Source organism: Papaver somniferum, unplaced genomic scaffold (genome assembly GCF_003573695.1).
Source record: "Papaver somniferum cultivar HN1 unplaced genomic scaffold, ASM357369v1 unplaced-scaffold_125, whole genome shotgun sequence".
In the NCBI taxonomy this organism is placed as follows: Eukaryota; Viridiplantae; Streptophyta; class Magnoliopsida; order Ranunculales; family Papaveraceae; genus Papaver; species Papaver somniferum.
Genome location: NW_020621603.1, coordinates 8976215 through 9048303, shown reverse-complemented (window position 1 = coordinate 9048303; position 72089 = coordinate 8976215). Strand labels below are relative to the sequence as shown.

General features: G+C 39.6%; 2 protein-coding genes across 2 annotated transcripts; one reads left to right on the top strand and one right to left on the bottom strand.

Annotated features, from left to right (window-relative positions):
- Nucleotides 1-17480: 17480 nt before the first annotated feature.
- Nucleotides 17481-20073, bottom strand: LOC113331289 (ABC transporter F family member 4-like). Its single transcript, XM_026578014.1, has 7 exons — nucleotides 19879-20073; nucleotides 19472-19539; nucleotides 18739-19061; nucleotides 18423-18639; nucleotides 18202-18303; nucleotides 18030-18116; nucleotides 17481-17880 (listed from the first exon to the last, which is right to left on the bottom strand). Exons 1-7 carry the CDS (start codon nucleotides 20071-20073, stop codon nucleotides 17481-17483), a joined length of 1392 nt encoding a protein of 463 aa, XP_026433799.1.
- A 26095-nt stretch (nucleotides 20074-46168) lies between these two features.
- Nucleotides 46169-46480, top strand: LOC113331288 (clumping factor B-like). Its single transcript, XM_026578013.1, has one exon. The coding sequence runs from the start codon at nucleotides 46169-46171 to the stop codon at nucleotides 46478-46480; it is 312 nt and encodes a 103-aa protein (XP_026433798.1).
- The last annotated feature ends 25609 nt before the right edge of the window (nucleotides 46481-72089 follow it).

Sequence of the window (72089 nt, the reverse complement as noted above, 5' to 3'; positions counted from 1 at the left end):
CTCTGGTTTGTCCTTCTTTTGTGTCTTTGGAGGATCTGAGGTATGCTTACTTGGAGGTTCGGCCTTGCGTTTGCTCCCTTCTGCAACAACGTTTGTGGAGAGCTGCAGGTTGTACTGCTTGTTGATCAAACGTATGCTTCCTTGAGTGTCTCGTGATTCTTCAATCTTTGTAGGTTTTTCTCTTTCCAACAAAGCAGGTGCAATAGTCGCCGATCTCTTTGCAGCTTCGTGAAGCTCTGAGAAAGTATGAAAACGAAAAATTTCCAATAAAGCTCTGTAGACCGGGATCATGCCAATTGATGCATAAATCTACTATCTGCTGCTCCGTGACATTTGGATCATGGCATTCTAGGGCATGGACTCTGAACCTTTTCACGTAGTCATTGGGATTTTCACTAACCCTCTGAAACATTCTCCCAAGATCAGAGAGAGTGACTTGTTCTGACACAAAGAAGTACTTCCTGTAGAAAGCGTTAATCATTTCTCCCCAATGGTTGATAGTCCCTGGTGCGATGTTGTTGTACCAGGTGTATGCCCTGCCTTTCAAAGATTTTGAAAAATCCTTGAGGTGAACGACATGGTTGTGTTCATGTTCTCCCAAGGCTTCCAGGAAAAGAGAGGCGTGTTCTCGAGCATTTCCAGTTCCATCATACAGAGTGAAAGTTGGATAAGTGTAACCTTTCAGAAGAGGGATCCTTTGCGTAGCAGCAGGATATGGAGTCTGGTGACGATGGACATGTGATGTCTTATCCTTTCCACGATTCTCCAAAAGGCGCTCCAAATCTTCCCTAGTAATGAAATTTGATGGCTCCTAAACTGATGGATCGTCTGCGGCTTTGCGGACTTCATCGTCATCCACCGTATAAACCACCTAAGGATCAACATTTGAGGATTTCTACTTTTCCTTTCCTTTTTCTTGAGTTATCTCTGAAATCTTGTCAGTGAGAGTCTTCAGATAATTAAACAGCTCTTTCTGTGTAGTAGCCATATCGGTTTGATTCTTTGCAAGAGTCTCTTGCACTTTGATGAGATCAGCAATGGTAGGTGGTGGGTTTCCTCTGACTTCCTCAGGGTGTCGGCTGAATAGAGGATGAACTTACGTGTTAGAGTGAGGAGGAGTAACATCATCACTGCCAGTGTTAGAGGCCGGAATTGTTTCCGGGATATCCTCATTGTTGTTGTTGCTAGTTCCAGTGTCGTTTATGTTGGAACCTGTAACTAACCCAGACCTAAGACCAGCCATCTTGTGAAATTGTGAGATTGCAACCGAGAGATTAATCTCCCATTGTGGTCGCCAATCTGTAGATGGGGAAAAACGATTTGTTGGTTTTTACAGAATTGAAGAGTCGACCGTGTGGAGACTCCTTGAACCGAGCGAAATGTTGAACCTCACACAGATGCACTGCAAGAAGGGGGTGCTTTATGTTCGAGAGATCAATCTGTAAGACCCCGGCCTAAACCAAGAACAATGGCCGTTCCAGAGTCAATTCGTTCACAAGAGAGGATGGGTTGATCTGTAGGAGGGAGGCTGAGAAATGTGTGAGATCAATGGTGATCTGAGATTGTAGGTGTGTTGTGAATTCAGCGTAAGAACGCTCTGAATGATTGAATTTCTCTTAATTGAGAGTGATTGCTTAGACGATAAGTTCGTGTAGACAAAAGATTTTCTGTATGAACTTGCCGAGAAATTGCTTGTTTAGACGAATGTTCGAGTATTCGAATCTTGTCTTTTCAATCAGGATTCAGAGACATTTTATAATGCCGGAGTTGAAAACACCATGATCCCATGAAGTGTGAAATATGCTGGAATCAGAGAGTGGGGAAGTTGGAAATCGTGTTAAAACCAGTTGCTCATCATGCAGAGATTTGGTTAATTTTCCACCCACTACTTTGCTGACTCTTCCAACTGATTGCACGACTTGTTCACATTCTCGTCGTGGGTTAACGCACGTGCCGTAGACTTCCTGACCAAAACCCTAGTTAATATCCCCCCATGTGACACGATTGATATCTCGTGATTGTAGAGTCAGTTGCTGACTTTATGGGACGATGAGTCCATGTATTGCTGAGTTGAACATGATTTGCAAATGTTCTGAAACTCATGAATTAAATATGTCTGCTGAGACGAGGTATTATTATGTTGATTACCTAAGACGAGCAAACTGTGTTGTTGAATTGTTAAATATTGATAGTTGAATCAATATTCTTGAATCTGAGCAAATATTGCTAATTCGAGCAAATATTGCCGGTTTGAGCGAATATTGCTCGTTTGATGAATTGTTGGTAGCAGGACCAGATAAAATATCAATTTAAGATATTGATTGCTGGGTCGAGTATAATAAATAAAAGTGTTGATCACGGGATCAACATAAAATTATTAGTATTTGAATCCGCTCATAATCATGTTTTTGCAGAGTTCTGGATTCAAAACCCTAATTTTAATGAAATGATGATTTATTGAAAATCAACCGCAGAACGAAGCAGGGACCGACTACATGGGATGATGACTCCACCATGTAACGCCCAGATGCTCGAATGAGCAAAATACCAAAGTCTCTTGAGGACCAGTTGGTGAAAGAATGATTAAATGCTGATTTAATCATTTATTAAAATAATGCTCGTGTGAGCGACAAATAATAAAACATAGCCATGAAAAGATGAGGGACCGACCAAGAGGTCATGGGATCGGCTCTTGGTGGCCGTGGGACCAATTGATGGTCGTTTGAGCAAACCCTTAATTGTTTGAAAAGAGTTTGAACCTAATATGAGCAACTGAGCAAATTAGGTTAAAATAGTTAAAACATGTGGGACCGGCCACTTGCAAGCCTCAGGCTCACCCTTGGTCAGTCAAGGGGATGCTCCCGTGTCACCATGGTGTCCGTGTCTCAGTCCTGAGAGTTTCGATATTTTCCGATGCGCATTTGAGCAACATTTTGAGAAAATATGAAGAATTCAGGGTTTTGCAGAAACTAGGAAAATACATGAGATGATGAAAAAATAATTAATAAAATAGGGAACTGCAAGGTGTAGGACCGGCCACCTCTAGGGCATGGCCGACCGACTGACAGTCACAGTCCCATGCAATTTTCCCAGTTTTATGTATTTTCTCTGAATTGAGGGAAATTCCATGAAACTGGAGAGTTTTATGAAATTAGGGAACTTCCATGAGATGAGAGAAATAAAATAATAATAAATAGGGAATGATGGAGTGTGGGACCGGCAATGGCCAAGATATGGTCGGCCGTCCAACAGGCAAGGTCCCAGGGCACCCTTCCCAATTTTATGTAATTTTCATGATTTTAGGGAATTTTCATAAAATCAAAGAGTTTTGTTGAAACCAAGGTATTTTGTTGAAATCAGGGAGTTTTCATGGAATGAGGAAAACAAACCAAATAATAATAATAAAATAATAAGCGTGTGGGAGAGGCTAGGGCATGACCGGCCGGCTAGGGCCCGGTCGCACAAGTTTTTCTTAACTTTATAATATTTTTCATGATTTTAGGGAAAATTCATGAGATCAGGGAATTTTCATGGTTTTGGGGAAAATTCATGAAATCAGGGAATTTTCATAATTTGAGAGAAATAATAAAATAATGGGGACGTGAGGTTTGGGACCGGCCACAGATGGGGCATGGTCGGCCGGTTGGTGCTCGGTCCCGTGAAACCTTTCCCTAATTTTATTATTTTCTTTACATAAAGAAATATCATGAGATTAGAGAATTTCCTTGAATCGAAGGAGATTTGCTCGAATGAGAGGATTTTCATGAGATCAGGAAAAATAATAAAATATGATAAAAATATAAAATTGGGCGTGGGACTGGTCACGGCATGACCAGCCGGCTGGTGAGCCCATTCCCTGACGCCTTTGCTAATATTTTTATCATTATTATTTTTCCTTTGTATTTTGCATAGGTTCATCGTTCATTCGTATTTTTGAAATGCTCGTTTGCGCATTCAAATGCTAGTCTGTGTATTATTGCTAAGTACACTTGCACCATTTTAGTCAGGCCTTATTCGATGCCTGTTTCGTTGAATATTTATCACTAACCCGTGGAATTCTGCTGGGAAGAACCACAAATTGAAGTGACGAAATATAACGAAGAATCGTAGAATATTGCTGGATATTCAGGAGATTAGAGATAATTAACTGATGGCTTTATACTAGCAAGGCTTCCTATCTAGGAGCATTAATTATCTGAGAGTTGAGCAATATGAACTTGTTGGAGTATCATGTTTCTCCTATATAGTCAGGGAAAACCTGTTTGCATCCTGAAGACGTTGTCGCTCTATACTAGCAGGCATGCTGTCTAGGAGCCGCCCAATCTTTCGATTCTATATAGAAATAATTACTGAAATTGCTAAGTATTCATGAGATGTGCCGTGGTCTCAGCTGGGAGACTACACATCTACAGATACTCTGAGAGACAACCTTTCTCATTCAGAGGTTTTATGGCATGAGCTTTCACGCTTTGTTGAGAGACATGAGTCTCAATACTCATCCGATTGCCGGATCCGGAGCATAAATAATTACTAAAATTGCTCAGTATTCATGAGATGTGATGTGGCCTCATCTGGGAGACTACACATCTACATATACTCTGAGAGACAACCTTCTCAGTTAGAGATTTTATGGCATGAGCTTTCACGCTTTGTTGAGAGACATGAGTCTCAATACTCATCGAATTGCCGGATCCGAAGTATAATTAGTTATGGTTTTACAATTTTACCCTTGTCGAAAATCCACCATCTACACTTAGAAACCTATAATCCACCACTTAGGATGTGTGAACAAGTATATGGTGGTTTTCAGAAGGGTTTAAAGTTTTCCTTCTTTTATTCTTATAATCGAGAAGACTTTCAGGAAGTTTAAAATCAAAGGAATTTCCTCCCAGGAAGATTGCAGTATTGAATGTGCAACTTTGGTGGAAAATCTTTTGCCTGTTCAGAAGAAACTGCAACACTAGCGAGCTGAATCTTCAAGTTAAGTGCATCAACTTTTCATTTTGATAATTGTCGTTAATAAATGTTGTGTATTTGGTTTGATTATTCGCATGTGTTCTTCTACCTTTAATGCATGCCCGTAAAACACCGGACCGGAATCATTTTTTTTGCTTGTTGATTATGGTCTTATATCTTCTGTTGGTGGTAAACATGGTCATATTATCCTAACGCGTTCCAAATTATTTTTGCTGGAAGTTGGAACTTGGAACTGTCCAATTATGGATGACAGTGACATCTCAAGACCAAAAAACATAACCACAATAGGCGCCAGTCAAAATATACAGTCAGTCATAAAATACATTCCAATTAGTAGATGTGCTCATGGTACTACAATGCAAACAACTGACCATTATACAGTTATACAACTTGCTTCTTCTATTTGAGAATTCGCCTCCCCTTACAACTTGTCCGTGAACTCATCGGAATGTCGATCGATGGGGTGTGCCTTATTTTTACTGTCCATGGTAACTTTATAGGAGTGAACATCATCAAACCTTCAAAAAGATCCAACCCTTATATAAAGCACAAATGAATATCCGTGTATTAACACAAATGTAGGTCAGCATTGAACAAGTACGGTCAGTCAAAAATACGCAGCAACCATTAGATGATATGAAATGGAGGATTATAAGGAAACCCTAATTCTAAAGGGAAGATCTTCAACCCTTATAAGAGGCATAGTTTTATGATATGGCATATATCTAAGTTGTGCCTCCCTCCCTTTCTCTCTATATGCATCCTAAGCAACCCTAGATACAAACAACCACAACATCTCCCTCATCTATCTACAACAACAAAATCATGGCAGAAGCAAGCGGGGGGTTCAACATCAAAAGCTATCTGCACTATGATTTTTCCTCTCATAATGTTAATTTCTTTCTCCTGCTATTCAGTATTTCTTTTAAGTTTATCATGAATGATTTTGGTAGGAAGCTGCTAACTGGTCATTCTGGGTCAATCATAGCTTCACCTTCGCTTGTTATAGCTGGACCTGGCTCTGGAGATTTCATTTATTTGAAGCTCAAGATCTGATTTGTTAGTTTAATCATTACATGTATGTGAAGCAATTACCAAAAATAAAATAAATCAGATTATGAAGTGAAAAAGCTCTTGTCAATTGCAATTTATTTTTATTATTTTTATTTTCGTTCATATGGAAGTACCATCTACAATATGGATGTATAGAGATTCAAACAAGCAAAATAGCATACAGAAAAATGAAATGTTTCCACAACTTATTTCAATCTTTTATCAAGAGAAAATGAAGCATTATTAAGTTTGATTTTCAGCTAGAAATGATTTTCAATTACTCATAGTTTCTAAACACAAGCTCTAACATTTGGCTATATGGATTTCATTTTCCCAACTGTACCACAGAAAGAACAATAAATTTACTAGAAGAGTTTGCAGTAAGAGTGGATGATGATGATACAACCTCATTGGCTACACAAGTAAGAGGAGAGAAGAGTAACATTTAATGACTAACTCCCATCTTCATTCTTAACTAAAGTAGTTGAGAAGTGAACATTTTCAAATCTTGTGTGCTAGTATGCCCATAAGAGCAGTTCCTATGGAATGAACAAACTTAGAGTTCGTTCATTTTGCTCCCACTATGGAATGAACAAACATGAAAAATGGATGTTCAGCTCAATATATTTGTTGATTTGAACATCGAGATGGAAAATCCAGCGCGCGTCTACGGTAAGGACGGGCGAGCTTGCTACGAACGCTGGTGTTTGAAGAAAAAACGCTGGCGCTTTTACAACCAACACGCGGCTTTCCTTCAAGCCCCAACGTGCGTATTAGAAACGCCAGCGTCTGACCCAATGGCGCCAACGACTCAATCTGAACGGCTGAAAAATCTTGTGATCCAACGGCTACATTTTTTGAATTCTATAAATACTCCTCATTTCAACTCCAAATTCACACGTTCTACACATTCTTCACTCTCAAATCATCTACAAAAATGCCTCCCAGAGTTCGTGCTGTTAGATTCACTAAACAAGAGGATTTAGCTATTTGTAGAGCCTTTGTTTTTCAGACACAAGATGCTGTCATGCGTAATGTAGCCGATTCGACGTTGACTTTCTGGGAGAAAGTTTACAGAATGTTCACCGCTGAAACTGGGAACATCCATGGGCGTGATTCTAGCGGATTGCAGCATCGTTTTAGTTTAATTAGTACGAATGTATTGGAGTTCGTCGCCCAACTAATGCATAATCACCAAAATAAGCTCAACGGTGAAGCCAAACATGAAGTGTTTCCCAGAACTCCAGCGATGTTGCCATCATCTCACCGCGGTCGTCCGTTCGACTTCCATGCTTGTTTCAACATTCTTAGGGTGCTCAACAGATACGATCCCGACGTCGCCCTAGGAATTCCACCGCCCGCCGAGAATTGACGCCTATGTAGTAGTTTTTTTTAATTTAATGTATTTCTTTTATTCTCATGTATGATGTGGTTGTTCAATGCAGTATGTTTTTATTTATGAAATTGATGGTGCAATGTTTAATCGAGTAAAATTTTTAAATTACTTGATATTGATGGTTTTAGATAACCGTAATAACACAAAATAAACAACAAATTAAATAACATAATACCATAGTGAATCGATTTGTCCTTCAACTTCAATCAGAACACTCCACCAAAAAACACTTAGGACATTCCCAGAAATGCCTTCCATATGTATCTTCTTCATAGAAGTCTGCAAATGCATAAAAGTCTTGCAATCGGGCTTTGAGCATGCACTGATTCTCTGTGGACAATGTTTGTATTCGTGATCTCCATATCCATAATGCTTGCAGTGTAATAACTCCTTCTTCAATTTGGATTTAAGTTTGAAGTTTGTGCAGAGTGTTGCAATCTTTTCTTCTTCTTCTTCCTTTTTAATCTTCATAGCATCATCTAGCATATGTGGTTCCTCTAAACAGTTGGGATCTTGACATTGCAAATACCTGAGCTTTTCCGGTTGTGATTCAATCACCCTTATGATGCGTGAACAACCTTCCCACGGACACTTTGAATACATCCAAGGACATTGCATAAGACTGTGGTTATCCATGAAACATAATGGACAAACCTCTTTTGCTTGGACACATAATATTTTCTTCGCTTTGCCTTTAGAAAACATGGTGGTGTTGAGAAAGAAATCGGTTGGTTTGGTTTAGAATAAAACCTAGTGATGTATCTATAATAGAAAATAGGCGTTGGTAATTCAAACAGGCGGTTTTAGTAAAGTCGCGCAGTTTTACTACAAGCGCCAACTTCTATGTAATTCAAATAGGCGCTTAAAGGAAAGTCGCCAGCGCTTTTACTTCAAACTCCAATGGAAAAATTTCCAACGACTCGCTTTTCTTTTCTTTCTCGACTTATAAATTTCATTCCTCTCATCTCCAAAATCACATCTTCTTCTTTTTTGCTAAATCTCTCCCCCTTTGCAGAAATGTCTGTTAGAAATCGTGGTCCCAAGTTTACTCAAGAAGAGGATATAACTCTATGCAAAACATATTTCTTTCATAGGGTAATCACTGGTGTCCTTTATGAAGACGTTCTTTTTTGGGAGAACGTTTTTTCAATGTTCCTCTCACTGACGGGAAACCCAGAAAACCGAGATGCTCGTCGATTGCATGCTCATTTTCAATCTATTAGGCTTGCAGTCCAGCCATTTGTTGCTCTGGTAATGGAAATTGATCGAGAAAAGTTCGTCGGTGTAACTGAAGATGAAGTGATCCAAACATCTCTTGATAATTGGGAGGAAGCTCACGGTAAACCTTTTCATTACGAAGCGTGTTTCAGAATTCTAAAAGATGGTCCATCTCAAGTACATTGTTACTGCACTCGAATGTCGCTGCCGGTATTTACAATGGAAGAAGATGTTGCTCTTGTTCGATGTTGGTTGCATCGTATGATGAGACCAATGAACAATGACAATTTCTAGGAAAGAGTATTGGGACATTTTGTAGCATCGCGGAACGAAGCTATAAGAAATAGTAAGAGCCTAGAACTAAGAATTGCATTCATCACTCAGGAAGTCAAACATTATACGGAAGTATTGTGGATGGTTCATCGTAGAAATTCTGGATTATCCAACGAAGAACTGGTGAGTATCTTACCTTTGTCCTCATGGACTCAACTGCATCATAAAAATATCCGAACTTGTTATTTTTCTGTTTTACAGAAAACCATCGCTCAGACCAAGTTTAGCGAAGAAAGCGGAAGAGAATTTAGGCATTTTGAATGTTATGAACTTTACAGAGAGAATGTCGCTGGATTTGATGTAGTTTGATGTTTTTGTTGTGGTTTATTAAAATGTAGTTTGATATTATTTGCAAGTTTAAATTGTAATAAATTTCACTTAATCTGAAGTGGAAATCTATTTTAAAATATAAACATTTTCATTCATTGATATTACGGCCAATTCTTTTACAAGATATAAACTGAGACAATAATAAAAACTTCAATAAAAATCAAGTACAAGTTTTGGCCTCCTGTTTATCTCCATTTGACGTATTTTCCATTCAACGCGCTCTTTGACAGTTTCACCTTTGTTTTTGAATTTTTTGTTGTTAACTTTCAAAACTGGAGCTCTTCTTTTCCTTTTAACGGAACATTTTCTTGGAGCAACTTCTAAAACTTGCACTTCCCTTTTACAATTTTAAATATTTTTAAAACTCCCACATATCTTAGAAATAACAGCTTCAAGGCATCGCAAAAAAGTGTGATCGCCTTTTCAGCCATTTTAGAAGAGAAAAATTCAAGTGAATTTTGGGGTGAGTGAATTGTTTGAAGATGGTGGTAATTTATAGAGGGAAAAAGTGAATTTTGAATTTTAAAAGACTACCCGTTGGCTTCTGTAGCAAAAACACCAGCGTTTTATCTTGGGACGTCGCGTTGGTTCTTCCCACGCCAGCGTTTGTTCTTTCAACGCCAGTGTTGGTTCTTCCAACGCCAGCGTTTTTACCTGGATCTCACGCCTATTGATCTAACGCCCAATGCTTTATCATAGTGGAAAACCTAGTTTGGCCATCCACCTGGCTCAACAAAAGAATGGGTTTGTTCATTCCCGTCCAATGGCATAGGCCTACTTGCTTGAACTCTTTTTTCTTAATGATATGTTTAATAAAGATAAAAACATTAAGTGTAAGATCAAACTTCAATAAAATCAAGTCATGTTTGTAGTTGTATCTGAATACATCTGTAGCGACTTACAAGCAACTAGCAAGCAACACCCAAGATGTGTAGCAGGATATTGGTATCAACCTTTTTGAGGGACATTGTAGGATCAGAATCTCGCAACAACGACATGCTTGCGAAATTACTAGCAATACTTCACGAAGACATCGCAGTATGATTTCAGAAATGACATAACAGATGACATCAGCATAAACGTGAGAAAAGTATGATGATCGTGCGAAATTTAGGATGTTTGCGAAGTCAACATTTGTAAGTTTGTGAAAATACCGCAAGCCAGATCCGAAATTAGGGGAAATGTTAGCTGTACCCCACCGTATAAGAGTTGTCATCCATTATGTAAATACCTATATAAGGAGAAAGGCAAGAGAGAGAAAGGAGGATAATGAAAAAAAAAGAAAAAGGAGAGAGACACTTTAGGGAGGTCACATTTGTAGAGAGAGAGATAGCAGAATTTTTATTATTATCTTCTTCTTCCTTCTTCAACCAAGAGCTCCAAATACTCATTAATGGAGTCTCAATTGTAATCCATATGTAATTACAAACAATCATAGTGAAGATCCCTAACCCCGTGGATGTAGATCACATTGATTGAACCACGTAAATCTTGTGTCTTATTTTCTATTTTCATTATCTTTATCTTTATTTTCATATCAAATAAGTTTAGATCTAGAAATCATAGTCATGATAATACAAGGGGTGTGTTGTAGGATTTTCTGCAACTACAGACACCTATCTAGGCATCAAAACACACACATACTTCAATATCTAACCATTAATCCCCTTCTGGTCACAAGCAAATAAGATAACTGCAAAATACTACCTCGTTAGCTTCAAATATGTCATCTCGAGGATACCGAAAAAGTGTAGGAGACGAATAAGCATGAAGCATCACTGCACTATGTATTCGTATCTAGCAGTTCTTGTACTTCATGTTGCCAATGCTCACCCATGCTAACAGAAAACTTTTATTTTTGTGGAATAAGTGAAGTGTGGTTCAACTTATACAAAACCCCAGGTAGCAGAAGCTGAAATTAAACTCAGTACTGCAACTTTAAGATGATTGAAAACGAATCAATTGTGTCTAACAAGAGAGATTTGATCTTCCAAATTCTGTTAAGGATCCCAATCAATTTTTGTTGGACCTGACATTACATGAGTAATACTGCAACATAAGCAGAGGTGTACTATCTAATGAAATAAATAAAGTAGAAATTGACGTTTAGTCCCAAAGTTTGTGGGATTGGGACGCTTTAGTCCACTCATCTGAAGCCCAATACCCTCTAGTCCAAATAAACCCCGCTTGCAACAGTTTAGTCCAAACATGGACGAGTTAGTTCAAAAGCAAGACGAGTCCCGATTTTGCGAGTTTTCAATATACTTTAATTACCCTTGAACCAATTCCATATATATAACAAGTGTTTTGAAATCGAATTTTTTAGATCTCAATCATGAATCCAAAACAAGGAGCAGGTCAGAGATTAATTTTGGGAGGCGATTTAACAGTTTCAGAGAGGATTTAATCATTTCCTCATCATAATTCAACTTCAGGTTACTTTCGAAAGTGTTCATAAATCGTTCCTTCATCATAATTCAACTTCAGATTCGAATTCACGATAGATTGAGAGATAGATCGATCCAGATATAAATTTCGGAGGTGATTTAACAGATTTATAGATGTTAGGTTGGATTTGATTTGTTTCTGCAACATAATTCAACCTCATGTTAGTTTTCTTTTGGTTATACGATCTGTTACATCTAATTTTCAAGTTTGTTTATGATTTTTAGTTTTTATGAGTTTATGAGTTGATGATATGAATTCGGTCTGTTACATATTATTGTTTGTATGATCTTGATTTGATATTTGTTATATGTTAGCTTTTGATTCTCGTGAAACGATTTTTGTTTACAGTTGTTTGATGATGATTTTAGCTTTATGATGCATGATACGAAATCGAACTGATATTAGATCGTAGGCTTCTGATTTATTCAATTAAGTGTTCCAGTAAGATTCTGAAGCTTAATCGATGGAGTATTTGCTTTTTGTTTACTGTTATTTGATGTCTTGGCTTCGATTAAATGTGTACTTTCCTGTACACTGTTTAAGTTTTAGGTTATTCAAATCTGAAATTGTGATTTGAAGCTTCAAATGTTTATTATCATTTCTTTTGTAATATGTAGGGGTATTAAATATGTCTGAGAAGGTTATTCATGTTGTTTTGAAACATGGTGAGCATTCTGCTGCTTTTCGTGTTAATACTTCGACAACCGTAGATGAATTGAAGCATTTTGCATGCAAGCATTGGAGGTCTTTGTCTCCTGGGAGTATACATTTCAGCTATATGGATAAATGATCAATTAGTTTTTCTACAAGGTGATACAACTGCAAGGTTTAATTTCTCTTGTTATTCTTATTAAGAATAAAGATTTCTATTTGAATGTTGACGTGATTCAGAATCATACTTCTTCTTCTAAGTCTGGTTGTAGCACTAGTTCTGGTTCTAGTACTACAAATTCTTGTGTAACTAAAAGTACTAAGCTTGTAAGGGTGTTATATCATGACGCAGACAAGGGACAAGCCTCTGATTACTGATGAATGGATTTATGTTTTTGACAAAGTTGGTAAAGAATTTATGGGTGGTGTTAAAGCTGTTAGACTTGTTGTTCATAAGTACAAGATGGCTAATGGTACAAAATTATTATTCTTAAAAAATGACAAGACTCATTTTACTGCAAAGTGCGAAAAGAAAATGATTGTGGTTGGAGGATTCACTTTGGGCCTGTAAATTGTGATATTTCTCGGTTCGTGCTGAAAGATTCTGATGTTATTCACAGGTTAGTGGTGTTCATACTAGTCCACATTACGAATTCTTGTTTTTAGGCTTTTATATGTAGACTTCTTTTAGGTGTACATTTTGGTGCACATTTCTTGTTGTGGGCTTTTTAGGTGGCAAATTATGGTGTAAATTACATATTCTTGCTTGGTCTGTGTTTTCTTTTTGCATATGTGGTGTTGGTTTTGATATCTTATTAGGTGTACATTGTGGTGCACATTACTTATTCCAGCTTTTTTTTTTGTAGATGTGGTGTTGGTTTGAGGTTGAAGAGTCCGGCGGTGACAACCAAGTTAGTCAAGCATTTGATTGCTGACAATATACAGGGTGATCCTAATTTAAAACCCAAACAGATCATGTCACTTTTTAAGAAGACTTATGGGTCCAATATTAAGCATCACCATGCCCGTAGAGGGAAAGAAGATGTATTTGAAACAGTTTGGTGATGATGAGAAGTCGTATAGCGATTTAACTTAGTATGTCAAAGCAATTGAAGAAACTAATCCTGATAGCTTTGTGAAGTTTGAAGTTGAGGATGGAACCAGAAGATTTCAGAGGATTTTCATTTGTTTTGGTGCTTGCAAGCATAGCTATAGGTATCTCAGGCCCAAGATTTACTTTGACGCTACTTTTCTTACTGGTAGATTCAAGGGTGCTTTGATGGCTGCAACATGTATCAATGGAAATGGTTTTTACCCATTTGATTTTGCTCTTGTTTCTGCTGAAAACAAAGATAATTGGTTTTGGTTTCTGGAGAATCTCAAACAAGTTGTCGATGGTCATCCGATTTTTTTCCTTAGTGATCGTGGAGAAGGACTTTTGCAGGGAATTCCAAAAGTATTTCCTAATTCATATCACAACTATTGCTTTTACCACATCAAGTGCAATCTCCCTATTGGATCAGGTGATATGAATTCGAAGGTTGTTATTGATTTGTTTTACAAAGCTGCTTACTCTTACATAGCAGATAACTTTGAAGAAGCTTTGCGGGACATGCATGCAATTGGATGTGGACATGTTGCTAATTATATCAGGACTATTCCAAAGGAGAAATGGGAAAATGCATTTTTCTCTGTATGTAGATATAGTGCTCACTCTTCAACTCTTTCCGAGTCCTTCAACAACTGGATTCTTGATTTCAAAAAGTTGTCTGCTTTTGCTCTTCTCGATGCGATACGGTGAGTTTTATGTTTAGTGTTTCATTCATTTTTTTTTCCTGATGTGTACATCTTCTCTTGTACACATGTTTATCTGTTTATATTGTTTCACACGTGGATTTGCTTGATGTCTACATACTTGTACACATGTTTTATCTGTGATTCTGCAACTGTGTGTACATTGTTGTACACATGGATTTCCTTAATGTGTACTTTGTTGTACACATGTTTTATTTGTATTCCTTCTAAATCATGTTTTGATTTTATGTTTTGTGTTTTTATTATGTTAGTTTGAAGGTTATGAAGAAGAATTCTGAGAGAAGGATAGAAGGTCTAGAAAATTTCAACACTAGGCTCACTCCCATATACGAGGATTTACTAAAGGAAAACATTGACATTGGTCGTACTTGGACTGTTACTGAGTCCATGGAAAGATTGTATGAAGTCGCGTCTTCCCGGTCTCATTCTGTAGATCTATTGCAGAAAACTTACACATGTCACAGATGGCGAGTTAATGGTTTTCCTTGTGCACATGCTTGTGCTGCCATTCAAGTTATGAGGGAGGACATTTATTCATTTGTTGATCCATACTTCACCACTGAATGGTACAACAGGACATACCAGGAGATCATCTTGCCAATCCCCAATTATGACAAGCCGTAGGCTTATGATCCTAGTGATAGGGTTATTGTTCCTATTCATGTTCCTCCACCTGGTAGACGAAGAACACAGCGTATCAAGAATGCTTGGGAAAAGCAAATGAGGCCTGTGATGTGCACAAAGTGCTTCACCCTTGGTCACCACAACAGAGCTACCTTCCCCACGCCTTGATGCTTTTTTCTATGTTTGATTTGTTCAAAAGATTCTATGTGTTTGGTTTTTACTTTTGGTAATGTTTTATAAATTTTATTTGGCGTGGATAATTAGTGCCAGGACTTGTGTACCATTATGTACACCTTCCTGTGCACTTCGGTTTTCTTACCTGTCTTTTTACACGTGTACCATTATGTGTACCATTATGTACACCTTGTTGTACAATGGATGCTACAAGTCTATTTTGTTTAGTAATATTTTATGTTTTCAGATCTTTATAATTAATAATTACTTTTGCTATGTTTAATTTTTATGTTTTCAGTTCTGCAGGCTATAAAAAATTTAGTAATATTTTTATGTTTTCAATTTTTATACTTTTGATAAATATAAAAATCTATCAGTACATTATACCATTATGTACACCTTCATGTACCATTATGTTTTCAATTTTTATACTTTTGATAAAGTATAAAAATCTGTCAGTACATGTGTACCATTATGTTCACCTTCTAAACATTTTTTCTCTGTCAGTAACTGTGCACAATCAAGTACACCTTAATATTTCCTAACCTGTAATATACACCTTAATGGTAGTGATAAGTCATAAACTTGTAACATTAATAACATCAATATTGAAACTAATAAAAAGATTAATTCAAGGTCTTTATAGTAGTGATAAGTCATAAACAATGTGATAAAAACTGAAATTATAAAAGTTGTCTGAAGATAGAAAGTGTTTCGAAGTAATTCAGAAAGTGATCTTGTATATGAAGCTTAAAAACTCCTATTCCTCTTTAATGGTTGCATTCCTTTGCTCACACGCCACGCGTTGTTCTTTTCATCCTATGCTATATCCCACACTTTTTCATAACTTCCGACTTTTTTCAGCATCTTGGCCACCAGTTTTGATCTCATTTGCTGAAAAATGTATTCAGCCGTCTGCTGATCTTTTTCGATGCTCTTTCTTTTTTTCACACTTCGTTTCATAAAGTAACAAGTGTATAGGAGGAAGGCTGGGTTGATTCCTTGTGCAGGGCATGGACTAACGTTTATATCGTGCTTTTCTATAGGTGCATCACCCATTAATGCTCTCTTCTTGTTGAGTTCCAATTGCACCGCATATGCCATTTGTTGTGCATCTTTTTATAGTCCTCAAAATTTTCTATGTGCAACAAGTTGTACCATTTCCACTCTAGAGCTTCTAAATCAAACTTTAAAAGTGACCAGTGAATTCCTACCATCATTCGTTCTGTAGAGTGATTGACGAGGATCACAAGAACTTCCAGGTTATCATGCATGTCCCGTACGAAATCAGCCACAAGCTTTTGCACCTCGCTCATGATACTATACTTGACATAGTACTGCAATCAATAAAATAAAATGAATTAGGTTTACCTTGATCAGACCAGAAAATTAACAAGCATGTAGACTACTACATAAAAATAACAAATCAAACATTTTAGGCCTGAAAACAAACCGTATATCCATGACATGTGATATAGTGTACAACTATGTACACGCCTAAATAAATCTAAATCAACCATCCATGCCAACACTTGACAGACCATGTGTCAATTATATTTCATACTGGTGTACATCTATGTACACAACTAAAGAAATCTATAAATACATAAAACATGTCATGTCAATTAGGTGTACACCTATGTACACAACATTAAAGTATATCTATATATGACATTTTGATTTGTTTTGAGAAACTTACACATGCAGTAGGACTCATTATTTCACAGCTCAAGTACTTTTTATCATATGGATGACGAAAGTTATCTCTGACAAGCGTTGTTATACGTCGATGGTTGTAGAACTGCAGTACCTCTTGGTCCAGATATTTGTTGAACATCAGTTCACGAATTACTTTTCCCACAATCAGAATATCTTCCCTGACTGTTGGATCTTGCAGTCTTGTTAGTTCCCAAGCTACAGAGCTGCGGAATCATAAAGGAAATGTTAACATGGTGTACATAGTGGGCACATACCTTTTTTTTTGTAAGATTCAATCATGTGGATAGTGCTAGGTAATTGTTTTGTGAACTTATGACATCCTTTCATAGTCAAAGAACTTCTGTATCCTTCTTTTGTCACTGGTTCCATTGCATGGTATAATGGAGATTGACGAATATCTGGCAATGGAAGAGCAAGACGATACTCCCTTACCTTTCTCTTTTGTGGCACATGGATAGCCTGGTTCTTGTCCCTCTTTTATCTTTATTGGTCTGGTTTTACCTTCGGCAATGAAATGTGGGTCAAGCTTTTTCTTTGGAACTCTCTCTTGTGGTGTCTTGGACAACTTGCCAGCCGCTTTTTTCTTCAACATCTCTGCTTCCTTCATCTTCCATGCTCTTGTCCTCAGTGGTGTCCTCTTCTCTTCTTCTACCTCTTGACTGCTAAAAAATTCACTAGGATTTTGTTGGATGAACTGCACTGCTTCAGCAACGATCCTTTCTCGTACATCTTCATTGGATAATTATTTTTGCGACGAATCTTTTTTTGGATCTTCTTGGCTCAGTAATGAAAAGCTTGGACAATCGAGGATCAGGGTTATCATCTTTTCCTTCACTTCAGATGGTGTCGTTCTGTAACAACCTTTTTCAATCTTTATAAACACAGTTTCAAACAAGTTATCTAGAAGGTCATCAATTGATGTATAAGCCTCCTTCTCTGGATTTTCTCCCTGTGTGAGTAAAATGACATCTTCTTCGAAGGGCAATATGCCTTTAGGGTCCAGGTGAGATATGGCTTGAGATGCTATTATCACAGCTTCATCAATTTCATCAGTTTGAGTGGTATCCATCACATCCTGGTTATCAAGGTCCATCTGGTCTTGTTGATCTTCAGGGATTTCATTTGTCTTTGGCAGAGAAGTGCTAAAGAAATGCAATTTTGTTAGGTTGTACAAAGTTGTACACTATTGTACACACACACACACACATACAAGAAATCACTAACGTGTACATCTTGGTATACATATACAGAAAATGAAATGAAATGTGAGCTGAGATCATTTTCTTTATACCTCGGCTTGTTAGCAGTTTCAGACTCAACTCCTAGGCTTGTTCCATCCTTGTCATCCGCTTCTTCATTTGACTTTGACATAGGCCTGCTGAAAAATAAAATTTTAATTTTTTTTTTATCAGCGGTGTACAAGTATCTACATATACAAAAAATGCGAGCTTAGATCATCATACCTCGACTTGTTAGCAGTTTCAGACTCAACTCCTTTGTCATATTCACTTCCATCCCCCATATCCTTTTCTTCATTTATCTCATTGGTCTTTGATGAAGGAGTGCTAAAAGATGCAAGTTTTGAGAAAAGGTATGAGTTTTAGCACACTGGTGTACAACTATGTATACACATAAAGAATATAAAAAAAAATGACTGCCACATTTAATAAAAGTGATGTTATACCTCGGCTTTTCAGGAGTTTCAGATGGAACTTCATTATTTTCGGATTCAGTTCTATCCTCCTCATTACCACCTTTGCTGCCCTCCTTCTCCTCCTCCTCCTCCTCCTCCTCATCATCATCATCATGTAGATCACCACGTTTGCCACCCTCCTTCTCCTCCTCCTCCTCATCATCATCACTATCATCCAGATCACCACCACCTTTCTTAACTTTCTCACCTTACTCCTCCTCATCATCATCACTATCATCCACATCACCACCTTTGCCACTTTTCTTACCTTTCTCACCTTCCTCCTCCTCCTCATCATCATCATCACTATCATCATCATCACTATCATCCACATCACCACCTTTGCCACTTTTCTTACCTTTATCACCTTCCTCATCATCATTATCATCACTATCATCCGCATCACCACCTTTGCCACTTTTCTCACCTTTCTCACCTTCCTCCTCCTCTTGCTCAACATCATCACGTTCATCCTCACTTTTTAATGCTTTGTTAAATGAAATGATTTCATGCAAGGTGTCAACACATGAATAAACAATATCCTTATCATTATGAAAATTACTCAGATCAGCTTCATGATTTTTTTTTTCTTTTTTCTTCAATGAAGCTAACAAGCTTTTCATGTTTAACCTGCAAGTCAGAAAGCTCTTCCAATACTTCATCTCTTTGCATTTGTGCTTTGCGAAGCTTTCCTTTGGTGCATATGTGCTATTTTCTTGCCTATTCTTTCTGCACTCATCCAAAATATGTTGATGTTCATCACTGCAAGATTTTACCCATACTGGTTACATTTGAAAACATGCCAAAGTATCAATATGGATCACACGTGTACATCTTTTTACACATGTGTTACAGGTGTATATTGTTATACACATGACAAAATTCAAAATTTTGTCACCATTTTTCACACCTTATCAAGGTGTATATTAATGCACACACGTATGAAGAAATAACTATCATAAGAAAATTATCGAGTTACCTATTTCATAGCTTCATTAAGGTCTTTCTCGATTGTTGTACTGATGTCACTTATTACCCACCTTAGAAACCTTGGGAAACCTTGTTCATTGATTGGTGTCATGCTGTTGTGGTGTTCAGCAAACCAATACTGCATTAACAAATAGTTAAAGAGTTAGAAATGTGATAGGACCCAACAAATACAATGAACCAAAGCATGTAAATTCGTACAAACTAAAACTGGTGTAAAACAATGTACACATGTAAGCTTACCAACAGGTATACCATACAACCATTAACTTTAAGTGGTGACTGGATATGTTTCCTAATGCTATCCATTAGATATTTATGTATATGAACTGGCCAGTTGATTTTTTTCATTCTATCCAATGATTCAAAGTAATGAGAAAATTGGCTCTTGGTAAGCGCGCTTCCATTTGCTGTGGTAAAAAAAAACAGTGATGCACAGGTACATCCCAAACAACACTACCAAGTCCTCAGCATTTATTTCAATCTCTCTATCCAACTTTGGTTTTAGCTTCATTATACGCAAGATTTCATTCTCCACATCTAGTTTCCCCAACTTAGTTGGATCCTTAAGTTTTATTCGTGTTATCAGTGAACCATATCTCATCTCAGCTTTAGTTTTGGTACTTTCTCCTTCTCCAGGTTCTGATGCCACCATATCTAATCCAAAAATTAAAAACAAATCTTATGGCGTACTTTCTACTTACACAATCTTTTTCTCCTTAGAAGTATTGAAAACGAAAACATTTCCCCCTGAATTATCATGGCGGAACTGGTTCACAACCTTCAAGATTGATTCTGGATTCTTGAACCACACATCTCTATTTTTCTCCTTTTTATTTTCTGACCTTTTCTCCTCTTTCTTTTCATCTTTCTTGTGAACAAAGACGTCTAATGTAGGCCAAAAATGGCTCTCCTTTTGCTTCTCTAACTGAAAGCCAGTGAACCAGACTTTTTTAAGATTCTTTTTCCTTACTTCTCCATCCTCTTCAAGGTTCTTGTTCAAAAACTCATTGATTGCATGAAAACCTGATCTATAAGGTTTGTTTGTATCTACGAAAATAGACAAATGGGAATAAGAAAAGAGAAGCATAACACATAATACTCACAAAAAAATCCTGGTGTACAAACCAGTACACTGCTGCATAAATATAACAAGAGCAACAATAATTCCCATACAACACGCCATATATCACTATAACACCATGATGGTGTAAAAATCTGTACACTCCTACATAAACATCACACAACATACCATGAATCACTGCAATAGAATGCTTGTGTACAAATTGTACACACAACTGAAATGAAACAACTCCATAACACATATAACATGCCATGAATCACATATAACATGTCATTAACCATAAAACCACTCACAAACTCGCATAACATGACATGTTGGTTTACAAATATGTACACACCAGCAACAATTCTCACAAAAATTGCTAAAAAACATACATAACATGACATGAATCACTGCAAAAACATGGTGGTGTACTAGTATGTACATACCGATAACGAAACTCACAAAATTGCTAAAAACAGACATAACATGACGTGAATCACTGCAACAACATGGTGGTGTACTAGTATGTACACACCAACAACAAAATTCATAAAAATTGCTCAAAGACAGACAGAAATTGACATGAAACAATACAACAACATGGTGGTGTACTAGTATGTACACACCACCAACAATCTCAGAAAAATTGCTCAAAAATAGATAGAACTGAACATAAATCACTGCAACAACATGATAGTATGTACACACCAACAAAAATTCTCAGAAAAATTGCTCAAAAACAGATAGAACTGAACATGAATCACTGCAACAACATGGTGGTGTACTGGTATGGACACACCAACAACAATTCTCACAAAATTTCTAAAAAAAAGACATAACTGGACATGAATCACTGCAACATCATGGTGGTGTACTAGTATGTACACACTGAAAATGCGAGGGTCAACCACACCCAATATTTTGATTAGCAATCTGTATGGACTAACTCCAATATACTTTCTACAGAATCAACTAGACAGTCAGACTCAATCTAGAGAAAAGTATATCGAGGAGTTAATATCTCTTTCACTTGATTTGATCTTTACTCAAGCAAATAAGAATTTGCGAGTCTTTATCAAATACAAGGATAATAAACTTGGATGGTACCAAAGACCAATATCCAAGGATCAATCAATTTCCAATCAACAACCAAAGGTTGGATTTCACAATTGATCGATACAAACGCACAACCTGTGATATTTCAATTATCTAACAAAATATAATGCGGAATAGAAATAACACATATACCAGAAATTTTGTTAACGAGGAAACCGCAAATGCAGAAAAACCCCCGGACCTAGTCCAGATTGAACACCACACTGTATTAAGCCGCTACAGACACTAGCATACTACAAACTAACTTCGGTCTGGACTGTAGTTGAACCCTAATCAATATCACACTGATTCAAGGTACAGTTGCGCTCCTTACATATGTGATCCCAGCAGGATACTACGCACTTGATTCCCTTAGACGATCTCACCCACAACCAAGAGTTGCTACGACCCAAAGTCGAAGACTTTAATAAAAAAATCTGTATCACACAAAAAAGTCTACGATGATATATAAATCTGTCTCCCACGGATAAATCTACAAATTTTGTTCCGTCTTTTGATAAAATCAAGGTGAACAGGAACCAATTGATAAACCAGACTTATATTCCCGAAGAACAACCTAGTATTATCAATCACCTCACAATAATCTAAATCGTATGATAGTTGTTTATGGGTGAAAACTATTTCTGCCGGTTTTGGTAATTTGGGGTGTGTGGATGAGAAATGAATCTAAACCCTTAACAAATGCACTACACGGGAGTGCTTTTGATTCGAGAAATCAATCTGTACAATTCTGGCCTAAACCAAGAAATGGTCGTTCCAGACTTGCTTCGGTCACAAAGTAAAGGAGATGGGGTTGATCTTAGGGAGGGAAGCGAAGAAGGTGTTGAGATTGTGAAGGTGTTGGCTATGTATGACTTGTATCAGAAAGCTGAACTGGCTTGCAGAATGTAAGCTATCAGTTCTGGTGTTGGGATACGTTGTATCAACACTTCACTTCTGTCTTGTCTTTTGTCTTGGAAATAGGGAGGAGAACCTATTTATACAAGTCATTGAGCCTAACCCTCGTCTCTAGTGGAAAGTGGAGGAAGTGGAGTAGTGGAGTCGTGCGTTAATGCCACATGGCCAGTCTTCCCACTTCTCCCATCATCACTAACCGTCCATGTCTTCCTGACACGTTCTTGTGATGGCGCGTTGCACGCTGCACGTTGTAAACCGCCAGACCAATACCCCAGTATGTATCCCCCAGTTTGTGACATGCTTGATGTCTCGAATGTGTGGATCGCGGTACCCACAGAAAGTAGCATGTAATGCTAGATTAAATAACTAAGTTATTTAGGAAGTCGATATTTATAAAAAATCGTGTGTATTCTACGCATGTAATGCATCAAATATATTCATCATGTACAAATCATCGTTGTTTTAAGATTAACGGAGTAAGTCGTGGATTAAGCGTCTTAAAATAGCATCACATCCATCCATCTTCGAGTGATCGTTTGGAGGTTGCATGGGTAAGATACGCTTTGACCGATCACTCTATGTGGAAGAGTGGCGGACGGTGATCATGGTGATGCTTCATTGGTCACCTAGCTCCTGTCTTAAGCTGTCCGTCCAAGCTAGCGAAGTTGGACGGACGAGATGACTTGCGACCCACATCTGCGACCGTCATATTAGGTTTTAGGAGGTGCGCAAGCACCTACTTTCATCTTGGTTGAATCCATGCATGGGAGATGTTTTTGGCAAGAACGACCGGGCATGCGTGTAGAAGGCTTGACGGTGTACACGTCTGTACCTCACTGTCCCATGGAGATGTGATCTAAGCCACTCAATTTGTCCGGCAAAGTTGAGTGGTCGAGATCGGTTTGCAATTGGAAACAACGCGACCATGCCTATTTTGGGCGCACGAATCGAGGCGTCTAGCCATGGTCGGCCTTGGCCGATTGGTCACGGACGTATATGGGCCCACGGTGATTGTATTGACATGCTTGGGACCCTTTGAATCTAAATTTACACCCTCCATCTATGCCTACGAAGATGGATGGTCGTGACTGATTTGCTACACATGTGATATGCCGCAAACCCTAATTAGGGTTTCGTGTGCACGCTACTTTGGCTGGACGAATTTTCAAGCTATGTTCCTTGTCTGGGGTGGCCGACCATGTGGGGCCCACATTGGGCCGGTGGTGAACATGCCAATACCTGTCTGATGGTTATGGGTCTGATCTAAGCCATCCAAACATGCCGGTGAAGTTAGATGGTCGTGATCGAGTTAAGACCTTAGTGGAATTTCCTGCGACCTTTAAAGCATCACGCCGGCCGAACTTTTAGCAAGCGTTCGCTCCTCCCTGGCTAGGTCGTGAGAAAGTCGGTCAGGTAAGGAAAGAGTGGGCCTGCCGGTGTACCGGACAACGCTTGTCCAACCGGTCATGGGATGATCCACGCCATCCAAACATGCTGGTGAAGTTGGACGGTCGTGACTATTTTGAGACCGATATTGGTGGCCTTTGTTCGTGCGAACCTTCTCCAAAACAGTTTCACCAGTTTGACCATCCTTTTCCAGGATGGCGTTTGGTGACTGTTTTGGAGGCATGACATGCGTTCGACCGACAAGAGCATAAACGGTCCCGCTGGTGGTCATTAAGGTGGTAGCCTGCTCCTGCTGAGGATCGTCTAGGCTGGTTAAATCATGCGTCCAACTTGCGTGGTCGTGATTATTTCTGAGACTGACATGGATAGTCCAGATGCTCGATCGGGATAGTATAACACACCGAGAGATGTATGCTCAATCGGGCTAGTATAACACACCGAGAGTTGTAGCATGTACGGATATTTTGTGCATGCCTCATTATTGACACTTGGAGATTCGTGTTACTCTGCTGAGAGCAACACTCAGTCGTCATGTCGCACCAATAATGAGAGTTTAGCGGGAACAACACAGGAAATACAAGGCTAATCATGCATTAATTAATAATGTTATAAATTCACAGAGTATATGGGATTGTTGCTACATGCTCCATCCTGGATGAATTTGTATTTATAATTCATAGAATACTGGGATTGTTGTCACATGCTCCATTCTAGGTGAATTAGTAAAGTGGAGAAGTATTCATCACTTATCAGTAGCTTTATCCTTTGAAGGATGTCAGCGTATAAATTTGGTTTTACAATTTTAGCCATGAACTAAAATCCACCATCAACATTAAGTCCCCTGCCTAGCGCATAATGGTTACACTGTTGTGGGGTAGGCATGAGATGGTGACAAATTTGTATACTGAAATGACCAAGCTAATATAAATACATATTTACCGCATAGACATCGCCAGGTGTTGTCCTGGAGCTGGTCAAACCTGATTAGGGTTATGGAGGAAGCAGGACTTGGTCTGGTGAGCCGCTCTGGTTCCCTTGGGTTTCCTCCGTATATGTCTGGAAAGAGCTTGGACTGTTTCTTGGACTGGGTGCGCTCCCTTCCATTATAAGGCGCTCCCTTCCATTATACGGCGGCTTCTCTCAAATATATTCGATAAGCATTGTTAATTACTATCCCGAATTAACAGCTTTATAGGTGGCAAGTGAAGACTCCTTTTATCCCTGAGATTATGTTAGCTCGTGAAATATAAAGAAAATTCTAAGGACACCTCCTATAGAAGACTCCTTTTCTTTTATATTCCAGGTACCGCTCCGCGCTTATCCGATCTTCTGATTGACTGATGATGATGATTTTTTTTTTGTAACCATAACTTCTTCTCCTTTACAGTTTATCATGGAAGCGGTTGGTGATGATCACTCTGTAACTTCTCCAGAAAAAGTTTTGAAGTCGACAAGCCTGAGGAAGCTGGTGCACATAAGGAGGTAATGGCTAAGATCGATCTCCCACTCCGCGAAGTCGGTCGTGTTATACAAGGGATGTCCATTCTGCACCTGCGTATTGCCAGGGGACGTATCTGTGCCCTTTCAGCTGCGATCAACATGGAGGAGCAATGGAGGCGCGATGAAGCGTTGCGAGTACCAGCGAGCACAAGAGCTGAGAGGTTTGCAACACGGTTAAAGAGGTGGAGGGTTGAACACAAAAGGCCTCCTGGTGAAGATAAGTGTGATTATCCAATCCACGATGGCGTGATAATCCTCGATTCTTACACAGGCGAACCTGAGCGTCTGAAAGTGATCAACAAAATTCCCAGCGGTGCCGTGGCTTTTGAGGAAGATGTGGAAGCTGTTTCTGCTGATGATGTTGAGGCATTGTTGTAGAAATATCCGAAGTGGAAGCTGAGGCAGATCCAGAGGAAGAAGCAGTAGCGGCTCACAATGGTGATGGTGTTGAGGCAGTCTCCAATGATGGTGGAGGCACAACCAATCTTCTTGACGACTAAATCTTCATGTTCTTTCTCTTTTCTTCTTTTCTGAGCTTTTTTCTCGTAATTTGTGAACATTTTCCTTCCACTCAGTGGCGGATGAGTTTAAGGTCCTTTTTGCTTGCTTGATTGAATAAGGGTTTCACACTATTTTTTGATGTAAATCTTTCATATATCGGATGTGATCATATGTTTTTCTTGCAATGAAAAAGAGAATGCCATTATGAAACACTACAGACCTGTCTATGATCCTGACTCGAGATCTCCCTGGTCTAGTTGGGGTAAATGGCCCGAAACATCTTCCTTCTTCCGCACATATTCTTTTTCCCAATATCTTCCAGGAAATACAAAAATGTTTGTTTAGGGTTTCCTTCCAGGCCTGCTCTAGTGGGTAATGATGATTTAGGCTGACTCAGGACTTTGTTTCTTTCTTTAGGGGTAAAGAAACTCCTAGATGGAAAAATTTCGATTAATTTGAAAGTTGAAAATTGAAACCCTAATTATGAATGCAAGTATTGCAATCATTTTCTGGAAGAATTACAAATGCGACATGAAAAGGAAATTGTGGAAGAAACGCTAAGGGGAACGCTGGAACAAATAACACAGGCGTTTCAAGTATGGAGGACGCTGAAACGTGGTAGCACAGCGTCTTAAGTATGGTAGGGTTTGAGCCATCGCGAGTGAACTGTTACGCCTTCCAGTTTGTCAGCGTTGATGAGCTTGCAGTAGCCTCCTAGGATAACATCTGCTACTAGGTATGGTTTACCCTCCCTTTCGGTGGGTGAGTCAGGTGGAGTGGTCACTTTTACCGTCATGCTCCCGACTTTGAATGCAGTCGTCTTCGTCACCAGATATCCAATTCCAAATGGGTTTGGGTGTTGTACAGATACATGGTCCTTGGCCTTCTCGTTTTTGATCGAGATAGCTTCTAAGCTCCTGATAAAACGCTTGAAGGGACCGGCCTCCCATTCACATCTCCTAGCATGGGTTGGGTTGTTGGTTGGAGAGAGTCCCCAGTACTTATCATAGTGAGGAGTTATTGGTTGCAAAAAGGGTTGCATGATGAGACTTACTTGAGCTCGGAACCTTTTAATGTACGCTGATGGGCTCTCTCTAGGAAGTTGTGTCATATTGGAAAGATGACGATGCGGTAACAAACAGTCTTCAGGTCTAGACGGTTTGTTGGAGATCCTTTCGGGTATCGTAGCCGGTAGAGGACAAACTCCCAGTGTTTCCTTGTTGTCGTGTGTCCAAGAGCGTCCTAGGACCATGTCGTAATTGGGATGTTCTTTGACTATGTAGAACTTTGCTTGCGTCAGGACATCACCCAATTTAACTTCAAGATCGATGTATCCATAGGCATCTCCAAGATCTCCTTCTGGATTCTTAATCACGGTTGGGATGCGAGTAGCTTCCTGTTTCGAAACCCTTGCCGCCTTCAAGGTTTTGACAGTGATGATGTTGAATTCAAAGGCTGTATCAATCAATGTGTTGTCTAACTCGACATCCTTCAAACAAGTGACGGTTAAGAGTCCCCAGTTTCCCTTGCTCGCATCTTTCAGGAAAGATTGAGGTTTCGAGACTGCTTCCTTTTCTGTATACATACGCATGCCTGATACAATGCGGTTGAGGGATGCATATATGTCTTGACGATGCGCCTTGGAGAAATATAAAATTTTGCACAAATGCTCCATCATAGATTGTAAAGTCTTGCGAATAGAGTCTCCGGAGATCAAGAAGTTCTTGATAGGAAGAGGATCTCTATGAACACCTTCATTCCCCAACTGGAGATCTCCTGCCTCTATCTTTTCTCTGAAGATTTGTTTCAGCCTGTTGCAGTCCTTGGTCGGATGATGGACAAACCTATGGTAGCGGAAGTACTTGGGGTCTGCCATGTCTTTCTCAGTCGGCGGGCGTCTGATAGGAGGCAGCTTGATAGCATCGTGTTGAATCCATGCTTCCAGAAGTTCCATTACTTCATTCATGGGGAATGAGAAGCCTGTATCTTCAGCGTCTTGTGCAGGAGTCTTGCTCGTTCCCTTTCGATATGAAGTCGTGTGTGCCGGAGTTGCACGCTTGGGTTGTTGTTCCGTTGTTGAAGCTTTCCTTTTTCCTCCTTCGCCCACCACGCTTACAGAAGGACCAGTGTTGTATTGCTTGTTGATGAGATGCCTGCTTCCTCGACTCTCACGTGAATCTTCGTTTCGAACAACCCTGGTTCTTTCCAGCAACGCTGGGGCGGTTGTGGCTGAACGCTTGGCAGCTTCATGGAATTCGGAAAATGTATGGAAGCCCAGATTCTCTAATAAAGCGCGGTATATGGGTACCATCCCATTAATGAACAGCTCCACCAACTGACGTTCAGTGACGTTCGGATCATGACAATCTAGTGCTTGAGTTCTGAACCTCTTAACGAAGTCGTTCGGATGCTCGTTGTTCCGCTGAGAGACTCTCCCTAGATCTGAAAAGGTGATCCTCTCGGATACAAAGAAATACTTTCTGTAGAAAGCACTGACCATCTCGCCCCAATTGGATATGTTGTTAGGTGCGATGTTATTGTACCAGATGTACGCCCTTCCCGTAAGTGACTTCGAGAACTCTTTAAGGCGGAGAACATGATTGTATTCATGCTCCCCAAGGATTCCAAAACTCGAGAGATGTGTTCACGAGCGTTGCCAGTACCATCGTAGAGGGAGAACTGAGGATAGATGTATCCTCTTGGAAGAGGAATTCGCTGCACATCTTGAGGGTACGGTGGCTGATGCTGGTGCACGTCCATCAGATTTCTTTTGCCTCGGTTTTGGAGGAGTCGTTCCAGGTATTCACGCGTGATGAAGTTGGATGGCTGGTCCCTTTCCCTTGGGCGTTCAGGAGCAACACGAGTTTCTTCATTCATGTGGGCCCGAGTGGAAACGCCTGTTCCGGGTGTATCGAAGGCATCCATTGTTGGCTTCAGGGGTTGTCGTGGATCATGTGGCAATCGTTCAGTTAAAGTTTTGAGGAAAGCTAGTTGATAGACACATTTATGTGTCTAATATGTCTCAATTGTATGTATTGTTAGTGCTCTATTTTGTATTTATTGTGTTATTTTATGTCTTTGTAGGAAATTTTAGAGAAATAAGCCCTTGCGGCGAAATGGGCTCAAAAAGTGGTGTTTTACACCCCAAGATAAAGTGTTAAAGGCACCCCATAAATGCGCCAAAAGCAACCGGAGGAGTTGTTAAAAACACCAGAAAAATTACTGTTTCAGCCCCAAAATTACTATTTCCGCCCCAAGTGCTAAAGGGACCCCAGGAATGGATAAAGGGGAGGTCCCTTTCTTCAAAAATTTGAAATCAGAAAAAGGCGGGAAAAATGACGCATGCAACTGGCAGAACTTTGGGAAGAATTTTTTGACGTGTTTTAGTGAGATTCAATCGCTGAAACTTTGTTGAAAGATGTGGTATATCATAACAGAGCTGGTATGGGTGTTTGTTGCGATCAAATTTGGCTAGAAAATTCAACAGATGAAATCAGAGCAGACCCGTACGGGAGGAAGCTATTCACGGGATTTCTTGAGTTTTGTGGAATTTGAGCGTGTTCAGAACATGTGTTATGACTCTATCAATAGGCAGAGGCGTGACAGAGCTAAATGAGGAGATTTCTGCAGCTGTAATACGCGTGCAGGAGACGAGAAGGGAAAGAAAATATTCCCAAAATATTTTCATTTACTTCCCGAGTAATGAAGATTATATGGAGTGAATGAGGGAGATTTCTTGCGCCTGTTGGGTATATATAGAGTTATAGGGTCGAAGGAAAGGGGGTGTCGAGAGTTTGGGGTCGATTGGGAGACCACAAGGAGGTTGCAGAGGCGAAGAGAAGAACTGCAGGAAAGTTTCCTGCTGTTGTTGAAGAAGAAGAAGAAGACGAAGAACAGACGTCCCAGGACCGTCGTTCTTCAACAGTGTCAACAGCAGCATCTAAGTATCGTTGTTTTACAACAGTACATTTCTATCGTTGATTTCTGGACGCCTTTTGTGGGTCGTAGATTCACTGTTTTATACTTTTTCACTCTTTTAATCAAATTTTGAGCATCAATTATGTATTTTGAGAACATGATTAATATGACGAGTTAAACCCCAAGCACTGGGACGACGGAGGAGGCCGTGTTTCATCCATGTGGTAATTTAAATTAATTCTTTATTTACTTTTTGCACCAATATTAATCGAATTAAGATTTTTTATTAATTATTTGTGATTTTATTTGATGGAGCATGCTTAGTCTTAGGGATTCTTGATGCGCCATGCTCATAAAATACAAGTAATATTTTATAGAATCTACTTTGGCAAAGAATAGAGTTAATATTTGTTTTGTTTTGAACTATAATCGCCTAGAATTAAATTTTGAACCACTTGAAAATGAAAAATGGCCGAATCTTTAGTCCCAGTTTCTCGCACCAGTGTTAATATTTTTATTGTATATATTTTTTTTTATTAAGTTTAAAAAATTATCCTTCAGAAGTCCGAGAGTTTGAACCTCATTACTACAACCCACGAAAAATCATTAATCATTTTGGCGCCGCCGACGCGGATTTGTGCTTAGGTAGAATTTTTAGGTTTTTATTATTTTTTATTATTCCATCTGTTCTTTTTACGTCTCTTTGGTTGTGTCTTTGTATTACAGGTTTGAAGTTGGATATTAAAGACCTTGGAATCAAAGCTTAAAGCTAAAAGAGAAGGAAAAAAGACAAAGCAAAAAAATAAAGAAAAAAGAGAGAAAAAAAAAGAGAGAGATTTTTTTTTTTTTAATTTTTTTTAAGAGACTTTCCTTTTTATTTTTTTTGTAATTATTATTATTATTTTTTGTATTTCTTTTCATTGGACTGGACTTTGGACAATTTATTTTAAGTTTAAACCCTACGGAAGGGTTATATAAAAAAATAATAAAAAATAAATATAAACTGTTTGCAGGGAAGGACGACGATTACAATATCGTCTCGGCCCCTCGGGTTCGTACATGACATAGGAGTCGTGGCCCGAGTCGACTTCAACGGTTCATCCCCCGTCTGGTACGGGAGGTAAGTCCATCGAAACACTCGCGAATCTCCTGTAAGCGAGTTACTGTATTCCTTAAGGTGATTCATTGATTGAGGACGAATTTGGACTGTTTTTAAATTCCTAGTAAAGGGCAAGGCCTGGCAAATACAAGATAAGGGTTTGGATTTCATCACTGTTCCCTTCTTGCCCGCCTTAGGAAAACGAAACCAAACGCGAACCTAAGCCTAAAATTTTGACTAGAAAGAGACCGATAGGGTAACAAGCTTAATAGGAAACTCGTTCGAAAAATATTGGTTGCTCTTTAAGCACACTTCAAAGTTCATGATGGTTTTTGTGAGTTGAATGCGTGACTGCGCCGCCTTCTAATGTGGTGAGGCCTTGGGTATCAAAGATCTACTAAGCTTCCCTCGCCTCTATTCAACTTACTTTGACTCGGATTGATTCCAGAGGGGTTTGCTCAAATTGCAACGAATTCCCTTTCGAAAGATGGAAGATGGTCTAGAAACAATCTAAGTGGAGCCATCATGCTTTTCGTTTGCTATAAATCTTTAGGTTTGTTTTGGTGGAGTTGAGTCGGCCTTGTTTGTGGTTGTGTAGAATTCCCTTGCAATTAAGAATGTCGAACTGGTATGATAGAAGCCAATACAATGAGTATCGACCTGAATTTGAATATGGACATCATCAGTTTTATGACCATGGTGGGAATAGTAGTTGGGAACGCCAACCTTTTCAAGGTTATGGTTCATACCATAGTGAGCCCAATTACTATCCACACACGAATTGGTCTTACGAGCAAGAAAATCAGGAATATTATAGTACTAGTCATGCGTTTTTGGAAAATTACTTAAAAACTAGTCCTGATTATGACATTTCTAAACCTGTTCAATCTCTAGAAGAAACCTACCAACAAGTTCGAAGGGAGTATGAACGTGCAGTTAGTTCAAGAGAATAGAGTACACAACGGTCTAAGATATTCAATGAGACTTGTAAACGTATAAGTGTTACGCTCAGTGAAATTCAAGCACGTTTAGAGGCAGAAAATGAAAAGTTAGCTAATGCTGCTCGAATAATCTAAATTTCCAAAATAGTGTTTCCAATTCTACCCTTGATATCAATAGTGAATATTTTCCCAATCTAGAGGACGAGGTTAGAATAAAAGACACTACTTTAGATGAGGTTCATGATGATTATGATGAAGATAATATTGATGAAGAATCATACATTTGTAGGCATAGTGATCCGGAACTAGTTACTCCATTTGAGCTTCATAATGATAATATTATTTCTGGTTCAGATCCCAATAATTTTAATGATTATTCACCTATTCAAAAGGATGTGGATCTGACTAGAGATACCACCGTTTTAGACGATGTAGTTCATGATCCTTTAGCCTACAGAGTGTTGGACAATCCATTATTTGATGAACTTATTAATGGATCGGAGGAAGTAACTTTGATTAACACCTTAGTTAATGAGCTTTTATTAGAAACTTTCTCTTATAATCCTTTATATGATGATGGTTTAGAGGAACCGGTTTATCTTGAGAATTCTGTTTTCGAGTCGAACGATTTGGAAACAGTGGTCTTAGATGAACTCGTAGAGATTAGTGAGGATGAACCTGACTTAGAAGAATCAATTGCCCATTTTCAGGAATCTGATGACCTAGAAATTAGGGAGATTGTGACCAGTCTATCTAGAGACGCCGAAAACTCTAAGTTTGGGGGTGATTATCGTTCTCCGTGTGCTTTAACTCTTAAAAAGGTCCCTCACTTGGGACTTGACATCAATTCCTCGACCATTCTAAAAGATTATCTTCATACACGTTTTCCTAAATCTAATGGTGTCCATAAGGAAATTCAGTCGTTAGAAACCCATCCTCTGGTTGATGTGGTTTACCCAGGCTATGATTCCAAGATCGATTTTTTTTTCCCACCAAAAACTTTTCTACCAATTGTGGGACTATATGAGTTTAAAATGTGTCAATTTTTAAGTTTTGAGACTAAACCTAATTATTTTAGGAGATTAGGGTCGACACATCTGTTTAAGGAAGACTATCATTCTCTGGATTGTGGCAGTCTCCTTTTGTCAGCTCTTTTTGGTTTTGAAGACCCACAGTTATTCTGATTACTGTTATACGGTTCGAGTTGACTAAACCTTTCCTAAGTCTAGCTGAAGACTTTAAACTTAGCACTTCTTGGGAGGTAACCCAATCTCATGCAACCCGGTAATATCCTTCCTTAACTCTTTTACTTCAAATGGTAACAGTTTCTCATTGTTCATGTTTTTAATTTTATCTTTAAAACATTGAGGACAATGTTAGATTTAAGTTTGGGGGTATTGGGAGAAACTTTTTAGTTGCATAATAAATAAACTCCAGAGCCTAAAAATTTATGCTTATTTAGGATGGCACTAACCAATCTAAGTGGATGGAAGCATTTTGGTTTTAGGAGTTGAGGGACTAATCTGACTAGATGGAAACATCTAAAGAGTCTATTCATAAAAGCACATAGCTCAGTTGTTAGGAATAACATGATAGTTTCACCATATCTCGTTGAGTCCTTTTCACTTCTTTTTTTTTGATGTTGTTTTCTTTTTAAATATGTTTCTAAGTGATTTTGTGGGGCTCACGATTCAAGTTGTTACCAATTCTAGGGTGAATTAGAGTTATTGAGATACCATAAAAAAAAAAAAAGAGAAATTGAGACCAGACCATTTGACCAAAAGGAATAAATTCAATAAAGTCGACCACTGGTACCCTTGTATATGCCAGTTGTGTTGACCTAGAGTTAGGTTATCGACCACTGGTACCCTTGTATATGCCAGTGTGTTCATATTAGTCAGACTAGTATCCCAATCCATTAGGATAGGTTCATTTTGGCGGAGGCCTTCAGACAGATATGGGAAACGCCGTTCACTTAGTAAACATCAAAACCATCTATGTTTTTCTATATCCATCTTCTTGATCTATCCATGTGATTAGTTTTGACTCCGGATATTGATGTCCATAGTGCGACTATCTGAGTAGAGCTCTGTCACTTATATATGAATTTTAGTATGCTTGAGTGCAAACTCGTGTACAACAATTGGAATTTCTCATCAGGGTACTTCCTCTTATAGTCAATAAGTATGCCAACCAAGGAGATTCTTTAGTGCCTTCCAAGGTTCTGCGTAGATAGCTAGGGGCTAGAGTATTGGTTTATTGGGTACACCTCTGGTAAACCCTCCCGAGATTAACTCGGTCACTAGGGACACCTAGTGAGTTAGGATTTTATTTTCCATATTAGTTTTGCTCGAGGACTAGCAAATAATAAGTTTGGGGGTGTTTATAGACACATTTATGTGTCTAATATGTCTCAATTGTATGCATTGTTAGTGCTCGATTTTGTATTTATTGTGTTATTTTATGTCTTTGTAGGAAATTTTAGAGAAATAAGCCCTTGCGGCGAAATGGGCTCAAAAAGTGGTGTTTTACACCCCAGGATAAAGTGTTAAAGGCACCCCAGAAATGCGCTAAAAGCACCCGGAGGAGTTGTTAAAAACACCAGAAAAATTACTGTTTCAGCCCCAAAATTACTATTTCCACCCCAATTGCTAAAGGGACCCCAGGAATGGATAAAGGGGAGGTCCCTTTCTTCAAAAATTTGAAATCAGAAAAAGGCGGGAAAAATGACGCATGCAACTGGCAGAACTTTGGGAAGAATTTTTTGACGTGTTTTAGGGAGATTCAATCGCTGAAACTTTGTTGAAAGATGTGGTATATCATAACAGAGCTGGTATGGGTGTTTGTTGCGATCAAATTTGGCTAGAAAATTCAACAGATGAAATCAGAGCAGACCCGTACGGGAGGAAGTTATTCACGGGATTTCTTGAGTTTTGTGGAATTTGAGCGTGTTCAGAACATGTGTTATGACTCTATTAATAGGCAGAGGCGTGACAGAGCTAAATGAGGAGATTTCTGCAGCTGTAATACGCGTGCAGGAGACGAGAAGGGAAAGAAAATATTACCAAAATATTTTCATTTACTTCCCGAGTAATGAAGATTATATGGAGTGAATGAGGGAGATTTCTTGCGCCTGTTGGGTATATATAGAGTTATAGGGTCGAAGGAAAGGGGGTGTCGAGAGTTTGGGGTCGATTGGGAGACCACAGGGAGGTTGCAGAGGCGAAGAGAAGAACTACATGAAAGTTTCCTGCTGCTGTTAAAGAAGAAGGAGAAGACGAAGAACAGACGTCCCAGGCCCGTCGTTCTTCAACATTGTCAACAACAACATCTAAGTATCGTTGTTTTACAGCAGTACACTTCTATCGTTGATTTCTGGACGCCTTTTGTGGGTCGTAGATTCACTGTTTTATACTTTTTCACTCTTTTAATCAAATTTTGAGCATCAATTATGTATTTTTGAGAACATGATTAATATGACGAATTAAACCCCAAGCACTGGGACGACGGAGGAGGCCGTGTTTCATCCATGTGGTAATTTAAATTAATTCTTTATTTAATTTTTTCACCAATTTTAATTGAATTAAGATTTTAATTAATTATTTGTGATTTTATTTGATGGAGCATGCTTAGTCTTAGGGATTCTTGATGCGCCATGCTCATAAAATACAAGTAATATTTTATAGAATCTACTTAGGCAAAGAATAGAGTTAATATTTGTTTTGTTTTGAACTATAATCGCCTAGAATTAAATTCTGAACCACTTGAAAATGAAAAATGGTCGAATCTTTAGTCCCAGTTTCTCGCACCAGTGTTAATATTTTTATTGTATATATTTATTTATTTTATTAAGTTTAAAAAATTATCCTTCACAAGTTCGAGAGTTTGAACCTCATTACTACAACCCACGAAAAATCATTAATCACGAGCACCTCTTTCTGAGTTGCTGCCATATCCGTTTGAGTCTTAGCAAGAACTTCCTTCCTCTCCGTAAAATCTGCGATGGTAATGGGAGATGGTCCTCCTCTTGCTCCTCCAGCTCCTCATCCTGATGAAGGGGTGGAAGTTGTTTCTCTGGTGACCGCCGGAGGCGTCGTACTTGAGGAGATGCCAGGATTCGCGGATGCTCTGGTGATAGGAGGCGTTACACTTACTGGAATATCTCCTGCTCCGCTGACGTTGGTGGTAGAAGAGACGACTCCATGGGATGTATTGATCACAGTAGCTCCACTGACATGTACATCGATACCGAGAGTGTTATCCATACTAGCTCCCTCAGAATTGATTGCTGATCCAGACCTAAGTTTTACCATCTTGAAATGGATTGATGATTGAATTGGACCTAAGATCTATCCTTTTCGAAATTGACAAAATTGAATCAGATTTTGAAGGAATTGACTTCACAACTGAGAGATTAATCTCCCACTGTGGTCGCCAATTGTTTATGGGTGAAAACTATTTCTGCCGGTTTTGGTAATTTGGGGTGTGTGGATGAGAAATGAATCTAAACTCTAAACAAATGCACTGCACGGGAGTGCTTTTGATTCGAAAAATCAATTTGTACAATTCTGGCCTAAACCAAGAAATGGCCGTTCCAGACTTGCTTCGGTCACAAAGTGAAGGAGATGGGGTTGATCTTAGGGAGGTAAGCGAAGAAGGTGTTGAGATTGTGAAGGTGTTGGCTATGTATGACTTGTATCAGAAAGATGAACTGGCTTGCAGAATGTAAGCTATCAGTTCTGGTGTTGGGATACGTTGTATCAACACTTGACTTCTGTCTTGTCTCTTGTCTTGGAAATAGGGAGGACAAACTATTTATACAAGTCATTGAGCCTAACCCTCGTCTCTCGTGGGAAGTGGAGTCGTGCGTTAATGCCACACGACCAGTCTTGCCCACTTTTCCCATCATCACTAACCGTCCATGTCTTCCTGACACGTTCTTGTGATGGCGCGTTGCACGCTGCACGTTGTAAACCGCCATATTAGGGTTTAGGAGGTGCGCAAGCACCTACTTTCATCTTGGTCGAATCCATGCATGGGAGATGTTTTTGGCAAGAACGACCGGGCATGCGTATAGACGGCTTGCCGGTGTACACGTCTGTACCTCACTGTCCCATGCAGATGTGATCTAAGCCACTCAATTTTTCCGGAAAAGTTGAGTGGTCGAGATCGTTTTGCAATTGGAAACCGCGCGACCATGCTTAGTTTTGGCGCACGAATCGAGGCGTCTAGCCATGGTCGGCCTTGGCCGATTGGTCACGCACGTAGACGAGCCCACGTTGATTGTATTGACATGCTTGGGACCCTTTGAATCTACATATACACCCTCCATCTATGCCTGCGAAGATGGATGGTCGTGACTGATTTGCGACACATGTGATATGCCGCAAACCCTAATTAGGGTTTCATGTGCACGCTACTTTGGCTGGACGAATTTGCAAGCTATGCTCCTTGTCTGGGGTGGCCGACTATGTGGGGCCCACATCGGGCAGGTGGTGAACATGTCAATACCTGTCTGATGGTTATGGGTCTGATCTAAGCCATCCAAACATGCCGGTGAAGTTAGATGGTCGTGATCGATTTAAGACCCTTAGTGGAATTTACTGCGACCTTTAAAGCATCACGTCGGCCGAACTTTGAGCAAGTGTTCGCTCCTCCCTGGCTAGGTCGTGAGAAAGTCGGTCAGGTAAGGAAAGAGTGGGCCCCCCGGTGTGCAGGACAACGCTTGTCCAACCGGTCATGGGATGATCCATGCCGTCCAAACATGCCGGTGAAGTTGGACGGTCGTGACTATTTTGAGACCGATATTGGCGTCTTAGTTCGTGCGAACCTTCTCCAAAACGGTTTCACCAGTTCGTCCATCCTTTTCCAGGCTGGCGTTTGGTGACTATTTTGGAGGCATGACATGCGTACGACCGACCAGAGCATAAATGGGCCCGCTGGTGGTCATTAAGGTGGTAGCCTGCTCCCACTGAGGATCGTCTAGGCTGGTTAAATCATGCGGCCAACTTGCGTGGTCATGATTATTTCTGAAACTGACATGGATAGTCCAGATGCTCGATCGGGCTAGTATAACACACTGAGAGATGTATGCTCAATCGGGATAGTATAACACACCGATATTTGTAGCCTGTACGGGTATTTCGTGCATGCCTCATTATTGACACTTGGAGATTCGTGTTACTCTGCTGAGACTAACACTCAGTCGTCATGCCGCTCCAATAATGAGAGTTCAGCGGGAACAACACAGGAAATACAAGGCTAATCATGCATTAATTAATAATGCTATAAATTCACATGGTATATGGGATTGTTGCTACATGCTCCATCCTGGATGAATTTGTATATTTAATTCACAGAATACTGGGATTGTTGCCGCATGCTCCATTCTAGGTGAATTAGTAAAGTGAAGAAGTATTCATCACTTATCAGTGGACTTATCCTTTGCAGGATGTCAGCGTATAAATTTGGTATTACAATTTTATCCCTGAACTAAAATCCACCATCAACAATAGCGAAACTAGATATTGCGGAATCACAAACGATGAGACGAAGATGTTTGTGATTTCTTTTTATCTTTCCCTATCGGAGATATAATCTCAAGCCAATCTTACAATTGAACTCGTACGATAGAAAATGTGGCAAGATCAGATCGCTCAACTACAAGAAAAGTAGTTTCGTATGGCTTCACAATCCCAATTAAGTTAAAGGAGAATCGACTCTAGCAAACCAACTAGTATCACACAGGAGGTGTGGGGATTAGTTTTTACAGTTGCTAGACGTCTCCCTTATATAGTTTTCAAATCAGGGTTTGCAACCCAAGTTACCTTGGTAACAAAGCATTCAATATTCACCGTTAGATGAAAAGCCGGATTTATCCAAGATAATATCTTTCAACCGTTAGATCAAAAATTAGCTTGTCACACAAAAATGGAATGTATTCATTTAGGTTTGAGTAACCGTACCTAAACGTGTACACTTAGTTGGTTCACAAATAGTTAACCAATGGTTATCCATATGAGCACTTTCATATTAACCGTATTCATCTTTCTCATAACTAGTTCAAATGACTCATAAGAATTAGTTCAAGAGTTGTTCAATTGCTTAGATCTTTATACATAGACACAATTGAAACAAAATCGGTTTGATTCACTTGAATCAATTCATGAACAATATAGCCACGGTTTGCAAAGATTGCATTCCTTATTGATTTATTGTTTAAGTTCATGAAACTAACGATTTGAGAAATATAACCAGCTTAGGTACGCGTACGGGTACGCGTACGGGTACGTGTACCATAGCAATCGGACTTGAGTTTGAAAACTCAGCAGAAATTTTTGGTTTGAAAACTTCCGCGGGTACGCGTACGGGTACGCATACCTAGGTGGCTGGCTTTTAAGTTTGCAAAACTTCACAAACTACAACAGAAATTTTCGGTATGAAAACTTCCGCCAGTACGCGTACGGGTACGCGTACCTAACCTGTCTCCTTCACCACTACCGCATGCACACATATGCACGCACTTGGTTTCCGGCACATGGATTTATACACTAATGTGCGAACACACTATATATGCTTATATCCATAGTTGGTTACTATTTGTGGGTGAAAACCGCTTCTGCTGATTTCGGTAATTTCGAGTGAGTGCGGATGAGAAACAAATCTAAACCCAAAACAATGTACTGCACGGGAGTACTTTTGATTCGAGAGATCAATCTATACAATCCTGGCCTAAACCAAGAAATGGTCATTCCAGGTTTGCTTCGGTCACAAAGTGAAGGAGAAGGGTTGGTCTTAGGGAGGGAAGCGAAGAAAGTGTTGAGGCCAGAATAGTTGATTCTGGAAGTGTGGGTGTTTTGCGACTTGTATCCGAAAGTTCAACTGGAAAGCTGAATGGAAGGCTACCAGGTGATTTCTAGATGTGTATTGTTCTCCTGACCAAAACTTGTTGTTTGGTGGAAATAGGTGAAACTTATTTATACAAGTCGTAATAAAACGTACTCTGGCCTCGTAAGAAGTGAAAGCGGTTGAGTGGTGGAAAAGTGGTAATGTGTAACGCCTGGAATTGATGTTTCCATAATGAAGATGTGTTTCACCACTTATTTCTTCCATTACTAACCGCCTCACTCTTATGACACTTTCTTGTAAAGGGCATATTGCACGTCGCACGCTGTAAATCGCCATCCCAATACCCTGATGAGCATCCCCCAGTTTGTGACATGTTTTGATGTCTAGAGTGTTTTAATTGGAAAACATGTAGCATGTTGCTATGTGCGGCAAGTTAAGATAGAGAGGCTTGCCGGTTCAGTGACGACCTTCAACGGTCGAGATTTTGCATCTCAGGAGGAAGGGTAGCCGTTGATCGCGTCCGGCTGACACGCGGTCCTACATGCTTTTCCCAGTTTTATGTTATTTTATGTATTTTTCTCTGATTTAAGGGAAATTCCATGAAACTGGAGAGTTTGGCGAAATTAGGGAACTTCTATGAGATGAGAGACATAAATTAAAATAAAAAATAGGGAATGGGAGTGTGCGACCGGCAATGGGCGCGGGCCCAAAGGCACTCTTCCCAATTTTATGTAATTTTAACGATTTTAGATAATGTTTCATAAAATCAAAGGGATTTGTTGAAAACCAAGATATTTTGTTGAAATCAGGGAGTTTTCATGATATCAGGAAACCAAACACCAAATAATAATAAAATAATGGGCGTGTGGGACCGACTAGGGCATGCCCAGCCGGCTAGAGCCCGGTCCCACAAGTTTTCCTAATTTTCCATGATTTTAGAGAAAATACATGAAATTAGTTAATTTTAAGGAAAATTCATAAAATCAAGGAATTTTCATAATTTGAGAAGGAATAAAATAATGGGACGTGAGGTGTGGGACCGGCCACGGCCAAGGCCTGACCGGCCTGCCGGCGGTCCCACGACACCTTTCCCTAACTTTATTATTTTTTGATAAAATCATGTGATTTAGATAAAAATACATGAAATTAGGTAATTTTCATGATTTTAGGGAAAATTCATAAAATCAAGGAATTTTCATAATTTGTGAGAAATAATAAAATAATGGAGATGTGAGGTGTGGGACCGGTCACGGCCAAGGCATGGCCGGATGGTGCTCGGTCCCGCGACACCTTTCCCTAATTTTATTATTTTTTGATAAAATCATGTGATTTAGATAAAAATACATGAAATTAGGTAATTTTCATGATTTTAGGGAAAATTCATAAAATCAAGGAATTTTCATAATTTGAGAGAAATAATAAAATAATGGAGACGTGAGGTGTGGGACCGGCCACGGCCAAGGCATGGCCGGCTGGTTCTCGGTCCCGCGACACCTTTCCCTAATTCTATTATTTTTGATAAAATCATGTGATTTAGATAACTTCTTTGAAATAAAGGAAATTTGCTCGAACGATAGAATTTTCGTGAGATTAGCGAAAAATAATAAAATGTGATAAAATATGAAATTGGGCGCGGGACTGGTCACGACATGACCGGCCGGATGATGAGCCCAGACCCCTGGCACCTTTCCTAATATATTATTATTATTTTTCTTCCTATTTTACATAGGTTCCTCGTTCATATATATTTTTTGAAATGCTCGTTCATGCATTCAAAATGCTGGTCTATGCATTATTTGTTAACTACACTTGCACCATTTTGTCAGGGCTTATTCGATGCTCAGATGCCCGTTTCATTGAATATTTATCACTAACCCGTGGAATTCTGCTGGGAAGAACCATGAATTGAAGTGACGAAATATAACGAAGAATCGTAGAATATTGCTGGATATTCAGACGATGGTTCGTAGAATATTGCCGGATATTCAGACGATTAACTGATGTCTCGTAGAATATTACTAGATATTCAGACGATTTAAGACAATTAATTGATGGCTCTATACTAGAAGGGCTTCCTGTCTAGGAGGATTAATTATCTGAGGGTTGAGAAATATGAACTTGCTAGAATGTCATATTCCTCTTGCATACTCGGGGAAAACCTGGTTACATCCCGAAGACGTTGTCGCTCTATACTAGCAGGCATGCTGTCTAGGAACCGCCCAATCTTTCGATTCTATACAATATGAGATGTGTCGTGGTCTCAGCTGAGAGACTACACATCTACATCTTCTCTGAGAAACTTTCTCCATCAGAGGTGGAATGAGATTTCATGCATAGAGACATGAGTCTCGATACTCATCCAATTGCCGGATCCGGAATAATTACTGAAATTGCTCAGTATTCATGAGATGTGTCGTGGCCTCAGCCGGGAGACTACACATCTACACCTTCCCAGAGAGACTTTCTCGATCAGAGTTTTTATGGCATGAGATTTCATGCTTTAATGAGAGACGTGGGTCTCAATACTCATCCGATTGCCGGATCCGGAGTATACTTTTACAATTTTACCCTTTGTCGAAAATCCACATTCTACAATTATTATGTTGATTACCTAAGACGAGCAAACTGTGTTGCTGAATTTTTGAATATTGATAGTTGAATCAATATTCTTGAATCTGAGCAAATATTGCTAATTCGAGCAAATATTGCCGGTTTGAGCGTATATTGCTCGTTTGATGAATTGTCGGTAGTAGGACCAAATAAAATATCAATTTAAGTACTGACTGCTGGGTCGAGTATAATAAATAAAAGTGTTGATCACGAGATCAACATAAAATTATTAGTATTTTAATCCGCTCAGAATCATGTTTCTGCAGAGTTCTGGATTCAAAATCCTAATTTTAATGAAATGATGATTTATTGAAAATCAACCGCAGAACGAATCAGAGACCGGCTACATAGGATGATGACTCCACCATGTAACGCCAAGATACTCGAATGAGCAAAATACCAAAGTCTCTTGAGGACCAGTTGGTGAAAGAATGATTAAATGATGGTTTAATCATTTATTAAAATAATGCTCGTGTGAGCGACATACAACAAAACCTAGCCATGAAAAGATGAGGGACCGACCAAGAGGTCATGAGACCGGCTCTTGGTGGCCGTGGGACCAATTTATGGTCGTTTTAGCAAACCCTTAATTGTTTGAAAAGAGTTTGAACCTAATATGAGCAACTGAGCAAATTAGGTTAAAATAGTTAAAACATGTGGGACCGGCCACTTGCAAGCCTCAGGGTCACCCTTGGTCGGTCAAGGGGATGCGCCCGTTTCACCATGGTGTCCGTGTCTCAGTCCTGAGAGTTTCGATATTTTTCGATGCACATTTGAGCAACATTTTGAGAAAATATGAAGAATTCAGGGTTTTGCTGAAACTAGGAAAATACATGAGATGATGAAAAATAATTAATAAAATAGGGAATTGCAAGGTGTGGGACCGCCCACGTCTAGGGCATGGCCGACCGGCTGACAGTCACAGTCCCACACACTTTTCCCAGTTTTATGTATTTTCTCTGAATTGAGGGAAATTCCATGAAACTGGAGATTTTTATGAAATTAGGGAACTTCCATGAGATGAGAGAAATAAAATAATAATAAAATAGGGAATGATGGAGTGTGGGACCGGCAATGGACAAGGCATGGTCGGCCGGCCAACCGGCACGATCCCAGGGCACTCTTCCCAATTTTATGTAATTTTCATGATTTTAGGGAATTTTCATAAAATCAAAGAGTTTTGTTGAAACCAAGGTATTTGGTTGAAATCAGGGAGTTTTCATGGAATGAGGAAAACAAAACAAATAATAATAATAAAATAATAGACATGTGGGACCATCTAGGGAATGACCGGCCGGCTAGGGCCCAGTCCCACAAGTTTTCTTAATTTTATAATATTTTTCATGGTTTTAGGGAAAATTCATGAAATCATGGAATTTTCATGGTTTTAGGGAAAATTCATGAAATCAGGGAATTTTCATGGTTTGAGAGAAATGATAAAATAATGGGGACGTGAGGTGCGAGACCGGCCACGACTAGGGCATGGCCGACCGGTTGGTGCTCGGTCCCGTGACACCTTTCCCTAATTTTATTATTTTCTTGACATAAAGAAATATCATGAGATTAGAGAATTCCTCGAATCGAAGGAGATTTGCTCGAATGAGAGAATTTTCATGAGATCAGGAAAAATAATAAAATATGATAAAAATATAAAATTGGGCGTGGGACTGGTCACGGCATGATCGGCCGGCTGGTGAGCCCAGTCCCTGACGCCTTTGCTAATATTTTATTATTATTATTTTTCCTTCCTATTTTCCATAGGTTCATCGTTCATTCGTATTTTTGAAATGCTCGTTTACGCATTCAAATGTTGGTATGTGCATTTGCTAAGTACACTTGCACCATTTTAGTCAGGGATTATTCGATGCTCAGATGCCTGTTTCGTTGAATATTTATCACTAACCCGTGGAATTCTGCTGGGAAGAACCACGAATTGAAGCGACGAAATATAACGAAGAATCGTAGAATATTGCTGGATATTCAGGCGATTAGAGATAATTAACTGATGGCTTTATACTAGAAGGGCTTCCTATCTAGGAACATGAATTATCTGAGAGTTGAGCAATATGAACTTGCTGGAGTATCATATTCTCCTATATAGTCAGGGAAAACCTGGTTGCATCCTGAAGACGTTGTCGCTCTATACTAGCAGGCATGCTGTCTAGGAGCCGCCCAATCTTTCGATTCTATATAGAAATAATTACTGAAATTGCTCAGTATTCATGAGATGTGCCGTGGTCTCAGCTGGAAGACTACACATCTACAGATACTCTGAGATACAGCCTTCTCAGTCAGAGGTTTTATGGAATGAGCTTTCATGCTTTATTGAGAGACATGAGTCTCAATACTCATCCAATTGCCGGATCCGGAGCATAAATAGTCAGGGTTTTATAATTTTACCCTTGTATAAAATCCACCATCTACATTAAGTCCCATTCTTAGTGAGGAACAATCATGTTCCTCAGTCAGCATTGAATGGTGATTTTCCAGGTACAAACGAAAATAAGTAATTGAACTTAGTCATAAGACATTACCGGATTTCGACTGAATGAGCAAACCATGGTTTGAGAAAAAACCCCAGTGGTATAATAAAGCGTCATCCAGCAAGCATAAATTGGTGTAGAACCGCTGATTTGATGGTGGAACCTTGGTCGGTTTAGGATTCACGGGCCGGGCCCGAAAAGGAAATCCTTATGGAATTAGGTTTTGGAAATAAAATTTGGTATAGAAGGAATTAATTCCTTTTTTTATTCCTTCCCGCATGTCCACCATCTCCCTCTCTTTTTCATCTTCTCACCCAAGCAGGAGCAGGAGAAAAATCGCTGGAGCGCCGACCACCAGCCGACCGGAGCCACCACCGTATGGCCAACTTCCGGCCGGCGCCAACAGTTACGTGATTTTTTTTTTAAGCTTGTTGTTTTTTCATGGGTTGTTCATCATAAAATAATATGGGTATACACATGTTTTGGATGTGAGTTTTATAAAAAAAACCCTTGTTTTAGGAACGTATGTTCGTTCGATCGTTAGTTTAAGAAACTAGCAACAATCCTTAACTTGAGAGAGATTCTTCTTTGGAAAAAAAACCTGCAATTTTGTTTATGAGCTTTCATGGAAACCAAAACTTTATCTTTAAAAGATGTGAGCTTTCACAAAACCAAAATAAACCTTCGTTTTAAAGAAAAACGCCCGTACGAAGGAAAATAGATTTCTTTTTTATATGTAGCCGTGATATATTATGCAAAATATGATGACATATTTTATTCACATGAGTTTGTTCTCATTAAAAAAATTTGAAAATTTACGTGAGTAATTCTCACTAATTATTGCTTTGTAAAATGAAAACGTGGGTTTTGAGTAACCTTCGAAATTAGACAACTTATTTATGATGAAATATTTTCTTGGTGTAAATCTCATAGTTCAGTTGTGGATGTTTATACTATGAAAATTGTGTCTATGATTTTATGAAAAATCGGTTTCGAAAATAAATAAAGCTTCGTTCGTTATTGCAGGTTTCAAGGAACGAACTAAATTCTGAGTGTCAACTCTTGCGGCACAATCACTATTGTTAGTAGAATTGTGAAGAGGTAAGAGTTAATAATTACCATTTTTGTAGACGGATTTATTAGCATGTTGCTAATCTTGTGTTCCTGGTTCTAGAAAATGGCAATTTCTAACAGCAGCAATTCCTCCATCCCTTCTGATGAGGATTCCAAAGCTTTGCAGCCAATTCGAAGGCAAAGAGAACTCATGATGAAGGGGAAAAGCCTAACCTACCCCCGAACAACCGGAGAGTCACTTATGCCGAGCTTATGAAGCGAAAAATCGAGACTGATGAAGCAGAGGATGTATGCGTAGAAAAGATCGAATCCGGCGCAAAATACTGGCGGCAGAGGAGAGACGCCGATTCTTCGATGGAGTACCTTCTGACTCTGATGCTGATGCTTCCGAAGAGGAAACCACGTGGGTGTTACCAGAGTTCAAGGTCAAGCCTATGAAAAGAGTTGATGTTGAACTTGAAGCAGAAGAAAACTCGGATTCGGACGATCCTTATACCCATCCAGACTTCATCAATGGTCTTGATAGTGATTCCGACGAAGAGGAGGATTCCGAGAAGGACAATGATGATGAATCTGACAGCTCAGATGAATCTGACGAATAGCTTTACTCTTGATTTTCCTTTTAAACATTTGAATGTTTTCTTAGCCTTCGTAGTAGACACCTTATTTGAACAACTTCTATTAAGTATTAAGATCTTCCTTTTGTGAGAAATTCTTTTATTAAGATTATTTCCTCTTGATCGAATCAGATAAAAAGGGCCAATCTTCATACGCCGAACCCATTGTGATCTTCCTTTATTTGCTTTATGCTTTTCATCTGTGAAAACATCCAAACATGTCACAGAAGATATGTAATACACAAGGCCGTGTGACTTCTCTAACCATGCCTAACTTTGGTATGTCCCCAGTGTACTATTTTACTCCGTACCTCCAGTATTGACCTTGCTCGAGACTTAGGGTTTCAGTAAAACTCGCAACTGAATTGACTATTTATAGAAGATAAATATCAGTCGTGCTTTGTATATATATATATCTACAAGATTTAGGGTTTAACACTTACGCAAATATTTCTTCCACTCCTGAGTTAGTTTCATTGCAGAAGAAATTTCGATTTCCATACCTTTCATTATTATTCCTAGTGGTAGTACTTCTTCTCGAAACGAACTTCAGTCGAAGCACGAAATAGTAGCGTCCATCTCGGTAAGTTGTATATCTTCTTCGTCTCTGTTTGATCAAGGTTATTGATCATAGGAAAATGATTTTTTGCAAGATAATTAGAAGGATCCCTCTTCTCACAATTCAAGGCCCAAGCGGACTGTTAGAGCCCCTGTCCGGTATAGATCGGCTCACACTGAGGTTGGATCATTCGTAAACAATCTTATAATTATTATAATTCTTGAAGCTTTACCATGCTCAATTTTGATAAAATTAAACACTTCTTCATTTCGTCGCAGGCGGATGTTCATGTCGTTATTGATGCTAGAAGGAGAAGGAGTGGAAAGTCTGTGACCGTGGTTGAGGTTAAAGATAACAGCAACCGGGTCTGTGAAGATTCTGCAGAATCCATGGAGGCTGGAGACAAGGTTCACGCTCGTGAATATCCAACAACTGGACTCTTGTTTGAAGCTCCTTTGATCAATACTTCCTCGGACAATGAGGCGGTCGGTGGATTCGTCATTCCCAAGTGTCACACGCCTCTTTACACCAAAATCTGGAAAAGATATGTGCATATTGCTACGACCGAAGTGTGGAAAGGTTTTCCACCAACCCTCCTGACTACAGTTGCAGGGCTGTTACCGATCATTGAGGAGATGAACCAGATGCGTCTGCGAGATGTCAAGAATCAGGAACTTCACAGGTGGGATGAGAAGATTTCGAACTGTGAGACATTGCGGTTCAATTTAAGCTGGCTTCGTCGTCGACTCGATATAATCAAGATTCATAAGGCGGCGGAGGCTGCTGATGCGATCTCTGTTACCACTACTTTATTGGAAGAGGAGAAGATGCTGGATTTGGAGTCGGAAAGAGTTGAGAAGGCAGTCGAGGATTTGAAGACAAAGGCCAGGACTTTCCAGAAGAAACTCGACAAGGTTTCTTATAGAGATTATCCACTGTTGGACGGATTTCTCTAAGTGATCATTCGGGAGAGTTGAAAGGTAGGTTTCTGATAAGGTAGGATAATATGATGGCATAGAGGAATTTTGTTCAATTGATGAGTGTTTAATGGACAAACGAGCATCTTGCATGCCTTTTGAATGAAATAAATTACATTTGAGATGTATTTGAATAAAGATTAATTATCTGCTGCTGATCAAGCATAATAGGCTTTGAGCCATTTGTCGTTGGTAATATTTCCTTCCTTTCCTCCACTGACTGCTAAGATTTTGTAGTATCCACTAGGCACTGCTTTGTTGAATGTGTTTTGTTGTCTTTAATACCAAATCTCCTACTTGGAAAGTTCGAGGTTTTACCATTTTTTTGTAAGCTCTGGATTTTCTCTGTTTGTAAGCCTCCACATACTTTTCTACTTTATCTCTCCTTGATTCGAGCATGTCCAGTTCAGAAACTCTTGACTTGGACACTTCAGCTTCATCCCATCTTATTCCACTGGCCTCTGCAATCCTTGCTGAGGAAATTTTTATCTCAGCTGGGAGTATAACATCAGCCCCATAGACGAGTGAATACGGTGATGTTCCAATCGAGCTCCTTGGTGCAGTTCTGTAAGCCCATAAAGCCATGGGTAATTGCTCATGCCACGATCGTGGATTGTCATGAATTGTTCGGCTGATAATACGGATCAAAGTTTTGTTGGTACTCCCTGCTTGACCATTTCCTTGGGGATAGTATGGTGTGGAGAAAATCTGTTTGATCCCGTACTCCTTGAGCAATTTTTCGACATCCTTGTTGGCGAAAGGAGTCCCATTATCTGTAATGATATGTTTAGGGACTGTGAATCTACATATAATGTGTTCCTTGATGAAGGCTGCAATATTTACCCCTGTAGTACCTCTGAGCGGGATTGCTTCGACCCACTTGGTGAAATACTCAGTAGCTGTGATGATGTATTCATGCTTCTTTGAGGATGCTGGATTGATATTTTTGATGATATCAAGTCCCCATCTATAGAAAGGCCATGGACTATTCACAGAGTGCAATAGAAGACAAGGAGTATTAATAAGGTTACCGTGGACTTGACATTGATGACACTTCTGAACGTACGCGGCTGCGTCGTCTTCCATAGTCGGCCAGTAATACTTCTCGTGGATTTGGAGAAACAATTTATTTTCCCCCTGATGTTCTCCTTCATGAGTTTCTTTCAGGACAATCAGAATTTCATTTCCGGCTAGGCATCTCAACAAGTCTCCTCCAAAGCTTTTGCGGTACAGGATCCCGTCAAGAAAGACAAATCTTTTAGCTTTCTGAGTGAGTTTGATTGCATCTTTCTTTGCTGGTGGTGATTTATTGTCTCGAAGGTATTCAATGTAAGGATGCCTCCAGTCTCCGGTGTGATGAAGTGTCAGGGCCTCTAAATGATGAGGAGACTTTTGACAATTAGGACAAGATCCTTGCAAAGTTCTTGACTGCGCTTCCATGGAGGGCCAGTAATACCCGAGTCTCTGAAGTATTCTATAAAGTGTTATCACCAGCGTCTGGCCACATACTTCTTGATGCACACTTTCGAGCCTTTCCTTTGCTTCTTCATCGCCAAGGCACCGTGATAGAGAGGCATCAGGGTTGTGATGGTACAAGGCCCCGTGGAGAAGGAAGAAGTTTTTAAGCTCTTTAAGGCTGACTGTTCCTTCTGCAACGGAGCTGCTCAATTCATGAATAATAGGTGCTCTCCAGTCGTTTGCTTTAGTATCTTCAGTTTGACTAAGCCATCTGGATGATACAGCTCGTTTTTGAACTATGATATCTTTTTCTGACCTTCGGATTGCAATTTGGAGGCGAGGGTTGTCAAGCAATCAGCATGTCTATTGTTGGTCCGGCCAGTATGAGTGATAGTCGCATCGGAGAAATGAGTTAAGAGTCGCTACGCCTCATCCCTGAATGGAGCAAGCGTTATCTCCTTGAGAGAGTATGTCCCATTCATTTGATTGACCAACAGTTTTGAATCTCCTCTGATCTCCAGGTGCATCGCTCCTGCCTGTTTAACTAAGGATAATCCTAGCAAGAAGGCTTCATATGCTGCTGAGTTATTTGTACAGTGGAAATCCATCTTAAATGAATGTGAGAATACTTCACCAGATGTAGAGACCAAGACTATGCCCGCTCCTCCAGTATCGTTGCTATGAGTAGCAGATCTATCAAAGTACAACATCCATGTTTCTTCCTTGACCACTGAAATTTTTAGGAATTCACCTGGTACATCGTCCTGTAGTTTCGTGGAATCTTCCCCTGGAAAAGTAGCCAGTAGACCTTCTGCCGCTTGACCTTTGATTGCTTTGGGAGAAACACATACTATGTCGAACTCTGACATCTAAAGCATCCATTTTGCAGATCTTCCTATCAAAGCAGGTTTTGAGAGTAAAAACTTGATGGGATCAGCTTTGGAGACAAGCATGGCCCTGTTAGATAGCAAATAATTTCTGAATCTCTGCATTGCATGGGCTAATGCCAGGCCCGTTATTTCAGATTTCAGGTATTTGAGGTGAGCATCTTTCATGGTTCGGCTGTAATAGTAGATTGGATGTTCAATGCCTTTTTCATCTTCTTGAGCTAGCAGTTCCCCAATAGCAACATCACTTGAAACCGTGTACAATATCAATGGTATTCCTTGCACTGGAGATCTCATGACTGCGGAAGATAAAAGTATCTGTTGTATCTTCTGGAATGCCTCCTGTTGAACAACCGTCCAGGCGAAATTTGCTCCCTTCTTCAGTAGAGGAGTGAAGGAAGCAATAAGCTGAGCCAATCCCGGTACGAAGCGTCTGATGTAATTTACCTTTCCCATGAAACTCTGTAGTTACTTCACAGTGCGTGGAGGAGGCATGGTAGTAATGGGTTTTGCTTTGTCAAGATCGACTTTGATCCCTTCAGCAGTGACCAGGAATTCTAGAAACTTCCCAGAAGAAACTCCAAAAGCGCATTTCAGGGGATTCATCTTCAACTTGTATTCCCAGCATCTTTCGAAAACTTTCCTCAGAACTTCTAGATGCGATGCTCGAGCTTTCGATTTCACCACAACGTCGTCGACATAGTCTTCTACTTGCTTATGCATCATATCATGAAATATTGTTTTCATGGCTCGTTGGTAGGTAGCACCTGCATTCTTCAGTCCAAAGGGCATCACAGTGTAGTGAAAGTTCCCAATGAGAGTGTGGAACGCGGTTTTGGCAGCATCATGTTCAAACATCTTGATCTGGTTGTATCCACTGTAACCATCCATGAATGAGAACATACCGTGGACGCTGGTTGCATCGACGAGCATATCAATGTTGGGTAAAGGAAAATCATCCTTTGGCAACACTTATTCAGGTTCCGGAAATCTACACAACATCTGATTTGACCATTTTCTTCTTAACTGGGACAACGTTGGCCAACCATGTTGGATGTTGGATAGGCTTGATAAATCCTGCTACTAGCAATTTCTGAATTCCGACTTTGATTTGTTCCTCGACTTCATGTCTGAACTGTCAAGGTGGTTGTTTGACAGCTTTGGAGCCATGAGTGATATGCAGACGGTGAGTGACCAGCTTGTCGTCGAGACCAGGCATTTCTTCGTACGTCCAAGCAAAGATATCCCGATACTCTTTCAACAAATTTACTAGGCATATTCGTTCCTCCAGTGATAGTGCAGAACTGATTAAGATTGTTCTCAGGTCTTTTTATGTACCGATGTTAACTGTTTCAAGATCATCAGTAGTAGAATTCGTTCCATCTTGCAATTGTTGCGGATCATCTTGAAACTCATTATCAGGCGATTGCTCGATCTGGCATGATTCATTAGGGCGGGGAGACTCTTGATCAATCTCCCCTATTAATTGCTAATCTTTGCGCCGCCGATAAATGACCCTCCCTTCTGCATCATGGATGGTCATAAAATTGGATCCTGGAGTCGTGACCTGATCCTTGCGGCGTTTGACCGGTGTAGCAGGTAATTTGACTGGTTCTGTCTCTGGAGATAGTGATTACGCATCAACAGCTTCAATAGTGTTCCAACTTAGAAGTGGAGTACTGTAGATATTCTTAGGAGGTTCAGGAATGCTCCTCTGGGATTCAATGAATTCAGCATCGTAGGCCAGAGCGTAAGGAGATGATGAAGCGGCTATGCGAATGATCTTGTTGTTGAGTAAAGCCTTCATACATTGATGGTAGGTTGATGGGACCACCTTATTGTCATGGAGCCACGGTCACCCGAGTATCATGTGATTGTCAGGTCCTTGTTCGATCACATGAAACTTCACTTTCGATTGAATTGTCCCTGCCCTCAAATCTATATACGTATATCCATATGTATGGCTTTGGCTTCCTTCAAATCCTGTCATTAGAATGGGATGGAGAATGGTTTTACCTTGTGGGAATCTGGCCATCCTGAGAGTCTTCATAATGACGATGTTTGTGGAAGCGCATGTGTCAACGAGAGCCCTCCTAAATTCGGTGCCTTTGATGAAACCAGTTACATACAACGCCCGATTATGTCCTTCATCTACCATGCGATCTTCTTCTCCAAAAGTGATGTTGTCGATCGAATGTTCAGACACCAGGGATACTTCTTCAACTGCTGGGGTTGGTGGAGTTATTTGCACGTCAGATGATATCTAGCTGAGTGCGGCAAACGTGTCTGTACGCTGCTCCCTGAAAAAGTGTAAAGTTTCACACAAATTTTCGATCAATTGTGCAACTTCCTGATCCACCGGCTTCTCATAAGTAGTGAAGCTATTGCTTTGAGGGTCGGGTGATAAATCAGTCCCCAGTGTTGGGACTTCTGAAGCGGAGATGCCGCCTAACTCAGATGTCAGTTTGATGAGGAAATCGAGTATGTGGTTTATCGTATTCTTCATCAGATCCATGTTCCTGGCGTGAATCTCCAGGATTTGAGACAACTCTGTCAGAGTCGGGGGTTCTTCCGCCTTCTGTGCCGTTAGATGTAACATTAGAAGGAGGAACATTACCATTTGAAAGATTCTGGATCGGGTTTGGATCAGTTGAATTAGTCCTAAGACCAACCATCTTTTGAAATCGTGAGATTGCAACCGAGAGATTAATCTCCCACTGTGGTCGCCAATCTGTAGATGGGGAAAAACGATTTGCTGGTTTTTACGGAATTGAGGAGACGTCCATGTGGAGACTCCTTGAACCGAGCGAAATGTTGAACCTCACACAGATGCACTGCAAGAAGGGAGTTCTTTTAAGTTCAAGAGATCAATCTGTAGGACTCCGGCCTAAACCAAGAACAATGGCCGTTCCAGAGTCAATTCGGTCACAAGAGAGGATGGGTTGATATGTAGGAGGGAAGCTGATAAAATGTGTGGGATCAATGGTGATCTGAGATTGTAGGTGTGTTGTGAATTCAACGTAAGAACGCTTTGAATGATTGAATCTTACTCAATTGAGAGTGATTGCTCATACGATGAGTTCGTGTAGACGAAAGATTGTCTGTTTGAACTTGCCGATAAATTGCTTGTTTAGACGAATATTCGAGTATTCGAATCTTGTCCTTTAAATCAGGATTCAGAGACATTTTATAACGTCGGAGTTGAAAACACCATGATCCCATGAAGTGTGACAGTTGCTGGAATCAGAGAGTGGGGAAGTGGGAAATCGTGTTAAAACCAGTTGCTCATCGTGCGGAGACTTGGTTAATTTTCCACCCACTACTTTGCTGACTCTTCAAACTGATTGCACGACTTGCTCACATTCTTGTCGTGGATGAACACATGTGCCGTAGACCGCCAGACCAAAACCTTAGTTAATATCCCCCATGTGACACGATTGATATCTCGTGATTGTGGAGTCAGTTCCTGACTTTATGGGACAATGAGTCCATGTATTGCTGAGTTGAACATGATTTGCAAATGTTCTGAAACTCATGAATTTAAATATGTCTGCTGAGACGAGGTATTATTATGTTGGTTACCTAAGACGAGCAAACTATGTTGCTGAATTGTTGAATATTGATAGTTGAATCAATATTCTTGAATCTGAGCAAATATTGCTAATTCGAGCAAATATTGCCGGTTTGAGCGAATATTGCTCGTTTGATGAATTGTCGGTAGCAGGACCAAATAAAATATCAATTTAAGATACTGACTGCTGGGTCGAGTATAATAAATAAAAGTGTTGATCACGGGATCAACATAAAATTATTAGTATTTGAATCCGCTCAGAATCATGTTTATGCAGAGTTCTGGATTCAAAACCCTAATTTTAATGAAATGATGATTTATTGAAAATCAACCGCAGAACGAATCAGGGACCGGCTACATGGGATGATAACTCCACCATGTAACGCCCAGATGCTCGAATGAGCAAAATACCAAAGTCTCTTGAGGACCAGTTGGTGAAAGAATGATTAAATGCTGGTTTAATCATTTATTAAAATAATGCTCGTGTGAGCGACAGACAACAAAACCTAGCCATGAAAAGATGAGGTACCGACCAAGTGGTCATGAGACCGGCTCTTGGTGGACGTGGGACCAATTGATGGTCGTTTTAGCAAACCCTTAATTGTTTGAAAAGAGTTTGAACCTAATATGAGCAACTGAGCAAATTAGGTTAAAATAGTTAAAACATGTGGGACTGGCCACTTGCAAGCCTCAGGGTCACCCTTGGTCGGTCAAGGGGATGCACCCATGTCAGCATGGTGTCCGTGTCTCAGTCCTGAGAGTTTCGATATTTTTCGATGCGCATTTGAGCAACATTTTGAGAAAATATGAAGAATTCAGGGTTTTGCTGAAACTAGGAAAATACATGAGATGATGAAAATAATTAATAAAATAGGGAATTGCAAGGTGTGGGACCGGCCACGGTTAGGGCACGACCGGTCGGCTGACAGTCACGGTCCCACACACTTTTCCCAGTTTTATGTATTTTCTCTTAATTGAGGGAAATTCCATGAAACTGGAGAGATTTATGAAATTAGGGAACTTCCATGAGATGAGAGAAATAAAATAATAATAAAATAGGGAATGATGGAGTGTGGGACCGGCAATGGCCAAGGCATGGCCGACCGGCCAACGGGCACGGTCCCAGGGCACTCTTTCCAATTTTATGTAATTTTCATGATTTTAGGGAATTTTCATAAAATCAAAGAGTTTTGCTGAAACCAAGGTATTTTATTGAAATCGGGGAGTTTTCATGGAATGAGGAAAACAAAACAAAAAATAAAATAATAGGCATGTGGGACCGGCCGGCTAGGGCCCGATCCCACAAGTTTTCTTAATTTTATAATATTTTTCATGGTTTTAGGGAAAATTCATGAAATCAGGGAATTTTCATGGTTTTAGGGAAAACTCATGAAATCAGGGAATTTTCATGGTTTGAGAGAAATAATAAAATAATGGGGACGTGAGGTGCGGGACCGGCCACGGCTAGGGCATGACCGGCCGGTTGGTCCTCGGTCCCGTCACACCTTTCCCTAATTTTATTATTTTCTTGACATAAAGAAATATCATGAGATTATAGAATTTCCTTGAATCGAAGGAGATTTGCTCGAACGAGAGAATTTTCATGAGATCAGGAAAAATAATAAAATATGATAAAAATATAAAATTGGGCATGAGACTGGTCACGGCATGATCGGCCGGCTGGTGAGCCCAGTCCCTGGCGCCTTTGCTAATATTTTATTATTATTATTTTTCCTTCCTATTTTGCATAGGTTCATCGTTCATTCGTATATTTGAAATGCTCGTTTGCGCATTCAAATGCTGGTCTGTGCATTATTGCTAAGTACACTTGCACCATTTTAGTCAGGGCTTATTCGATGCTCAGATGTCTGTTTCGTTGAATATTTATCACTAACCCGTGGAATTCTGCTAGAAAGAACCACGAATTGAAGTGACGAAATATAACGAAGAATCGTAGAATATTGTTGGATATTCAGGCGATTAAAGATAATTAATTGATGGCTCTATACTAGCAGGGCTTCCTATCTAGGAGCATTAATTATCTGAGAGTTGAGCAATATGAACTTGCTGGAGTATCATATTTCTCCTACATAGTCAGGAAAAACCTGGTTGCATCCTGAAGACGTTGTCGCTATATACTAGAAGGCATGCTGTCTAGGAGCCGCCCAATCTTTCGATTCTATATAGAAATAAGTAATGAAATTGCTCAGTATTCATGAGATGTGCCGTGCTCTCAGCTGGAAGACTACACATCTACAGATACTCTGAGAGACAGCCTTCTCAGTCAGAGGTTTTATGGCATGAGCTTTCATGCTTTATTGAGAGACATGAGTCTCAATACTCATCCAATTGTCGGATCCGGAGCATAAATAGTTAGGGTTTTACAATTTTACCCTTGTCGAAAATCCACCATCTACACTATCGGAGAACTCTCACGATCTCAAGTCAATCAATAGATTGTACTCGTACGATAGAAGATGCAAGATCAGATCACACAACTACGATAAAAGTAGTATCGGTCTGGCTTCACAACCCCAATGAAGTCTTTAAGTCGTTAACCTGGTTTTAGAGAAGAAAACCAAAGGTTAAAGGAGAATCGACTCTAGCGAGCGCACTAGTATCACGCAGACGTGTGGGGATTAGTTTTGCACAATGCTAGATGTCTCCTTTATATAGCCTTCAAATCAGGGTTTTGCCTTAGTTACAAAGCAATCCATATTCACCGTTAGATGAAAACCTGATTTAGATTCAAGCTAATGTTTCTCAATGTTAGATCAAAAACTTAGCTTGTCACACACACTTGGGTAGACTTTTACTGGGTTTGTGAAAACCGTGCCCAAACGTGTACATGTATGTTGGTTCAACATAGTAACCCAAAAGGTTAACCATATGAGCATTTCATATTAACCTATTTCTTCTTCACCATAACTAGTTTAGTTGACTCAAATGAACTAGTTAGAGAATTGTTCAATTGCTATGAGATCTTATGTAACTACACAAGACACAATTGAAAGAAAGATGATTCGATTCGATTGAATCGGCTCATGAACTTTATAGCCACGGTTTGCATAAATCATTCCATAGTAATTTAAGTTTAATGTTCAAAGCATAACTTTATATCATAACCACTTAAGCTCAAAAACAAGTTCGCGGACTTAAGGCAACCGGCAGAGTTTTCCAAACTCAGCAGAAAATCTCGGCAAAGAGACTTCCGCCAGTTCGCGGATTATGTTCGCGGACTGAGTTCGCAGACTTGAACTTCACGAACGAATTTGGAATCCCAACAGAAATTCTCGGTACAAGAACTTCCGACAGTTCGTGGACTTGGCAAAGCCAATTCCTACGGTTTCTCTCAATCAACAAAGTTCGAAAACTTAGGATTAAGGAATACATGGTTATGTAATCTAAACTCTCATTCCAATCATTGAGACATTCTCATAGGACGTTATATAGCCGTTATTCACAAATCGTTTCACGTCAGAGCAATTATCAAAGTAATTGAAACTTTTCATGACTTTCCTCACTAGGTGAAGATAAACTTAATCAAAGCGAAACGCTTTACCAACACACGATTTCGAGAAAAATATAAGTAGTGAATACTCAGCTCGAAATGTCAAATGTGTATGATCCAGTCTATATAACATACGACTTTTTATCTCATAAGAAGTAGGAGATAGAATAGATATACTTTTGAGTGATAGATAAGTTCAAGTATCCACATACCTTTTTGTTGATGAAGTTCCACGGTTCCTTGAGTAAATCTTCGTCGTTGTATGATGAATCGCCATGAAGTCCTTGAGCTCAACTACACTTTTCTATCCTAGTCCGAGACTTAGCTATAATAGACTAGAAATCAAGAGTTATAGTTTTGATCACTAACATTGACAAACATGATTGATATAGAAACACATGCGAGGTCGACCGAGCTATGCTCTAACGATCCCCCCCTTTGTCAATTTTAGTGACAAAACTATTAATACATATGGAATACAAAAAAGATAAACTTTAGCGGCTCATATTCCATAGTCTAATCTTCAACGTTCCTTGAAATCTTCGTCCTTCCAAGTACTCCAATGATCCCAAAGGTTGTAAGTTTAGCACCACCGTTGTTGAATATCCGTAGCTATAACAATGAGAGAAATCGAGATTCTCGATCATTATTATACAGTGTCATAATATCATTATGTAACATCATAGTCCAATTGCATCACGACTTTAACAACAATACTATGGTGATACGTATCACTCCCCCTTAGTCAATACTCCATCTCGATCATGGAAACCACTCCCCCTTACACAATGATTCGAAAACCATATGTATTTGTAGTGTGAACTACATTATTTCTCCCCCTTTTTGTCAATAAAATTGGCAAAGGTAAAAGAACGGGATCATAATGAAATTTCCACAAGAGAAATTTCATAGACTAAAAGGAAAAAATACATACCAACTTAATTTAGATGCAATCATAAAGCCGAAGATAAATACATTCCACAGCCGCACACCCCGCAAGATATTACCATTAAGCACAAGTTCAAAAGAACTCTCCCCCATTTGATGTCATTCCCGAAACAACAACAAGAGCGACCTTAATTTCGAAAGAAAAGAAGGAATTTTTAATTGGACACTAAAAACCATGGAAATGATTTTCTATATCCAAAACTCAACCAAATTAATCACAAGTAAACCCATGATTAATTTAATCGGAATATGCAACTAAATCAAACCACAAAAGTGATCAATTTAATTGATTGTGCTCAAGATAAGAAAACTCACGGAGCTACGACTAAGATAACCACACGGAGATGACTACCTTAATCGTTCAAATACTCAACATAAGGAAAACCTTACGGAACATACGACTACATTAACCAACAGAATATGGTTAGTATAGTCGTTCATATACTCAACACAAGTACTTGTGGAATATATGAAAAAATCAACTAGATTAATTACAAGAGAACCTATAATTAATATAATTGGAATACACAACCAAACTAATCACTGAAGCAATCAATTTAACTGTCAAAAGATTTTGCTCGACAAAAGAAGACTTTCGGAGCAAATAACTAAATAACCAATCAAGATGATTAATTTAGTTCAAGAATCTTCAACATATAGCATTTCATGGAACAACCAACAAGGCCTATATTAATCGACATAGTTGTAAGGTGATCAACATAAGTTACACAATGGAGCCTTCACGGTAAAACATAACAAAATGGATTAATGAAGATCAATACCGTGGATAACATACAAGGATCTATTCTATTTTACATCACTATTTGCATAACAACATAATAGACTTTATCCTTGTCAAACGAAAGATTTCATCATATTTTCCATCAAATAAATGACTGCATAGGCATAACTTTTGTAATTGTCAAAAGTCTATTCGTCCTTTCATCAATACGAATATCAATTTATGAACGACTTTACTTTTGACACAATATGGGACCTTCAAGTTCACGGACGCAAACAATACATATCCCGTAAAAATATTGCAATACTTCAAAACAGATTAATATTACAATAATATCATCCACCAAATATTTTTAGAATTTAAAATAAACCTAAAAAATAACATAAGAAGATGAAAACAAAAATAGCTATGTGTTGTCACAATCTTCGCTATTCAAAGCACTAGTTATTCTTCCAACTCAAAAGAAGATATACTAGGTATCTGAAAATATCCTCAATTTTCCTTGATAATTTCATCCCTCTGAAATGGTCCATCAAAGTATGAGTCACTGATATCCTTGTTCCTTGTAGACGGGGAAAAACGATTTGCTGGTTTTTAAGGAATTGAGGAAACGACCGTACGGAGGAGACTCCTTGAACCGAGCGAAATGTAAAACCTCACACAGATGCACCGCTGCAAAGGGGGTGCTTTAGATTTGATAGATCAATATGTAGTACTCCGGCCTAAATCAAGACAATGACCGTTCCAGAGTAAATTCGGTCACAAGAGAGGATGGGTTGATCTGTAGGAGGGAAGATGGGAAATGTGTGGAATCAATGGTAATCAAATATTGTGGGTGTGTGAATTCCGAATATGATAAGCTCCGAATGATTGAAATTGCTCAATTGAGAGTAGTTTCTCAATTGATAAGTTTATGATCTCGTGTTGTCGATGAGACGTGAGATTGATGATACCGTTGATGCTGATGATTCAATCATGATTCAGAGACTTATTAATATTTCTGGAATTTTAGACACCATGATCCCATGAAGTGTGACAGTTGATGGAATCAAGGAGTGGGGAAGTGGAGACCGTGTTTGAAACCAGTTGCTCAACGTGTGGAGACTTGGTCGATTTTCCACCCACTACCTCGTGAATTCCTTCAACTGATTGCACGACTTGCTCACATTCCATCGTGTGTTTGAACACACGTGCCATAGACCGCCAGACCAAAACCCTAAGTGATATCCCCCCAAAGTGACACGATTGACGTCTCGTGGTATGTTAGTCAATTGATGACTTCGTGGTTTGATGGGAAGATGATTCCATGTAGTTGCTGAGTTGAACATGATATTCTGAAACTCATGAATTAAACATGTCATGAGACAGAGGTATAGTTCTTACGATGAAGTGAGCAAGTATTGCTCATTCGATGGATCATTGAATATTGATGGTTGAACCAATATTCCTTGGTATGAAAAAATATTTATCATATGAGCAAGTGTTGCTCATGTGATGAATTGTTGAATATTTGATCGTCTGAGAAAGTGTTGCTCATCTGATGGATTATTGGCAGCGTGACCAAAATATTAATTAAAGTACTGGTTGTTGAACCGAGCATAATTAATAATATTAATGACCATGAGGTTGTCGTAAAATTATTAAGGTTGGAATCTGGAATGATGATCCTTGGATTCAGAAACCCTAATTTGATCAATTGATGATCAATTCATGGTTCGTCGAAATTTGAACCATGGGACGAAGGAGGGAGCGACTACATGGGACCGTGGATCAACCATGTAGTGTCCATATGCTCACGTGAGCAAATACAAAGAACTCCTGAAGATTTGACGATTTTTTGGTTAAAGAATGATTAAATGTTGGTTTGATCATTTATTCGAAAATGCTCGTCTGAGCCTTAGGTGAGAAAACCTAATTAATTATGACGGAGTGAGGGACCGACCATGGGGTCATGAAACCTTCCCTGGGTAGTCACGTGACCGTCTGACGATCACTTCATGAAAATCCAAAGTGTTTGGAAGAGTTTTGGACCTAATACAAGCAATTGTGCAAATGAGGTCAAAATTGTGAAAATTGATGGGACCGGCTTCCGTGAGCCAAAGAGACAATCTTGGTCGGTCAAGATAGCTTGCTCGTGTCCCCAAGGCGTTCGCGTCTCAGTCCTGAGAATTTTGATATTTTCTGGCGTGCAATTGAGCATCCATTCGAGAAAATATGCCAAAATTAAGGTTTTGACGAAACTGAGGAAAACACCATGAGATGATGAAAAATAATTATAAAATAAAAAATGAGGAGGCGTGGGACCGTCGTGGTCAAGGAATGGTCGGCCGGTCGTGCCCACGGTCTCGTGGTGCCTTTTCCTTAATTTTATAATATTTTGATGATTTTATGAAAAATTCATGAATTTTGAGAAATTTGATGAATTTAGGGAGTTTCCATGAATTGAAGGAGTTTTCATGAGTTCAGGGAAGCAAAAAAAATATTAAAATAATAAAAACAAGGGTGTGTGGAACCGTGGAGGCGCGGAGTTTCCCTAATTTTTATGTATTTTTAATGTATTTTTCCATGATTTGAAGGGATTTTCCTAATTTGAGAGAAATACCATGAAATCAAGGAGTTTCATGGGATGAAGGAAATCCTAAAAATAATAATAATAAAATACATGGGCGTGTGGGACCGGCTGAGGCATGGCCGGCCGGCTGGGGCCGTTCCCACGTGTTTTCCTAATTTTATATTATTATTTTTAATGTATTTTTCCATGATTTGAAGGGATTTTCCTAATTTGAGAGAAATACCATGAAATCAAGGAGTTTCATGGGAATAAGGAAATCCTAAAAATAATAATAATAAAATACATGGGCGTGCGGGACCGGCTGAGACATGGCCGACCGGCTGGGGCCGGTCCCACGTGTTTCCCTAATTTTATATTATTATTTTTCATGTATGTTGAAAATACCATGATTTGAAGGAATTTTCATGAAATCAGAGAAATAATAATAATAATAAAATAATGAGGAACCATAAGGTATGGGGCCGGCTGGGACCAAGGCATAGCCGGTTGGCCAATGGTCATGCCCCACGCTATTTTTCCTTAATTTTATATTATTTTCATGGGTTTATGAAAACACCATGAAGCCGAGGAGTTTCCTCGAGACGGAGGAGATTTGATAATACGAGAGAATTTTCATCAAATCATGAAAAATAATCAAAATGCATTAAAAATATAATACTGGCGTGGGATTGACCACGACACGGTCGATTGGTCGTGTGTCCGTGCTCCCAGCACCTTGGTCAATATTTTTAATTATTTATTATTTTCTTCCCTATTTTGCATAGGTTCATCGTTTCGTTGTATTTTGAAATACTCGTTCGTGCGGTGACTGTTAGTGCATTGTCGTTGAATACACTTTCATCATATAAATCGGGGCTTACTTAGAGGTAGCTCAGACACCCGGTTGTTGATTATTTATTCCTAATTGTGGAATTCAGTGGAGAATAATTCACAAAACTGAGTAATAAGATGTTTATTATTAATTCATAGGATCAGCTGAGGATTCGACTACGAATTTCAGAATAATAAAGTGAGCATTACCATTCCATGGGATCGTAGATTCGACCATAGAATCAGAGTAATTAAGATTTATCTACTACCATTTATGAGACCAGTTGTGGATTCGATCATGAAATCGGAGTAACGAGATAATATAGTTATAGTTATTGTTATTCTATGAGATCAAGCCGTGGATTCGATCATAGAATCATAACAATTGTTTATTGCCATTCCATGGGACCAGTCGTGGATTCGACCATGGAATAGGAGCAATTGTTATTACCATTCCATGAGACCAGTCGTGGATTTGACCATGGAATATGAGCAATAATAGATTATTCTGGGAATTCAGTAGTGAATGTCACGGCAGAATTAATCTTAATTAGGAATAATTAACTTTGTGGCTCTATACTAGCAGAGCAAGCTTTCTAGGAGAATTAATTATCCCGATATGAGCTTGTCGGTAAGTCATATCCTTTATATAGTCAGGGTAAACTCGTTGTTTGTTCCTGAAGACGTTATCGCTCTATACTAGCAAACCAAGCTGTCTAGGAGCCGTCCATCTCGTGATACTATATAGAAATAATCACTGAAAGTGTTCAGTATTCATGAGATATGTCGTTATCCAGTCGTGAGATTACATGTCTACATGTAGTCTGAGAGAAAGTACTCTCCGTTGAGAATTCGATGAGAGACCCGTGTCTCCATACTCACGTCTGATTGCTGGATCAGAGCTTCGTATAATTATGAGTTTACGATTTTAGCCCTTGTCGAAAATCCACCATCTAAATTAAGTACCCTGCTTACTGAGGAAAGCTGTGTTCCTCAGTCAACATTAAATGGTGATTTTCCGGCCATAAATAATAATACCAGTAATTGGACGTAGTCGTAAGTTGAGACGTCACCGGATTTAGAGAGCATGAGCAAACCACGACTTGATGAAGGATTCAATGTCATGATTGGAGCGTCGTTTGATGAGCATAAATTGGTGTTGAACTGCGAGTTTGGACGACGAGTCCTTGGTCGATTAGGATTCGCGGGCCGGGCCCAATAAGGAAATCCTTATTTTAGGAATAGACGCTCGTTTGTTCATTAGTTTAAAGAATAAACAAAATAGACTTGAGTCTAATGATATAAAGTTTTGTTTATGAGCTTTCACGAAAACCAAAATTTTATCTTTGTGAGATTTCACAAAATGGAATAAACTCTCGTTCCAAAGGTGAATGCTCGCACGAGAGAAAAGTTTTTTTTTGTTTTTTGAAAAGACGTGCGTCTGTTAATAAAATTTTTGTCTATGAGCTTTCATGAAAATTTTTATTTTCGATATGTGAGCGTTCACAAATTTTTGAAAATATACTCTCGCTTCAAAGACAGATGCTCGCGCGAAGGAGAAAAAGTATGTAGATATATTTTTCAAATTTACATGGGTTTCACGTTAAATATTTACATATTTTATAAAATCATGTTTTGATTTTGAAAAACTGTTGAAAGTAGACAATTATACATGGTGAAATAATGTCTGTGAGTTTTCACAACTGTAGAATGGACGTCTGTCCAATTTTCGAAAAACCAGTGGATGTTCACTCAGTAAAAACTTTACGTGGGTTGTCCACGGTTTCATGAAAATCAATTTATGATTTTTGAGCAATTGCTGGAAGCAAGCAATTTTATACATGATGAAATAATGTATGTATGAGTTTGGCGATATTATAGTGTATGCACACATGTAGAAAACCAGCGAATGTTCATATGAAAGGTTATGTGAATTATTCATAATTTCATGAAAAGTCAGGTGCTGGTTTTAAATAATGAATTTTGCTCATCTTGACAAGTTTGAAGAGGCGAGTAAGTTTTTCAAAGGTTTTACGTTATTATCACTAAGTTCGTGAAACGTAAATAGGTAAGAGTGGAGGATTACCATTGTTGTAGACGCTGTTGTGAGCACCTTTAATCCATGATTCATTGTTCTGTCGAATCCTACGCTTTGTATGAACGATGTGCTCTGAGTGGTGAGAGATCCTTCATACTAAGTTGTATTCCTGGTTATTATGTTAGCTTTACCATAGGATGATCGTGTAGTGAGATCCCGGATCAATGTAGACTCCATGGAAATGGAGGAAAATCTACGGGAGCGGAGAGCCCAGAAGTAATGACTATAGGGTGTTAGAAAAAAACGTGCAGTCCCCAGTCGCTCCTTGTGTCATGAATTTACCCGTGTAATGAGGATCATGAGATCAAGGTTTGTTACTTCTTTTCAGACTTTTGCTTTATCGATTGACGGTCTTCAACTTGTTCCCGGGTAAACAATTCATGAATCCAGCACTGATGAAGAAGTCGATGTAAGTACCCTTTTTCGTGCACGTGATCGTGGCATCTCCTTGAATGACATAATAATAATTGTTGTTGACGAACCCAGGAAGAAATCATGGTATATAAGCATTATGTTGATGAAGCGTGCTCTTCTTTGGGATATGAGAATATGGAGAGTTTCCAAAATCCCGAACCGAATGAAGATAATGGAGTTGCCAACGGAGATTCCAACATTTCCGAACCCTCAAATGGTTTAGATACTCCCCTAGTAAGTATATCTCCTGTGACCTCTTCATAGAAGTATGAAATTGCTGATTTGTGAGTGAATGAATGAAAACCCATGTGAATACACGAGTAATTTTGCCGAAATACGTCATCAGGAAATTTCAGACTTCAGCTTTTAGTAAAAATGTTGTAGAATCTTCGTTCGGGGTCGTATTTTCGACATCTGCATATGTATCCTCAAGCCAAGGAAATTTCCAAGCTTTATTAATGAATATTTTTGAGTTTAGATCTTGTTTAGGATCCTAAATCGACGAAACAGTAAACTTCCAGGAAACCTTCAGAAAATTTACAGCTGGCATGGGGTCCAATGTTTTGGCCACAACTCTTCGCTTGTTTCTCCAATTGTTGTGAATTTTGGATATGTTTTAGAGGACATCCATACGAAGAAAATGGTATATTAACCATACCTATATTATTCACCAATTTCTCCCATATCGTCGGTTTGTACAGGACAGCATAAAATTATTTCAGACGGGCTTGTTGTAAAACACTCATGTTGCGTCTTTAGACCATTCGCTTGTGCCTTGAACGGTTGGTGAAGGATTGATGCCATTGATTCAATTGATATCAGGACTCCTTGATTGGAACATGAGCATGGTGCTTGATTACCACCTTGTTTCTGTCAGTCGTAGAAACATTACTTCTGAAACCCTGGTCATGGGACCATAATTGAGGTTGCTCTCAAGAGGGGATGATGTAATGACCATGGTTTCATGTCCCGGTGGTAGAATTACTTTTATGATGAATGATTAGCACTGGAGATCCCGGCACCACGAGTGTTGGGCTATGAAATTGATCGTCATGATCGGTGGACCGACAGTCCCCAGTATATTGTTGAGTCTCCCTCTTTCGTTTTCCCTTCTTCTGTCAAGACCTAGATAGAGGACCCGGGTAGAAAAATCGATGTAAAGACCTAGGTGGTCTAAGTTGGAGATACCTTGATGAAGGACTTAGCGAAAAGACCTGGTGGACACCGATCGACTGTGGAAGTTATGAATCCCGTCCACGAATCACTGGTTGCGCGATGTATGCTCTGGAAGCTGTAGAAACCTCATACGACGTCGGAATTCGATGCTTGACCCCAACTTTTGAATCTAAGAGATTGAGTTATCACATGAGAAAATAATCACTCAATTTTCAGTTGTAGAAGTCAGCCAACGAGGCGTGCACATTTGTAATTTGTAATCCCGTACAAGTTTTTCAGATCTCGTAGACCTGACAATAAAGGCCATATCTTTTAGCTCGTATGTCCGATTGATGCGCCCTTTTGGTATGTTGTATAAGAGACATAGATGAACATCTTTTGTTGAGGAAGTATCGTCTCATTCCTCACTCGTTGGTACGTTTTTGTAAACCCATTTGCTGAAGTATGTTGTATCTCATTTGTAGAGGTGATGAGAACATCTTGTAGAAGACTTTGGTGTTGTGCCCGCCCATCGTGCAATCTTCAGAAAGACTTTCATGTGAGCATATTTCATGTCTAAATTCCTTGATATGAATCATTAGTGCTTCTAGAAGTCCGTTTCCTCGAGCAATACTTCAGAGAATGGTTAGTTGATGGAGCCTTGTCATGAGGATGTTGCTCCTGAGACCGTTGTTGGTGCTGAGACCATGAATTATTATTCTCCAGATATCCTTGTCGATGCTAAGATCATGGATGGTGTTCGTTTAGAGATTATTGTTGATGTTGATACCATGGTTGAAGTTGCTCTAAAGACAGAAAAGGCTAGAACTATGATTATAGATATAATTTTTGTTCCTTCATCCAATGAGCCTTTTACGTTCACGAACTAGTTAGTGAGTTGAGAATCCGGTATACTGGGAGTTCAAACTGATTGCTCTTGAAAGCATGACTGTATCGTGAAGCGTCTTTGTAAGTGAATCCACGTTGTTGTGGAAGATAGCAGCAGAAATCTCCGTTCTAGATCGGTGAAGGGAACAAGTTCCTCAGTCATATAGGGTTTTGTGATGTAGAGAAGTCCCGTCGATGAAGTTTCACGGAATCACCTCAGGTTTCCCAGTGTATGTTGAAGGATTTGGTAACATTCATGTGTGAATGATGTTTCATCTGCTTCAGAAGTCTTATAATGAGATAATGAAGACTTATCGAATGTAGTGCCGTGCTGGTGTTGAATCAGTGTCGAGATATTTGTGTTGAAGCCAGAGGCGCCATTATCGAAGGTGTACTCTTTGATTGGGAGTACAATTTTGAAGGCTTCTTAGATGATTGAGCGTTGAAGCGTCATACCCCTTGAGTATGTCTTAGGCTTGATCGTCTGGCCCCCGACTTTCTTCTGTTGATTCAGCATTCCTTTCGTTGCAGCAGTGGGATTCAACACTTGTGCAGAAGTCAGATCTTTCTAATTTTGTGGCACACATGGACGCTCCTGCAAGGCTATATAGAAACTCCCAAAGTGTTCTTTGCCATGTTTGTACATCATCTCAGCAATGAATGTCTCAGTGATCGATTCAGAGAAATGTCAGATTCAACCATTTGGTAAAATACGAATACGATAAAGTTACCATTCATAACGTCTTGCAGAGTTGCTAGCAGAATTAAGTCCCCATGCTACATAGAATGTGAGGAAATAAATGACGTAGACACGGGGGAATGAGACTTTCCTGAGTGTGGAACCTCTTGATGAATGTATATGCATCTTTTGCAGGTTCTTGCTTCAATCTCGTCAAAGTTCGAAATTCCTCCAAGTGCTCTGATGATGGAATGTCCGTCAAATCTTCTGGATCATAACTTTATTTGTTGGAGAGATATGTAACCAAAGGCGCTTTGTAAGTACCCATCTTTTCAGTGTGGATCCACGCTCTTCTGAAGGACGTGTCATATCCTGGATCTTCCTGATTATGTGAAACTTGGTTTCTGTCCAGGTTGAACTTATGTTCACTTTGAGAATGATGTAGCCATAAGTATTTCCGAGCGCTCCTTCAAGGTCTCTGATTGAGATGGAGCATGAGTATCTTCTTGTCGAGTGATGCATGTGGATCCGATGGTTTTCATGGAATGTTGTTGATGGCGGTGTCAGCATCGATCAACGTTCTTCCCAATTCGTTTCTTCTGAGATTGATTGTGGTAAGCAGTCCCTAGTCGTACACCTCTTGGTCCGTGGATGGAGGCTCAAGAAGTATTTTCGGAATGGACTTCTTGACATGATGTGTTCAGTGCTGTGAACATGTCTCTCCTTCGTGCCTTCGACAGATAGAGCAATTCACGTTCGACCAGGATTGAACTGCCTCTTTGATAGGTTGTTCAGAGAGAGTGTAAAGCTTATGATTGGGAGAGGACTCTTGTGTACTCCTTCAGTCCCTCGTTGAAGCTATTGTGGATAAACCTTCTCTTTGAAAATTTGCTTCAAAATATTGCAGTTACTTGTTGGATGATTTGATGGATCTATGAAGGTGACAGTACCTGGGTTTCTTCATTTTTCTTCAGTTGGCTCTCTATGATGAGCAGCGATTTGAATGTACCATCTTGAACCCAGACTTCTAGTAACTCGATCACTGCTTCATGATAAGTTTGAGTATGTCCGATCATCTCCCCGTTCGTTAATGCCGGATCGAGGTTTGTGTAAGATTGGTTATCCTTTCTTGATGCTTTTGTAGGATGAGGTGTTGGATGTCTCATGTTTGAGCAGGATCTTTCCTTTTGCTTGAGCAACAACGTTCATGGAAGGTTTGACATTGTATTGTTTGTTGATCAGGCATCGGCTGCTCCGAGGTTCCTCGACCTTGTAGACTTTGCTCAGTAAGGCGGGTGTAGTAGTCGTTGATCGTTTGGCTGTTTCATGAAGTTCTGAGAGAGTCTGGAGTCTCAGAGAAAGGTTCTGTAGATTGGGATCATTTCGTTTTGTTCATGCTCTCCTAGTGCCTCCAGGGATCGAGAGACGTGTTCTCGAGCGCTCCATGTTCCGTTATATAGTGCGAACGTTGGGGAAGTGTAGCCCTTCGGGAAAGAAATTATTTGCGTAGCAACAAGGTATGACGGTTGATAACGATGAACATATGCTGCTTTGTCTTTTCCTCGATCCTCCATGAAGCGTTCCAGGTCCTCACGAGCGATGAAGCCTGCAAGTTCCTTTGCTGGAGAGTCATCTGCAGCTTTTCGGAATTCTTCATCTTGTACAACATGGATTGGAGAGATTTCAGGATCAGCAGTTGAAGATGTTTCTTTAGCTTCTCCTTTTTCTCGTTGAGGATGAGTTCGTTTAGACGCAAACTTGTCTGTGAGAGTTTTGAGATAAGCATACAACTCTTTCTGTGTTGCAGCCACGTCAGTTTGAACCTTCATGAGATCAAGTTGATTTCCTCTGGTTTCTTCAGGAGACCAACCGAAGAGTGGATTGTTGATGGTGCTAGTGTCGTCACTTGCAGGGGTGATGTCTGGAGCACCAGTGCTTGGAAGAGTGATAGTAACATGTGACGTGATATTGCTGGCCGGAGGAGTGGTGTTAGCACTACCACTAGAGCCTGCAACGTTAATAGGAGTAGTACTTGCTGGGAGTACCACTAGGACTTGCAATGTTAGAGTTGGGTGTTGAAACCGGATTGGTAACTGAACCATACCTAAGACCGACCATCCTGCCGAATTGAGATTGCAACCGAGAGAATGATCTCCCACTGTGGTCGCCAATCTATAGACGGGGAAAAACGATTTTCTGGTTTTTAAGGAATTGAGGAGACGACCGTACGGAGGAGACTCCTTGAACCGAGCGAAATGTTAAAACTCACACAGATGCACCGCTGCAAAGGGGGTGCTTTAGATTCGAGAGATCAATCTGTAGTACTCCGGCCTAAATCAAGACAATGACCGTTCCAGAGTAAATTCGGTCACAAGAGAGGATGGGTTGATCTGTAGGAGGGAAGCTGGGAAATGTGTGGAATCAATGGTAATCAAAGATTGTGGGTATGTGAATTCCGAATATGATAAGATCAGAATGATTGAAATTGCTCAATTGAGAGTAGTTGCTCAATTGATAAGTTGATGATCTCGTGTTGTCGATGATACGTGAGATTGATGATACCGTTGATGCTGATGATTCAATCATGATTCAGAGACTTATTTATATTGCTGGAATTTTAGACACCATGATCCCATGAAGTGTGACAGTTGATGGAATCAAGGAGTGGGGAAGTGGAGATCGTGTTTGAAACCAGTTGCTCAACGTGTGGAGACTTGGTCGATTTTCCACGCACTACCTCGTGAATTTCTTCAACTGATTGCACGACTTGCTCACATTCCATCGTGTGATTGAACACACGTGCCGTAGACCGCCAGACCAAAACCCTAAGTGATATCCCCCCAAAGTGACACGATTGACGTCTCGTGGTATGTTAGTCAATTGATGACTTCATGGTTTGATGGGACGATGAGTCCATGTAGTTGCTGAATTGAACATGATGTTCTGAAACTCATGAATTGAACATGTCATGAGACAGAGGTATAGTTCTTACGATGAAGTGAGCAAGTATTGATCATTCGATGGATCGTTGAATATTGATGGTTGAACCAATATTCCTTGGTTTGAGCAAATATTTATCATCTGAGCAAGTGTTGCTCATGTGATGAATTATTGAATATTTGATCGTCTGAGCAAGTGTTGCTCATTTGATGGATTATTGGCAGCGTGACCAAAATATTAATTAAAGTACTGGTTGTTGAACCGAGCATAATTAATAAGATTAATGATCATGAGGTCGTCGAAAAATTATTAAGGTTGGAATCTGGAATGATGATCCTTGGATTCAGAAACCCTAATTTGATCAAATGATGATCAATTCATGGTTCGTCAGAATTTTAACCATGGAACGAAGGAAGGAGCGACTACATGGGACCGTGGATCAACCATGTAGTGTCCATATGCTCACGTGAGCAAATAAAAAGAACTCCTGAAGAGTTGACGATTTTTTGGTGAAAGAATGATTAAATGCTGGTTTGATCATTTATTCGAAAATCCTCGTCTGAGCCTTAGGTGAGAAAACCTAATTAATTATGACGGAGTGAGGGACCGACCATGGGGTCATGAAACCGTCCCTGGGTAGTCACGTGATTGACTGACGATCACTTCATGGAAATCCAAAGTGTTTGGAAGAGTTTTGGACCTAATACGAGCAATTGTGCAAATTAGGTCAAAACTGTGAAAATTGATGGGACCGGCTTCCGTGAGACAAAGAGACAATCTTGGTCGGTCAAGATAGCTTGCTCGTGTCCCCAAGGCGTTCGCGTCTCAGTCCTGAGAATTTTGATATTTTCTGGCGTGCAATTGAGCATCCATTCGAGAAAATATGCCAAAATTAGGGTTTCGACGAAACTGAGGAAAACACCATGAGATGATGAAAAATAATTATAAAATAAGGAATGAGGAGGCGTGGGACCGTCATGGTCAAGGCATGGTCAACAGGTCGTGGCCACGTTCCCGTGGTGCCTTTTTCTTAATTTTATAATATTTTGATGATTTTATGAAAAATTCATGAATTTTGAGAAATTTGATGAATTTAGGGAGTTTCCATGAATTGAAGGAGTTTTCATGAGTTCAGGGAAGCAAAAAAATATATTAAAATAATAAAAATAAGGGCGAGTGGGACCGTGGAGGCGCGGCCGGCCGGCTAGGGCCCGGTCCCACGAGTTTCCCTAATTTTTATGTATTTTTAATGTATTTTTCCATGATTTGAAGGGATTTTCCTAATTTGAGAGAAATACCATGAAATCAAGGAGTTTCATGGGATGAAGGAAATCCTAATAATAATAATAATAAAATACATGGGCGTGTGGGACCGGCTGAAGCAT

Coding starts and splice junctions, on each gene's coding strand:
- LOC113331289 (XM_026578014.1), bottom strand. CDS start 20,073: ATGGTGGCATCAGAACCTGGAGAAGGAGAAAGTACCAAAACTAAAGCT. Junction 19,540..19,878: donor AAATAAATGCTGAGGACTTG/GTAGTGTTGTTT, acceptor TTGTTAATGCAG/TATTGGTTTGCTGAACACCA. Junction 18,304..18,422: donor GAAACTCCTGAAAAGCCGAG/GTATAACATCAC, acceptor TGCATCTTTTAG/CACTCCTTCATCAAAGACCA.
- LOC113331288 (XM_026578013.1), top strand. CDS start 46,169: ATGCGTAGAAAAGATCGAATCCGGCGCAAAATACTGGCGGCAGAGGAG.